General features: G+C 37.7%; 6 protein-coding genes and 1 pseudogene across 7 annotated transcripts in view; 4 read left to right on the top strand and 3 right to left on the bottom strand.

The window, feature by feature from the left end:
* Positions 1-23,279: 23,279 nt before the first annotated feature.
* On the bottom strand, positions 23,280-24,833 carry LOC112201462 (annotated as a pseudogene).
* Positions 24,834-33,412: 8,579 nt separating this feature from the next.
* LOC112167019 lies at positions 33,413-35,216 on the top strand. Its single transcript, XM_024303965.2, has 3 exons — positions 33,413-33,455; positions 33,558-34,025; positions 35,053-35,216. The coding sequence occupies exons 2-3, from the start codon at positions 33,746-33,748 to the stop codon at positions 35,214-35,216; spliced, it is 444 nt and encodes a 147-aa protein (XP_024159733.2). The 5' UTR covers positions 33,413-33,455; positions 33,558-33,745.
* A 129-nt stretch (positions 35,217-35,345) lies between these two features.
* LOC121049006 (ankyrin repeat-containing protein ITN1-like) lies at positions 35,346-36,613 on the top strand. Its single transcript, XM_040505399.1, has 2 exons — positions 35,346-35,744; positions 35,948-36,613. The coding sequence occupies exons 1-2, from the start codon at positions 35,409-35,411 to the stop codon at positions 36,560-36,562; spliced, it is 951 nt and encodes a 316-aa protein (XP_040361333.1). The 5' UTR covers positions 35,346-35,408; the 3' UTR covers positions 36,563-36,613.
* A 10,048-nt stretch (positions 36,614-46,661) lies between these two features.
* Positions 46,662-51,689, bottom strand: LOC112203832. Its single transcript, XM_024344743.1, has 4 exons — positions 51,568-51,689; positions 50,879-50,972; positions 50,455-50,647; positions 46,662-47,491 (listed from the first exon to the last, which is right to left on the bottom strand). Exons 1-4 carry the CDS (start codon positions 51,687-51,689, stop codon positions 46,662-46,664), a joined length of 1,239 nt encoding a protein of 412 aa, XP_024200511.1.
* Positions 51,690-55,816: 4,127 nt separating this feature from the next.
* Positions 55,817-62,051, top strand: LOC112201698. The gene is made up of 9 exons (XM_024342611.2): positions 55,817-56,037; positions 56,137-56,315; positions 58,224-58,322; positions 58,502-58,558; positions 60,563-60,643; positions 60,888-60,922; positions 61,081-61,170; positions 61,260-61,419; positions 61,541-62,051. The coding sequence occupies exons 1-9, from the start codon at positions 55,920-55,922 to the stop codon at positions 61,643-61,645; spliced, it is 924 nt and encodes a 307-aa protein (XP_024198379.1). The 5' UTR covers positions 55,817-55,919; the 3' UTR covers positions 61,646-62,051.
* Positions 62,052-62,717: 666 nt separating this feature from the next.
* Positions 62,718-66,197, top strand: LOC112202128 (ribosomal RNA processing protein 36 homolog). 2 transcript variants are annotated; one of them, XM_040519646.1, is made up of 9 exons: positions 62,718-62,939; positions 63,040-63,176; positions 63,261-63,327; positions 64,480-64,532; positions 64,714-64,768; positions 64,839-64,934; positions 65,066-65,183; positions 65,752-65,798; positions 65,903-66,197. In XM_040519646.1, exons 1-9 carry the CDS (start codon positions 62,853-62,855, stop codon positions 66,002-66,004), a joined length of 762 nt encoding a protein of 253 aa, XP_040375580.1. In that variant the 5' UTR covers positions 62,718-62,852; the 3' UTR covers positions 66,005-66,197. The 2 variants fall into 2 exon arrangements, with proteins under 2 accessions (XP_040375580.1, XP_024198813.1); XM_024343045.2 differs by having other exon boundaries at positions 62,720-62,939; positions 64,860-64,934.
* Positions 66,198-71,353: 5,156 nt separating this feature from the next.
* The window catches only part of LOC112203831 (agamous-like MADS-box protein AGL15), a 663-nt gene continuing 497 nt past the window's right edge, over positions 71,354-71,519 (bottom strand). Inside the window, exon 1 of the mRNA XM_024344742.1 lies at positions 71,354-71,519. This exon is cut by the window's right edge and continues 497 nt beyond it. Coding sequence (XP_024200510.1) covers positions 71,354-71,519 — 166 coding nt within the window.

The following is a 71,519-nucleotide window of genomic DNA, read 5'->3' as shown; positions in this document are numbered from 1 at the left end:
AGCCCATTTATATTCATTGGCAGTTGAGCATAGCAATTAGTTCGTCAATCACAAACGCGCTCCGTGGTCAAGAGCCACTTGATTTGGGTAAATGAAGTACACAAGACCCTTCATTATATTCCGTATCTAGATCCCCATAGAGATACGTAGTGACCACATTCGTAAGCTGCATGTTCAGTTATTCGGAAACTACCAAACTGACAAGGTAGTTGAGTGCAGTGACATCCATTACGAGAGAATATGTCTTCTCGTAGTCAATTCCAGAGCGTTTTGTGAGAAGCTTTGCTCCATAAGGTGAGATTATCATCTATTTTTCTCATCACTCTATCTAACAAAGACCTATTAATGTCAATAGGTTTTATGTTAGGAGGTGTTGGCATCTCAGGCTCGAAATCCTTCCTCTTCGTTAGTGAATTCAATCTGGATCGCATCTTTCCATTTAGGCCAATTTTCTCTACATTGGCATTCTTCAACGGAGTAAGGTTCGATGTCATTGGTCTCAATAATTCCACGTCTTCATGTACACTAGTGTAATTCGTAGAGATCTCTATATTCTCATGAATTGGTTCTAACATTGAGGTGTCCCCCAATGATGTCTCTTGGACATAACCACAATCCAAAATATTCTCAGAAGACGGATTTTAAGTATCAATGATCAATTGATCGAGTTGTGCCAAACTCACTCTCTTCTTCAAGCGAGAATCCATCAAACTTATGGGTCTCCTACGCTCTCTAGCGGAACCCATGGCCTATGACACCATTATGCCACCTTGTGGCTTCACCATACAACCATCCATGGTAGTGGTGCCATACCCATCTTCTCTGGGAGGCACCATGTTCTCTTGTGGGGACATCAATCCTTGCAGACATGTTTGCAGCAAGTATATGTGATCTCGTCACTTTTAGAGGATCAAGATGAGACATAATGGGGACAAACCACGACAATTCCTATCGTTCCTATTGAATATTGACGTTCTAATCTCCCCCTAACGACGGGAAGACTGTCTCATCAAAGTGACAATTCGCAAATCCAGTGAAAAAAAGATCGTCTGTCAAGGGTTCTACATAGCGGCCTTATAGTTGGAGACTTATGTCCAACACAAATATATATATATATATATATATATATATATATCCATTTGTTGCAATGACTCATGTTGATGCGCTGTGGCGGCACAATTGGCACATAAATCGCACACTCAAATATGCATAAGTACGAGATATTAGACTCGAACCCAGTCACTAGCTGTAACGCAAATAAAAGTTGAGTGGCTGCTATGAGTCGTAGACTAATTAGCATAGCTGCATGCGATATTGCATAACCCAAGTGGAAATATTGATGCGCATAACCAAAGTCCGGGCTACCATCGTAGTCTTTTAATGGTGGCTTTTTCGCGAGACCAACTGGGTGTGTACATGGGAATATGATACTTGATATCAATACCCAATGATATGCAATAGTCATCGAAAATTTTTGATGTAAACTCTCTAGCATTATCAAGTCAAATTGACTTAATGAGATGATCTGGGTAGTGAGCCCGTAGCCATATATTCTGGGCTAGGAATTCATCATAACCAGCATTACGAGTGGATGATAGCGCGACACGTGACCAGCGTGTCCGCACATTAACCAACACCATAAAACATCTAAGCAGTTCGCAAGTTGATTGAATCGATCTACAAAATCCCCTTGGATTCTATGTAAGAATGGAATTATTTCTTTAGTGTCCTTTGCATAGAATGATGTTGATCCTAAAAAAAAAAGGCTTTACAGAACGAAAGATTGGCCTTATAACCAACCAATGAAGGTTTTGGTTGAACCACAGAATGTCACAATTTTCTTTGAGAAGTAGAGAGAGGAGTCAAGTCTCCATATATGGCGTCAATGTCATGTATTGGCTGCAGGGGGTAGGCGGTGCAGGCCATGTGTGGCCAGTCTTGCACAATCATGGCGCCATGAGGCGCATGTGCAGCTCCTAAACCAATTCTTGGTTCTTACTTCTTTTCGTTCTGAAAAATGGATGTCCGTATGAAGTCTTTAATACACTGATCATCATGTCACAACTTGGGTTTCCTAAATGGTCATGCTAAAGCCTATATGTGTCAGAATCCCATAAAGCATCTCTCATGACATGGTTGGATTCAATGACTTGAATAGTGGTTGCATACAACCCACTAGAGCGACACATAAGTTTCTCTAATACTCATTTATGTCTGTAGTCGTTAGAGGTGATGCAAAGGAACTCTTGTCCACTCTCACAATGTGTTTCCACATGAAAACCATTGGCTCTTATATCTTTCAAATAAAGTTCGAATTAAGATATGTCCAAGGCATTAAGTAAAAAAATCGACACTTTATTAATAGCCAATGATTACATCAAGTTTCTTAACCAAAGTCTAATCCAAAAATAAAAGTCAAACTTAGACAGATTGTAGTCACTCAATCCGTTTGGTGACTCCAATCAAATATGACCAGGAAAGTAGGAAGAGATGTCGGTGGAGCGAGGCTCTCTTAAGTACCACTAATCTCAATTATTTTCCTAGACATCATACTTAATTAGGTGAGCCAAGTGAGAAAGAGTTAAAACAAAATGTCATTTATTGATTTAAGGCATAACTGCCATTACATAATTCTTATAAATAAAAGACTATTCTAAAAAATCTGCGGCATTTTGTCTTCATCGTTAGATTTAAAGTCTTTTTGAACTCGAAGTCTTGATCACTGTGAGGCAGCTACCTTCTTAGGTACATTGCAAACTCAGGCCCATTGATCAGATGTTCCATATCAAAAATAGATACCATGAAGAGGATTCTCCCTTGATTGAGGCGCATTGGTGCAATGTCCATGGTCCCTAGGACCTGAGGCATTGGAAGATTATGACCATGGCCAACGTTGGCTCTATGGTTTCCAACCCTTAGTCCCTCAAAATCACGGCTCCTACGGTGGCTTGATTGTTGCCTTTGGCGACTACCTTCATGAGCATTTCGATCATATGGATCATGACGTCTATGGCGACTTTCTCTAGCCGTGGGACGATGCTCTGGATAGCTATCTCGAAGCCTATCAATTTCTCTTCTCACAAGCTCGTTGTCTTGCCTTTCAGCAATTTCCATAGCTTCAATAAACTTTTGAAATCTTGTGATCCGTCTTGCATTTATATGAGTCTGAGATAAATCACAGGACCTCATAGCATAGACAGGGAAGGTATTGAGGGTTTCTTAATCAATTGTTCTTTTGTGATCGTCTTGCCACAGAAGCGCATCATACCTTGTGATGTGGAGAGCTTCTGAATAAAATTGTATGACTATATCAAAGTCAGAGAAGCGAAGATCATTCCATTCTGCTTCTAAATTCGGAAGGATGGAGTCACGAACATTGCCATAACGTTCACGAAGCGCTTGCCAAAACTTTATGGCACTATCCTCATTCATGAACTCAAACTGGAGGTCTCTATCCATATGACGCATCATTAGGGCAAGTGTCGTGGAATTGTCAGTCTCAGTTTGAGGGTTTGGAGTAATTCCTTCAGAACAAAGCTCTTGGATTGTGTGCAATAGATCACGGGAAATAAGGTGGAGCTCAATGTCATGAGCCCACAATAGGTATCTTTTGCCTGCATAATCCAATGGAACAAAATCGAGTATGTTCGAGTTTGACATCCTGAAAAAGGGTGAAACAAGAATGAATTAGTTTCGGAGCTAAATTTCCACGAAAACTAATAATAATAAGATTTCTTAGCTATGCTACCAAGAAATCAATTTCCAAGAATAATTGGATTAGACCAAACAATGATGTTTTAATATGGTCACAATTTCATGCTTGCGGACGCTCTTAGTCCGAATATTATGAACACTCTTAGTTCATTGATTACGAACACTCTTAGTTCGTTTATTATGAACGCTCTTAGTTCATTGATTACGAACGCTCTTTGTTCGTTAAGCGTGAATCCCCACAATTCTGCTTATTAAATACTCAAAGCCATATTCATATTATACAAATCTGCAGCAAATAAAGGAATTTAAAAGACAAGAAAGCAGGAACTTTAATCTTTTAAAAACTTACTTGATGATTCAGGGTTTGGGTCACGCGCATGTTGATGCAGGCGTGATGGAGCGAAACTAACCAAGGAGATGATGCAGCGAGGCTTGTAGAAGGTCGGATGCACTGGGCAGCAGGAGCTGCAGCTTTGCTGGGCTGCAGATGCAAGGGCAGCAGTGAGGCTAGCTGCTACAGGGGTTGCAGGGATGCAGGCAGTAGAGCGTAGGAGGCAGGGAAGCAGCGCGGTAGGGAGGCTGGGACGCAGGCAGCAGTGCGCAGGAAAGCTGGCGGACTGGAGTGCAGGTTGAGGTGGTGGGCTGCTGCACGGGCAGAGGGGCAGATGAGCTGCAGGGCTGGTGCGGGGTCGTAGTAGGCTGGCAGGGACTTCCAATAGGAGCAGCGCGGGCTGGGGTGCAGGTTACAACTGGCAGCAGTGGCGCGGTGTGCATCTAGAGAGGCTGCGGTGGGCTGGCAGGTGCGCTGCGGGGCAGCAGGGGCTGCAGGGCTTGCGGCAGGAGGGCTGCAGGTCTTGCAGCTAGGGTTGAAAGCTACAGCGGGCTGGTGCGCAGGTTGCAACGGGCAGCAGTGGTGCGGTGTGCAGCTAGGGAGGCTGCGGTGGGCTGGCAGGTGAGCTACGGGGCAGCAGGGGCTACAGGGCTTGTGGCAGGAGGACTGCAGGTCTTTCGGTAGGAGGCTGCAGGTCTTGCAGCTAGGGTTGAAAGCTGCGGCAGTTTAGGGTTTTTTTTGTCTTTTTTTTTTCTTAGGCTAGGGTTAAAGCTCATGCTGATAACGTGTTGTAGAGAATAGGAATTGTAGGGAAAATTGTATCATATTATTGATAATAGGAGCCCTTTATATAAGGAATTTACAGAGTACAAAAAAGGTAATAGAATCCGAATTAGGAAATCTAGAACCTTCTCCTATTACAACTCTAGGACTAAACCCTAGTTTGAAGAGGCACACATGATGTCGACTTCCTTCAACAACATGCTGTTTATCATGTTAAAACTTGAAAACAGATGTTACCACATTGACAACTTAAATCTATTTCCTAATTAAATGTGATTATATTCTTCTTTCCCTCTAGATATTGCCTGCGATTTTATCAATCGACACCTACGCTTGGCCATTACTGAAGATGTTTTTGTTGTCTAGATGGATAGTCTAGTCCATCAGAATCATAGGATGTAGGGTTACTATCGCCTTCCGAGCTCTCATAGATGTAAGACAACAAAGGTTAGTAGGAACTTTACCGAAAGTAATCTAGGGTTTAGACTTGCAACAACTTCTCCTACTCTAAGTCTAATTCAGAGCCTTACTGTCAAATATTTGACCCATTTGAAGATTAATGATCATGGAACAAAATATAGGCTTGGAATGGTAGTTGCAAATAGACCGGTAGGTGAATGGTTTGATTTTAAGCTCCTAATAACCAAATGGACAGAACTTAGAACGATAGCCACTTCTTTGAATAAACCAATGAGAGTATAAATGAAGACCAAGGTGTTAAGAGTGTAGCACCCATTGCAGCAAAGCAGCAAAGAAATGCCAGTTTAATAGGATCGGAAAATGATATCAATCCCAACAAAGGATTGCAACACTATGGCACTCCTAACCATGTTAAGACACATTCTAGTGCAACAAGACAGAAGTCTGAATGTGGAGTAGAGCACACCTAGTCAAGACAAATATAAACCTGTACACCAAGACAAATGCCTTGTGTACTATTGCTCATTACACCACACAAGTTTTGATCACATCTTTACAACATCTAGGGTTTTTAGAATTGAAGTACATATACCATTGTAAAGAACACATCTTCTTTAAGTGAATGAAATACGAAGTTATACATCAAAACTTCTATCTTTCTATATTTCATTATGAAAGTTATAGATTCCTTTCATGTTATCAGAGCCTCTACCTAACGGCTCTTTGATCCACAACTATTCTACATCATTGACCCTTTTAATTTCTCTTCCTCACTCCTTAAACTTCTTTCAAATTCCTAAAGCTTCAGTTTCCTTTTTTACTTCGTCAATCCTCCTTACTCTTGCCCAGTTTACATTCCTTCTTTAACTTTCGTCAATCCTTATTGTTTTTCATCTATCTATAAATCAAAATGACTGTTACACCACCCCATCAATCACTACACAACACTCAACCTCCAATTCTTCATCTTTCTCTAGATCTCATTACCCATCTTCTCAACCCCACCCCAACTCCTCAACAACTTGCTTCCTTAGTTCCAATTAAGCTTACATATGAGAATTATGCATCATAGAGATCATTTCTCACTCCTATCCTACAATAATATGACATGTTTGGCCTAGCTATTGGTACAGAACTATGCCATGATGTGTGTTCATCAAATTCCACCAAAATCAATGCAACATATACCGAATGGTTATCAAAAGATTGTACCAGAAAAATATTGCTGACAACCACACTTTCTGATGTTGTTCTACCATTCCAAGTAGGATTCACCACATCCCATTCTCTTTGGGTCACACTTGAGCGACGTTTTGCAACAACCACTCGCTCCTATGTCCTTCAACTTTGTCACCGTCTCCAAACCCAAAACATGCAAGCCTATCTTCAAAAATGAAAGGAGATTACAGATGCCCTTGCGCAAGCCTGCAAACCAATTGCTGATACGGATCTTGTCACATATACACTCCATGGACTTCCACATTAGTATGATGTCTTTTCTACCTTAATTAGGGTCAGAGCAAAACCCATCTTGTCGGACGAATTCCATGGCTTCTTAATCAATGGAGAGGTAGAGTTATTACGAAGGAAGACAAACCCCATTCACAGTCTCAATGTTCACTAACCCCAGGCCTTTGTTACCATAGACAACTCATCTTATCTGCCCCAGCCCAGTGACCCATATTCACTCAAACCCGAGGCCCAATCACTAATTTCAATTCCAAACATCTTCTTCCACCCTAAAATCCCAATGTCTTTCTCCATCCCTCTCTCAAGCCTCACTCTCAAGCATCAAGGACTTTTAATGTTCCATGTGGTAAGCAACTCCTCTGTCTAAATTGTGGTCAAAATAACCACACTGCCATTTGCTGCTTTCAAAAACTACCTTGCATATCTCGGTGGAGCACAACTTCCGAGTGCTCAGATTGACACCTCAATTGCATCCTTTCCCCCTTCTCACTCACCTCTGAAACTCAATAACATACTTCATGTTCCCTCAACTTAATTCCCAGAATGTGCTTTCAATTCATCAATTTTATGATGACAACCATTGTCATTTCATTCTCAGCCCACAGTCTTGTATTGTCAAGGATAGCATCACAAGAAAAACTCTTTATCAAGGTCTAAATTATGGGGCACTTTAGCCTATCCATTTTCGAATTCATCCTCCTACTTCACCAACTGCTCTCTTCGCCAAACCAATCTCTGCTTCCCTTTGGCATTGTCATCTTGGTCATCTATCCACTCCTCTTTTTTGACACATTTTATCCTCCTCCCACCTATAAGCCATCCAAACGAAATCTAAGTCTGCCTTCTGCTATGATTGGCAAGTAGCTAAGAGTTCCAGATTTCCTTTCCCTCATTCTAAGAGTAGCAGCACATCTCCCCTTCAATTAATCCACTCAGATGTTTGGGGGCCATCTCCTGTCAAGTCTTTGAGCAATTTTCAATACTATGTTATCTTTGTGGATGATTGGTCTCATTTTGCATGGATCTTTCCTATCCATTCCAAATCTGATGTCTTTGCTATATTTCAAGTTTTCAAAGCACAAGTTGAGAAACAATTTGACCTCCCCATTAAATCTTTGAGGTCGGATAATGGTGGGGAGTATACCAGCATAGCTTTTCGGGCTTTCCTTGCGTCTCATGGCATCACCCATCAGTTTTCCTATCCACGCACACCAGAACAAAATGGTCTGGCCGAAAGAAAGCATAGACACATCATTGAGCTCACTCGAACTCTCTTTTCACAATCTGGTCTTCCCCATGTTTACTGGGCTGAAATTGTTCACACCTCTATTTACTTTATTAACAGATTGCCCTCCTAGACTTTGCAAAATCTCAGCCATGTTAAAAAATTGTTGCATTGCGCACCTAACTATAAGTTTCTCAAAGCCTATGGTTGTGCTTGTTACCCTTGGTTGCGACCATATGCATCAAATAAGTTTGACCTTCACAGAAAGCAGTGTGTTTTCATTGGCTATGCAACTGAGCACAAAGGCTACCGTTGTCTAGATCCAAAAACTGGCAAAGTTTATATCTCAAGACATGTTGTGTTTGATGAATCCACATTCCCCTTTAAAATTATCACTTCTGCACCACCTTTAACACCAGCACAATCCACCATTACTTCACTCTCAGCTCTATCATTTACTTTCTTGCCTAACTCCACCTCCAACCATCCAAACCAATCCTCCATCCCCTGAACCACCCACAAAACCACCATACCCTCCATCGACACCATCTTCCACAGCGGCAACTCCACCACCAAGATGAAGACAGATGCCTAACCCTCCTCCTCATCCCATGACCACTAGATCCAACAATAGCATCTTTAAACCAAAAGCCTATCCCATGACCACTAGATCCAACAATAACAACTTTAAACCAAAAGCCTACTCTATTAAATACCCTTTCACTTCTGCCCTCATCTCCACAACTTCCCCACTTCTTAATACTTATGCCCAAGCTTCCAAACATCCTCAATGGCTTCGAGCCATGCAAGATGAACTCCATGCCCTCCATCAGACTAAAACATGGTCATTGGTGCCCTATCAACCATAATACAATCTCGTTGGATGTAAATGGGTGTTTCGGATAAAGTAGAAGCAAGATGGATCAATTGACAGATACAAAGAACACCTGGTAGTAAAAGGCTTTCATCAAAAACCAGGTATTGACTTCTCAGAAACATTTAGCCCTATTGAGAAACCTGCAATGATCAGACTTATTCTTTCCATGCTATGCAACATGATTGGTGTCTTCAAGAGTTAGATGTTTCAAATGCATTCCTTCATGGTCATCTCCATGAGGAAGTTTACATGATCCAACCTACAAGTTTTCAAGACCCTTCAAAACTGCACCATGTGTGCAAATTGCACAAGTCTCTTTTTGGCCTCAAGTAAGCCCCAATAGCTTGGTATGAGGAGCTCTACCATTTCTTATTGTCTCTAGCTTTCACTGCCTCTACCTTCGATAGTTCCTTGTTTTTCAAATTTGATCATACCATCACTTTTCTCCTTGTGTATTAGATGACATAATCCTTACAAGTAGCTCCCCTCAATATTGCAACTCTCTCACCACCCAATTGAGCTCTCAGTTTGCAATGAAAAATCTTGGACCACTTTGCTTTTTCCTTGGCATAGAGATCACTAGAACACCATCTGGTCTCTATCTATCTCAGTCCAAATATACCCATGATCTCTTTCATAAGACTTCCATGCTTAAGGAAAAATCCTTCCCTTCTCCAGCTACCGTCACTCAACTTCATCATGTTTCTGGTGATTTGCTTGAGGACCCTTCTTCCTACAGATCAATCGTTGGTGTCCTACAATACTTAACATGGACAAGGCCTGACATTGCATTCTTCGTGAATAAGGTGTGTCAATTCATGCACAGTCCTAGAACACTTCATTTGACTGCTGTCAAAAGGATTTTGGCGATACTTAAAAGGCACTCCAGATCTTGGCTTACGCATTCAAAAGGGAGAACCTAAATTAAACATCTTCTTAGATGCAGATTAGGGAGGTTGTCCCATTGACAGATAGTCCACAACAGGTTACTGCATTTTTCTCAGCACAAACTTGATTTCTTGGAATGCAAAGAAGCAGCCTACAGTGGCAAGATCATTAATTGGAGCTGAATATAGAGCTCTAGCCTATTCTCTTGCAGACATAGTTTGGATTTGCTCCTTACTAAAGGAGCTAAACATTTTCCTTCCTTGTCCTTCCTAGTTTTATTGTGATAATGTGAGTGCCATCGCCTTAGCTGCCAATTGATGTGCTCATATTATCCTATATTTCTATGCCTCGTAATCTTGATTTTAATGTTTAGTTCTCCTTATTATTTATGATTCATTTACATCTTTGAGTGTTTTTGTAGGTTTGTTCCATGGAAAGAAGAAAATAAGCCAATGAGCTAAGTAGGATTGAAAGACAATGAGCAATTTGAGACTGGGAATCCGTTTGTGCAGAACATCCAAATTCACCGAATTACTGGGAGTTACCCAGATCTAATCAGATAATAAGCCTTATATCATTGGAAAGATACGAATGTCTATTTTCTGTAAAATTTTACGGATCTTGATTTCGATACATCTGGCGTCAGTTATGATTATTTGAGTGAAGATAGGTCGATTAGAACAGAAAATCTGCTCGGGAATTTAGAAACATTTGTGGAGAACTCAAGTTCCGTGGCACAAGATTGTCAATCCTAATGTTTCAAGGAAGTTAATTCAGATGAGGATTAAATGATGAACTTATTCCAAATGAAGAAAGGAAACCCAAGTTTTACAGGGAAACTTAAAGCCAAAGATGAGCATAAATCTTTCCTATATAAGGGAGCACGAATTTACATGAGAGAAGGTCTTGGGAGCACAATGTAGACGCCTAAGGAGCAGAGACAACTCATCCATCTTTCCCTTCTTTTCCCCTTCCATTCTTTTTATGTTCTTTCTATGTTTTATTTAGTTATATTTTGCTAAACCTTTTTCTAGGGTTAAGATGATGCCCTATCATGATTGTTTATGTACTTTGATGTTATATTGATAGATTTATAGTTTCTTTATGATGAATTCTTAGTCACTATTTAAATTGATGCTTTGTGTTTAAGTTCATTGATTGATTACCTTAGGGCTTTGCATCTAGTAATTAGAAGACGAATTTGAGGCGTACCTGCAATATAATTCAAATTAGCTTCTTGTGATTAAGAGCTGTGAATTACATTATTGTCGTACCTGAAGTAATGATTTGCATGATCCTCTTGTTTTCTAGAATGTAATGAGTCCTATGTGTTAAATTTATGCCGTACCTGGATAAACTGCATGTTAGGATATACGACCTCTGCCGTACCTGGAGAGAATCATACACTTAAGGAAAACAATGGTCTAAGTGCCGTACCTAGACTTAGATACGGGAACTGGAATTGTCATCAAAAGAAACAAAAGAATCTGCTAATTACATCAAAACAAAAATAGGATTATTAGTGGTTGATTCCGAAACCCTAGGTTTTATCATCTTTGCTTTTCAACTTATAAACTTTATTTTGTTTGTTTGTTTGTTTCACATTATTTCTTTATTCGAAAAATCTAAAAACAATACTTTCTTTATCTTAATTGTTCATTGTGTTTTTGTGATTTTGTGTTTGGATTAATTGAGTTAGGGTTTAAATTAATTATCAATCCTCAGTTGAAATGACCTCGTACTTGCACACTATACTAACGACGGTTCGTGCGCTTGCGAGTTTTAATTAAAATTTCACAACACCAATCCAGTCTTCCACTCAAGAATCAAACACATCGACATGGACTATCACTTAATTAGAGAATTTGTGGCTCACAAACTCATACACATCCACCATGTTCCTTCTAAGTACCGACTAGCTGATATTTTCACTAAACCTCTTCCTCATTCCCAATTTTCCTTGATTAATTCCAGCTGACAATTTCAATCCCTAGTGTTAGCTTGCAGGGGGATGTTAAGAGTGTAGCACCCAATATAGCAAAGCAGCAAAGAAATGTCCATACAGAATCTAAAGAAATGTCCTTAAAGAAACGACCTCATACTTGCACACTAACCCTTTTTTTAAATAATTAATCTATAGCATCAATAATCATTTCAAAGTTTAACCAAACACCAAAATCTAAATTATCCATACAGAAACCATGCCTTATGGCATACTACAAGTTTTCAACACTTGATAAATACAAAAAGATGCAAAGTTAAAGAAGATAGATGATTAAACAAAGTCCAACAATAAGATGCATGATGCCATATTTGGAGAGTTTGGAGAGTGAGAGCAAAGTTGGTCTAGAGTTAATATTAGTATGTTAGACACTTAGACAGAAACTTAGAAACATAATATAAATAACCTATCACAAATTTACATATAGAATTTTTAATTTAAATTATAAATATAAATATTTTGGGACAGGAAAGGACGAGCTTGAGATTGAAATTGCAATCCCATTTTAATCCCATAGTATTCAGGATGGAACGGGATCATCTCGTTCACTCAAAAAAATATAATGATCCCGTCCCATATCGTGTGGGACGGGTTGGGACAGGTTTAGCTTCGAGATTTCAGGATCGGATGCCCACCCCTAACAAAAACTTAGTGGGAAAAAATAACTTTGATCGAAGTGGAAAAGGAATACAACACACCCTTCACATTTTGAGATAAAAAATGTGGACATCTCCCCCTGATTTCTGCTTCTCACCCTGATGACTACTGTGATGCCCCGAAAATTCTCATTTATTTTTCTAGGATTTTCCAGAATTTAATTAGTGGTTATTGGACGATTTCATGGCTCGTGGATGGAGCAGAAGTGTTTCGGGTGAATAATTATTCAGGAAGCGTCATTTTAGAGGGGCGCGAGGGTTGACTTTTTATTCATTAGGTATCTCTGAAAACTTCCTTCACGAAAGTCGTAGAGCATGTCGATACGAGTTCGTGGACATGTGGAACGCAGATATCGGAGTTTGTATGAAGAAGTTATGGTCATTGGAAAAAGTTTCCATTTTGGTATATATGGGATTTTTCCGGAAAAATATCAGAAAAATCAGACTTTCCTTTTTCGGAAAAATCTTCTCTCTCCTCTCTCCTGAGTCCGCATCGCACCTTCCTCTTTGCCGACGTCTTTCTTCCTCCTCCGGCCACCATTGAACACGATTTCAATTGGGCTTTCTTCACCTCAACCTCTTCTACACGTCTGTGGAAGCCATCAAGAGTGGGTCGAGTTGTGGTGGGAGCTACAAGGCCGAGAAGGAGCCACGGCGGAGCTGAAATCGCTTTAATAGGAGTCGGTGATTCCGGCCACCATAACCGGTCATTCTTGATGGCATTTGGAGCCTAGAGGATGTAGAATCTTTCTCCTAGGGTGCCTTGCATCGATTCAAAGTGTGAAGGTTGAATTTTGGAATTGAAATTCTAGGGTTTTAATTGGCCCGATTTGTTCTAAGGTAAAATTCGATTGATTGGTTTATAATTTGATGTTGGTGTAGTTATGAAAGTTGTAATTGGAGTTGAGATGAAGAACTTTGGTGTTGGAAGTTTTGCCAAATTCTGACATTAGCCTGCCGACGGCGTCGCCACTGTGGTGGTGTTTTCCGGTGGTTTCCAACCACCTCAAGGATAGTTTATGTTCCTGATTTCAATCTACTCGTCGATACGAGCATTTTGATATACAACACATAATTTTTGGTGATCCTATGAGCATGTTAGGGTTTTTACAGTTTCTGACCTTTTGATGATTCGATCCGTGAGGATTCAAGCGTTTGATCAACTTGTGGTTTTGATATATTAATTGTAGAAGCATTCTAGAGACTTTGGGTGGTCTCAGATGAGGTTTCGCCTCGATTGGCTTTACTTTCAGGGTTGTTGTTCGATTTGGGGATTCGAACTCTAACCACTTGGTGATTGACTAATTTGAGATCATTGATGATTAGGTGTTTATCAAGGTGATTTGGATGAGTTTTTGGTGTGAGTGTTAGTTCGGTTATGTATAGAAGACGCAGCAGGAATTTAGAGGTGAGTAATCTCACAATGTTCATTTATGAACGAAGTTACCTTTATTGTTTTGAGAGTTATTTAGTTAATTGAAAACTATAGTTGGTATTAGTGGCATTCCTGAGTGAATGACAACGTGTGTGTATATATATATATATATATATATGTGAAATATGTATATTCTTATGGGTTGATGGGTGAATTAAGCAATAGGGATTGATGGGTATCATTCTATTGTTTGAGGCTTGACTTTTTAGGAAACATTGTTTTAGGAATTGGGAATTTCTATTGTTTGAAAAGTGTCAAGATTTGGTGTGAGTTGCTTAATGTTTTGATCTAACGACCGGGGGTCGGAAGATCTGAGAGTCACAAGTGGTGATTTCTCCTTTTAATTTGATTTAATATTTTGGGTGTAGAGCGACTTGCTTAATGTTTTGATTGACGACCGAGGAGGTCTGATGATCGGAGGTCACGGGTGACATCTCCTTTTGAGAGTTGAGTAACTTTTGGTCCTGAGTGACCGCTTTGCAATGTTTTGATCTGATGACCGGGGAGGTATGAGGATTCATGGTTGCTGGGACTAACCTTAGGCAAATATATCGGGACGTCACGCCTTTGGCCAGGTTTGTGCATACAATCAGTTAGAGCTCTAGTCTATTGCCATTGTACATCATGAGGGGTAGCGGGGAGCTATTCGATGCTCATGAGTAAGTGTTTTAAAAGGGAGTTTCAGGGATTCTTTCTTTTAAATGTCCAGGGAGGACTTGTGTATCATATTTAATTGTTAGAGTTTCAATTATTATGATTTTGTCACGGGGTGACTCTGTTGATTTGAGAATGTGTTTTAAAAGGAAGTTTCTGGGATTCTTTCTTTTAAATGTCCAGGGAGGACTTGCGTATCATATTTAATTGTCAGAGTTCAATTATAGAAAATTACATACAAGTGTCATTTTCAGACTTATATCAGTAATAAGGCCACCTAAATTTATTTGTACACATAAGGCCACTTTAGGGCCAAAATTATCAGCTTCTTTTTATGCTATACCTGTTTTACCCTCAACTCTCTCTCTCTTTCTCTCTCTCTACTTTTTGCTGGAAAGACCATGCCAAAAGTTACAGGCGTAGAGCTCAAAATCTCAAAATCTTTCTTCTCCTTCCATTTTTGAGATCTAAAACCACAAATCAAATCTACTCTCTAACAATGGTGGCTCCCAATCTCAGAGAGAGAGAAAGACAGAGAGATTTGAAGGCTCTCTCTGGTTTTGATTTCAAAATCGGAATCAGAATCAATGGCGGTGGTGATTGAGAGCTCCGTTTGAGAACCGAGTCCCGCGCTTTACATCTTCATCTTCTTCGCCTGCCTATTCTCAATTCTTTTCTTCCCTTAAGCCTCCAGCAGCAGCAACAGCACCTCCGCCGCGAAAGATGCTTCATCTCTGTTCGACCATGGAGTCTCCCCCACCGCGTAGTGTAGTGGTGATTAGGTTTTGATGATTGATCGGTGTTTTGGTTTCAGTTCTGGAAGGACTGTGGTTGGTGTTCAATGAAGTTGAGCTAGCTTACTATGGATTAAGCAAAGAGAAAATGGTGCTTTATCTCTGTGTAGGATTTGCGGCTTCCATTTTAATTGGTTTGTTCTTAGGAGTACTTTCTAATTTAATGTGAGTTCCTTCTGAGCTGAAATGCTAGTCTTGTTTTTGAAGTTTGTTGTTGAATTGCCTACGGTCGAACCCTAAATTGATTTTGTTGTGATTTTTGATAGGAAATTGAGGTGGCATTTTGTACAGACAGAAGTGATTTTTGATAGGAAATTAATCAAATTATATGATTGCTTATTGAGTTTAATTTGTGTATTGATCTTGAGATACTGATACTCTCTGAAACAGCATTTTATTACTGGTCCAGTAGCTTTGTACTTGTGTTATAGTAGCTTTTTGTACATGTCAGTAACTTTTTCTTACTAGTACAGTAGCTTCGTACTTGTGTTATAGTAGTTTTTCTTGTTAGTGAGACTAGCTTTTTCGGTTGGTGATAGTAACTTTTGGTGTGGGTGACAGTAGCTTTTGTGATCTTGCTGGAAACCTCACAAGAATAGATTTTGTTGTTGGTAAGAGTAGCTTTTGGTGTTGGTGACAGTAGCTTTTGTTGCTAGTGAGAGCAGCTTTTGTGACCTCACTGGAGGTTGCAGGAAATCTCATCAGAGTAGCTTTCGGTGCTAGCTACAGTAGCTTTTGTGGTTGCCGGAGTTGCCGGAGAGGAGAGAGAGAATAAATGTTAATTTTGTACTCAAGTGGCATTTATGTAAATATATTAGTTTTTAATATCCAAAATATAACACCCTTTTTAATCTAGTGGCCTTATGAGGGAAAAAAAAACTAGTTGGTGGCCTCGTGACAAAAAACATTCAAATATGCACTTATATGTAATTAACCCTTTCAATTATTATGATTTTGTTACGGGGTGACTTTTGTTGATTTGAGAACGTGTTTTAAAAGGGAGATTCGGGGATTCTTTCTTTTAAATGTCCGGGGAGGACTTGTGTATCATATTTAAATTGTAAGAGTTTCAATTTATATAATTTTGTCACGGTGTGACTTTTGTTGTGATTTTGGGGAAATGCATATTGAATTGTCAAAGTTTCAATTAATATGATTTTTGTCACGGGGTGATTGTGTTGTGTTCTTTTGGGAAAAGAATGGGTTGTTTTGGGAAGACAAGGTGTGTGTTCCTTTTTCACGAGTTAATGGGTTTCCTCATTGGGTGAGTTGTGTGTGTGTTTGGAGTTACTCATACGGGCTTGCAAAAGCTTACCATGTTTGTTGTGTGGTAACCCGATGCACCAATCAAAGGTGTATGGGTTAATCCTGCAAGTCAGGATAATCGTGGCTGAAGCGGAGGTAGCGTCTTTGCAGCTTTACGGTAGGAAGCCATTTTGTGACTTTACCGTTATTAAGACTTCCGCTTGTAGTAAGCTCTGAGGAGCATTTACTTATTATTTTGTTGTGGCAATTTAATTTGTAAACTCGTGTAATATATAACTCTGTGGAGCGAGTATATATTGACGTTGTGGGTTCAGGGCATCAGTATGTAGTTGGTTTAAAAAGAAAAAGTTTTCCAGGTATTTGTATTGATGGCTGAATCATCACGCATGTATAATGATGGGATTATATATATATACATATATATATATATATATATATCGATTTTTTATTTTTGTGTTAAAAAATTAGGGCATGACAACTACGATCATCGGAGTTAAGATAGTTTTCGTAGACCAATACTTTGCACATGTTTCTCAAATGTGGACTTAGGCAAAGACTTAGTGAATAATTCTGCCACATTATCATCAGATAGAACTTGGTTTACTTTGATCTTGAGAAGAGTTTGTTGTTGTTGACTGTAGAAGAATTTAGGCTATATATGCTTGGTGTTGTTACCTACATTGCTTCATTTGTTCAATGCAAGCAACATTATCCTCATAAATGCTCGTAGGTTTATTTGTGGTAGACTTCAAACCACAATACTTCAAACGTGAGTAATTATGGATCTTAACCATATACATTCATGAACTACTTTGTGAAGAGCTATAATTTTTGCATGATTCGAAGAAGTTGTGACAAGAATCTGTTTTATAGACCTCCAAGATATCGTGGTGTACTTATGGTGAGAGGAGAGTTCAGAGAGTTACTCGGCATCAGCAAAACTATTTTGGGAACAACCTTTATAACTTTGTGTACCCATGAAGAGCTATAATTTCTGTATGATTTGAACAAATAGCGACAAGAGTCTGTTTTCATAGACCTCCAAAATATCGCAGTGCACCCATGATGAGGGGAGGGCTCAAAGAGTTATCCGGCATCAACAAAACCTACCAAAACATCATTCAATTTTTGGTGAGGGGAGGGGGAACGCTGGCCAGTGGCGGCGGTGTTTCCGAGGCATGATGGGTTCGAATTCATCATATCATCCTTCGTTTTCTCTCATAGGGATAGAACAAGCCCATATTTATCGTACATTTTAAGTATCAAAATATATTCTTTACACCAGTCCAATGGTGTCACATTGGCGCATAGCTATATCTAGTTAACAAGTTCACAATAAAATGGTTGTCAAGTCTTGTGCATTGTGCTAAGTAAAATAATGCACTATTGCACTTAGGTATGACACTTCGGCTTCTAATACGTTTTTGTCATCATCCTTGGGACGAAACTGATCCTTTTTAGGATCAAGACTACGAACGAGCATGAGAGTGCTAACAGGCTTAATTTTATCTTCATTAAAGTGCCTAAGCATTATTTGAGTATAATGCTCATGTTCTAAATAGAGACAAAACTGTGTTCTCCCAAGATCTTTCATCTTAAATTCGGCTTTCAAATGTTCAGCAGTTTCCCTTAACTCATCAAGGGTTCCAATTATATTCATGTCATCAACATAAACTGCGACTATAGCAAATCCAGAACTTATCTTCTTAATGAAAACGCATGGGCATAATTACATATATATATCTATATAAAATAAAATTCACACAGAACCTTTACACAATAAATTAATAAGATTGATAGAGTTTGTGTTAAAGCATAGAGGTCACGATCGAAATCAAACCACCAAATATCCGTACCGGCAATTAGCTAGATTCTTAAGTATCATAATGATCGAAGTAAATGCAACTTTAGCAGCATTTTGGTCTGAATTGTATATATACATATTGAATCATAAAGCACACTAAATTTTAGTTTTGCAGAAAGCAAAAAAAATTAAAGAATAGAACAGAAAAAAAAACAACTGGACAGCTTAGACAACTTAGAGTAGCCACGATCGAATCATCAAAAACTCAAAAGAAAGAAAGAAAGAAAAATTTAGAAAGGGACGTCACACATAACCACCAATTGCACAAATATAAGAGAAGATTCGCACGCCCCCAACTAACCTAAATATTAAAATTTTCCAAACAATATATTTTGGAGGAAGGCAATTAGGCAATGACCAAAATTTCAAGTATCAAGGAAATATCGATGGTCCGAAAAGTGAAAATTTCAATGGAAATATCAAAAATATATCAATATCAGTAAAAATTAAGAAAAATGATGGAAATTTGAAGAAAAACATAGAAATTTTAAATGAAACTTTTAGAGATATTTATTTGATCAATTATCTACTATATTCAAAAGAAAACCTTGAATAAACATTATTACATAGTGAGTTGTAGTAGGCCTCATGCCGGGCCAGGCTTCATTGTAAATCATAAGATTCAAGCCTGTCCATATAAAGTGAGCCTTATAGGCTTTTTCGGGCCGAGCCGGGCTTTATTTACAAATAAATCTTTAAAGATACTATTAGTTTTACTGTGATAGTGATGATCAGGACAAGAGGATGATCAGGACAAGAGGGATGCTGCTTCTGATGACAAAAACAAAGAAGAGGAAGATGGCAAAAGAGAGGTGTGTGTGTGTGTAGGGAGCCATTCAGAAGCGGATGTCAGCAAAAAAGAAAAAGTGTGTATGTCCATCCTCACAGCTACATCATGTGCCGATGAGCGCCACTGCTCTTACCAGATAGAACCAGGCCTCGATGTCAAGCCTCTTCTTACTGCTAGACTCGTCGATTAATAGTTCGAAGTCGACCTTGATGGTGCTTCCATGGTTTCTGACAAGCTCGCTGCGCATGCCTTTGAATCCGATCACTTGAACCTTCACCTTGATGGCGACGTCATCCGGGATGTCCAAAGACTTCGTCCAGCAACAGCAATGCCGCCATCGACTCCTAATTGAGGTCTGAGGATGGACGTCCGCATTTTTGCATCTGTGAGGACGTCCGCTTATGATCCGGATTTTGTGTGTGTGTGTGTGTGTGTTCCTAGTCTCCAGCCCCTTAATTAGTTCTATATCACAATGTTGTATAAGTCGTAAGTTGTCAGGCATGCCTAGATGAGATAAGCTGGAAGTGGTAGGCTCTTTTATTTGTATCTTTTATTCAATTAATTATAAATGTATCGAGCCAGGCTCATTCGTGATTGATGAACTATATTTGAATTGATTTCATGACCAATTGCAGGAATTGAGTGATGAGGCTCGACCTGAGGCCATTGAAGCATTGAAATCACAGTTGCAGCACTAGACATAGTCTTACTCAATTCTTAAAACACACTAATTTTCCAATTGTATAACTATTGGATATTTTATTTTCCTAAAAACAGACGACATATATATATATATATATATTATATAAAATTTTATATAATATATATATATTAATTTAAGGGCTTTTCTGGGCCGAGCCTAGCGGGCTTTTAAGGGCTGGGCCTGGCAGGCCGAGCAGATGGGCTGGGCCAGGTTTTAAATCCCTGAATCAAGCCCGGCCCTATACCCACCGAGGAGTGCCTTTGCTGGCTTTTATGCGGGCCAAGCCGGGCTTTTACTCATCGAGCTTGCCAGCCCCCATCAGCCTATATGATCCGCGACCTTAATAACGGCATCAGTTGTGGTAATATAAAGTGACATAGTATATGCTAAGTTGCTAACAATTTTTAAAAATTCACTTTAAATTTCTCAATTTTTTTTTTTTTTTTACGGGTAGAAACCTAATTGGAGACGAGGCCATCAAGCCATATATGCATATATATTTTTTCTACAGATCGAACACTGCACATTGAATTACATGAGTACCTTAGAAGTAAGAACCACATAGAGGACATATGATATTTAAAATTTTCACTATCTTCATCATCTCTCTCTATAGTTAAAAATCCTCAAATTCTTAAAGTAAAGATATATATATATATATATATATATATATATATATATATATATGGAAGATCAAGAGATGACATCCTTAAACTCTTAAAGTGAGGATGTTTTTATTTTTAGAATGTATTTTAACAATCACAACCACTTATTTTGATAAAATAGTCATTAAATGATACCTCGCCCTTTAGGGTTATATATATAGGCCTATTCTAGAGAGGACCTCCTTACGTTAAGAATTTGAGGATTTTTGTTATTTTACACATGTATGTGCCCTAATTCAATGATCTTAACAGTTGATCATTTAGATTTCTATGCAAGAATGATGTCTGCAAAAAATCAATCAAATTTATAATCGTTTGGTCATTCAAAATTGTGTAAACAAATGCAATCCGTTACATAAAATTAAAAAATGAACATTGTGCTAATTAAATGGTTAAACGTTTTCCGATTTGGCTATTTTTTTGTATAATTCATATGTGTGTAGGTAACTAAAGAATAAGTGGTTGTGATTGTTAAAATACATTCTGAAAATAAAAACATCCTCACTTTAAGAGTGTAAGGACGTCATCTCTTCATCTTACATATATATATATATATATATATATATATATATATATATCCTTACTTTAAGAATTTGAGGATTTTTACTTTTTCACACTAGTATATGATCTAACTCAATAATTTCAACCGTTGATCCTTTAGATTCCTATGCGAGAATTGTGTCTATAAAAAATCAACCAAATCTATAATCATTTGGTCACTCAAAATTGTGTAAATAAATGTAGTCCGGATTAAAATAAAACGATAATTGTGTTAATCAAATGGTTAAACATTTTTCGATTTGGCTAGTTTTTTGTAGGATTCATACATGTGTAGAAAACTAGAGAATGAGTGGTGCGATTATTAAAATACTTGCTAAAAATAAAAACATCCTCACTTTAAGTGTTTAAGGACGTCCTCTCTTGATTCCCTATATATATACACACACACACACACACATACACACACACAGATTTTATCCAGAGCGGCTTCCGCTTTGAAATTAAAGTGTGAACTTCGAGTTTTTGGTCACTTTTCGGTCGCTTATCGACATCTCGACCATTCAGTTTTTAGGTACTAGTGTATAGATCATCTCTGCAAATTTCATCCAAATTGATAATCGTTAAGGTATCTAACTCGCTCAAACCAATCGACGGACTGAATCTGTCAACCTGAACCATACTAGCTTTAAGGTAGTAATCAGTGCCTTAAGGATCATCAATTTGGCTAAAAATTTGCAGAGATGATCTATACACTAGTACCTAAAAACTGAACGGTCGAGATGTGGATATGCAACCAAAAAGCAACCCAAAACTCGAAGTTCACACTTTAATTTAAGAGCAGACCTCCGCTCTGGATAGGATCTGTATATATATATATATATATATATATATATATATATATATATACAGTCCATCTCAGAAACAGACGTCTGTTCCTATCTCAGGAACAGACGTCTGTTCCTTAACTAAGGAACGGATTTGCATATTTTGACCACTTTTCTAACACATATTCACATCTTAACCGTTCAATTTTTAGGTCCTAAGGTATAGATCACTTTTGCAAAATTTCAGCCAAATTGATGATTGTTAAGGTATCCAAAATTGTAATTTACCATTATAAACACGAACGGTTCAGGTTGGATAGATTTGGTTCATTCATTGATTTAATCGAATTCGATACCTTATCGATCATCAAATTGGTTGAAAATTTGCAGAAGTGATCTATACATTAGGACTTAAAAACTGAACGGTTAAGATGTGAATATGTGATCGAAAAATAGTCAAAATATGGAAATCCGTTCTTTAGCTAAGGAACAGACCTCCTTTCCTGAGCAAAATCATATATATATATATATATATATATATATATATATATATATATATATATCAGCAATATGGTCTAGAGGAAATTAGTTGTGGGTTTTTGTGCTAATAGTTATTACAAACATTGCTCAATTTTGGCCATAACTATAATTATCTGTTGGTGCAAAATTTGAAAATTGTAGAAAATCTAGAAATATTGGTCAATTTTGAAAGGTTTTTATAATTTTTTGAATGGCTGAAAATCTAGAAATAATGTTGAATTTTAAAAATTACAAGTTAGTTATTGATTTTCGATAAAAAAAAGTTAGTTATTGATTAGATTTAGGAAAGTTTCATATTCGTCAATATATATATATATATATATATATATATATATATATATATATATATTTATATAAAAGTTACATGTATTAATCAAATGGGAGGCCAGTGGAGTTGGTTGAGCTGCTTGTTTGTTTCACTGTCAATCAAGGTTTGAACCTTGTCAACTACTTCGTTGGCTTTTTAGCATAAATTTGTACAGAGGTTTGAACCTTGTCAACCACTTTGTGGATTTTATCAGTGATATGCAGAATATTTTGAAAATATTCTCCAGAATTTTGGATAGATTTCTCGAAACATTCCGATATTTCGGGAAATTTCTATAATTTCACGTGATATTTGGGACTTTGTTATGTTGGTAACACTACTATAATTATTGGCAATGGCCACATACACATTCGTGACATATTTGGGCCAAAGGACACGCATGTGCGTGTCAATGGGTAATTGCCACGCTGCAGCCACTTTTTTTTGGGTCAGTGCCCTGTAGAGGGGTTGCTTTCCCCTTAATTGTCTCAGTTTTGCTGTGCGTGGCTTCTTTGCAATTCTGACATGGTGGGACCAACGGGTAGAAATCAGAGTTTCAATTGCTTTTTTTTTTTTTTCCGGTCAACAATTGCTTCTATTCATGGTCCAATATCGAGTCCTATTGCTTCTTTGCAGTTCCGAAATTGAAATTGATCAGATTCTTGATATTATTCATTTTATTTCAACTTTCTGGGGATCGATTGCTGAAATCAAGTTGGTGAGTACATGTGGAAGCAAATAAAGTAGCTTCACTCTGCAATTGACTTGGCCGAAATCTGAAAACAGAGGCAATCCATGTTAGTGTTGAAGAAACAAACAAGGAACAGAACTCACCGATGCCAGGATCTCAATGATGATCTTCTTAGGTTCAATCACTGCCATGGTTTCAGCCTCCTACTCAGTGCTGAAATTGGGGATCTTGGATTAGAGATGATAGGCATAGACCCATACAAAATTCAATCAATAAGCCATAACCAGAAAACCATAGACAACAAAAATCATCCAATTTTTCTCCCACATATATATCGAATAGAGCCATCACAGAAAATAAAATAACAAACACTAAAATGGTACCTGATTGTGTTGTCGCTGGAGCTTCTCCATGGTCTCGGGTTGAAGCACGAGGAACGAGTTTTAATGGTCAATGGCTTCTTTCATCTGAGGTGATTCGCAACCTCGCTCTCTACAAACACAGTATGAAATCTCTTCAATCCCTTGCTGCAAAGAAAAACCACAATCGCATAAGAAATCACAATCCCTAATTCAAAAATAGAGGGTAGGTTAAATTGATAGACCAGAGTTGAATCTGATAAGGGGATCCGGGATCTATTCCTTACAATTCAGACTATCCAGGTTAATTGATCATGGTGAATATGGAGTACGACGGCAACTCCGACCATGAGAGCGGAGATGAGGACGGATCCGACTGAGGTGAGGAAGACGACGAAGACGCTGAGGCCGACAAGGCCCATTAGGGTTTGGGTGTCGGAGAAAGTCCGGCTGAAGATAACGAGGGGCTGATCGGAGGGGCGGAAGAGGTAGAGGAAGAGCCAGGCGGCAAGGAGGCCGAGGGAGAAGGGGTGGGTGAAGAGGGCGACGACGGCGAGGTAGTTGATGCGAAAGTAGGAGTAGTTCTTGCGGACGCGGAGGGTGGCGTCGGAGAAGGACCCAGGCTTGGCGAAGGCGGAGCGGTCAGCAAGCTCGGCCTAGGGGCGGCGCTGCGAGAGGCAATTGCCGACGGTGTCGGTGATGTGGTTGATGAAGGCGCGGAAGGCCAGGGTGGCGATCCGAGGCTGGGAGGCCTGGGACTCGATGGATCCGGCGGCGGCGACAGAGGTGGTGGAGATTGGGAGGACGGGTGGGACGGTGGTTGACATTGTCGGTGGATCGGGATCTGAAATTGTATCAAGTATTTTTGTGAAGATCTGGGGAGAGCTTTTTGGGTTTATAAGGGAATTTGTGATTGAAGAATCGGAGGAAGGTCGATGGAAATAGACGCAGTAAGACGAGAGAGAGAGAGAGAGAGAGAGAGAGAGAGAGAGAGAGAGAGAGAGAGAGAGAGAGAGAGAGAGAGAGATGGTTTATTTTTCCAGAAGAAGAGAAAGAGATAAGAGTCTGAGAGGCTGAAAATATGGGTGTTGATCAATTAAAGGTGTAGAGTGTGGTCATCCCTGTTCGTGACGTGATCGAAGAGAAAAAAGAAAGATAAAAATTCTATAAGATTAGGGCGCACAGAAAAGAAAACCCAAATAAATATTAAATAATTGGTTTAAATCAAAAAAAAAATTAAATAATTAGGCACCCATGTTTTTGTGCTTGTAGGTTGAGGATATAGACACCAACATTGAATATAGCGGTGGGTATGAGGTCTATATCCACAATTTTTTAATTATGTGGCATTATGTGTGTGGCCTTTGCCCACATGTGTTGTGGTGTAAGTAAGGAAAGTTTCGGGACTAATTTTAGTCATTGCAACTAGGCAAGTAGGTAGACAAACATGGGTTGCAGATAATATCAAAGAAAGTAGAGGCCAGATTAGAGGACTTTGACTTCCAAGTCGTCCTCTAACTATTTACTGAACTAGGGTTGGTGGCAATTTTTGTTTTCGAATGTAGGCAGTATACCTAACCATTACTTAATGGGTGATTCTAGTTGGATCTCCAAATTTGCTATTTGGACCTCACATACTTAGTACACCTCTAATTTACTTTTTAGAATACTTGAAAAGTTAAGTAGACCTCCTTATTTTTACCAAAACGCCCTTAAATATGAGATATAACAATTTGTTACTCTATTTTTTCTCTCTCTTCAACCATGAGAAGAAGAATGAATCAAAATCACATTATATTGCTCTCTTATGAGTAAGTCTCTCCTCCATAATAATTAATCAGAGGGTTGGTGTTTGGACCCAAAATGAGCATTTTGGCCTGACAAGGCGTGTCTTGGAGAAATTGAGCCAAAGTCAGTGGCTCAAGCTATATATTGTCGACAAGTTCGAAACATATTATTTAGAGGCTAAATAAAACCTACTATGGAAGATTATGCGAGCTGCAAGAAAATGAAATGATGGAAGCATGGAAATGAAAAGTCAGCTTCAGCACATTTTCCAACTTCGGCTAGGAGAAACCGAGCTAAACAAGGAAGGAGGGGCGGCAGACTAACCAAATAAAATCCAAATCAGCTAAAAATTTCTAGAATAATTCTAGACATCCGGATCATTTCTTATGAAGAGTTCCAGAGCTAGTTATGAGTGGAAAGCCTTCAAACAATCAGTCCAATTTTCTGCATAAGCAAAACTGGAAAACTTGACCTGTAAGGAGTCTAGCAGCATTTCCAGCCCAAACACATGGAAGAAAGCTCTGAAAATTTGATACAATGATCTGCACTCATTGTGGATCATTTGATATGAAGAAGTCGAAGGCCCATTTTGAGTTCTTAGTGGAGATATAGCTGCAGAAAAATTGGAGCAGTAAGTGCTTAAACCTAACATTCCATTAGTGTTTAAGAGCTTAAACCTAACATTCTATTAGTGTTTTAAGTGCTTAAACCTAACATTCCATTGGTGTTTTAAGTGCTCAAACCTAACCCATCATGATTTGTTTAAGGCCGACCATAACGGTTAAGGAACCAGCTAAGCAAGGGTAACACCCTCGCAAACTAACCAAGCTAAAGTCACACTTTAGCAAGTTCTCTCTACTTCCCGGTGATTTCGCTCTGCTTAACCTACAACGTTGAGTATCGACTTGGTGACACAAGACAAAGTCCTCACCATGAGGCACAGAAGACCCCCATGACAATGCTGGCACGCCCGCGCAGAAAAGAGACTATTGACCAGCTCAAGAAAAACTGGAGCCAAACAGTTGGTTCTCGATCTTCATATGATATGCTGTTGGAATCTCTTTGAATTTGCTAAAAGAAAGATTTCAAGGGTTTTTGGGTTAGAAGATATATTACTTGATTATAATATTCAATTAATTTAGTTTTAAAAAATTCCAAATCAGACTGTTTTGAATTTATTTTTGTATAAAACGATGGGCCATATATAGAAATTATTATTTTTATTTAATTATTTTAGGTAAATTGTAAAACTATATAGGCAATATAAGGAAATTTTGAAAAAAAAAAAAAAAACAATTTAATTGAATGTTATATTTGATTGGAGGAGGTAAGAAGAGTGTTTATTTATTTTTTTCATTTTTCTCTCTCTTTATCCTTATTTGTCTTTTCATATAACTTGACAAAATCTATTAATAATTAAAAAAAGTTGGAGGTCCAAATATCAAATTTGGAGCTCCAACTAGAATCACCCTTACTTAATTCATATAATGATCAGACAAAAGAGATTTGATCCACCATTATAGTTTCATTAAAATATGTTGGAGATTGTTTAGTGAATGTATTTAGCTTTCTCGTACCTTTTCTCAGTTGGGCACAATCCTATGAATAGAGGCATTCTCATGTAAAGGCTGGACCAAATTGGTAGGAAATTCTTTCCTTGTTGTGCATGCTGCTAGTTATTGACACGCTCTTTGCTATAAATGACTAGGTTCATCGATGATATATATTCGTTTCTTGTTGATGATGAAGTAGCTTGGAAGGTTAATCAGCTATTTTGCACATTCCTTGTTCCGACGTCTGAAAATTCTGTAACTTACAAGCTTGCTAGATCTTTACCGGCCACTGAGTTTTACTGTTTCTCTTTCGATTTTAAAAAACGAACTACATGGAAAGTGAACATGCATTAACATATGTATGAAGTATGGTTTAGATTCATGCATGTAGAACCCTAAGTAAACCTAAATAAAGCTACTATACATTTTCCTAATGGAAGAATATATAAGAGTGCAGAATAATTAACTCTGCAGAGTACTTGACCCTTTACGCACTATGAGCTCCTCACTCCTTTTATTAGTTTTGGTTTATGTCGTTCCAAACTAGCCACTTCAGCGAAAACATAGAACCTGCAATTAAAGCTAGAATAAGTGTTACCTGCCAACTTGATACATCTTGCGCAGTCGATCCTATCATTAGAATATGATCACTAAATGATTATTCAATTATTTTGCTTTTGATAGATGTCGGGTTTCAGTTGCGTCCTCAGACTTTGGGAAGTCACGTATTAGTTTTACTGGTTTATGAGATTTATTATATTGATTCCGGGTTGACGAAGAAAATTTCCCACCAATTTCCCCTCGGAACTTTTTTAGTCGTGACTTTTATTGTAGTCAAGTACTTTACCCTAGCTCAATCCTGGCCGGTGACCAAAGAAAACATGGATCCTTGTTTTATTGTTATAATGGTGGGTTCCTCCACTTGAGACTGAGAGGTTCACACTTAGTCCAGCCGCCGGACTACTTTTTCCATTCAGTGATTGTCACCACTATCAACTATTCCATTCATGTCTTGGGCTTTATATATATACACATATGTTCCATATACTTTTTAACTGCATATAAATTAACGCTTACGGTAGTCCAAGTTCTACGCTTGTGCATTGCCGTAAGTACTAAAGGGAAACATTGCCTATATAAATTAACACTTACGGTAGTCCATTTTTACACTTGACTGATCAAATTTCCATCAAATTTGCTATTTGACGCAGTGGAATTAGGGAACTGTGAGTTTTTGGCAGCGGTTATTAGCTCTTATCCTGAGTTAATATGGGAACTGATGAAAATAATCAAACTATAATCCATATCGCAGTTTTGTATCATCACGCAAGTATTTTCAGTCAGGGATGTCATAGTGACATATAAGAATCATCAAGGTAACAATATTTTGCATATGCCTGCAAAATTAGCACTTCAAAATCAACAGAATCTCGTGTCACGCGTAGCTCTTCAAATGCAACAACAGCTGTATGATTTGAGGTACTTCCCTCCTTGTACCCTTAACCTTTACACTTACTTTTTACTCTAAGTCTCTGATGGACGTTTTACTAAAAGTCGAAAACAGCCATCTAATTTACTCAAATGACAAATTGTATGTGATCACAAATGCACGCTCAGTAGAAACATTAGATGAATTTATTTCATGATTTTTTGTCACATCAGCTGTTACATAACGTGAATCCTTTGTGGTTTAGCTAACATCACTACTTCTTTTTTCTCTTTTTTTATTTTCTAATAAGATTTCATTTCGTGGTTTCACGTACAATATTCAAGTTAATAGCTTTCATAGGTTGGTACTTGTTGCCTTCTTTAATTTTTTATCTTCGAGTAGGAAGTCAAAAAGATCACCCAACCTCAATATATAGAGATGGAAAATAACGAAGGAAAAACACCTCAAGAATTATTCACTGAAGAGCATACGGTGTTAATGCTTCAAGGAGAAAAATGGATGAAGATTACTGCAACGTCATGCATGCTCGTTGCAACTATTATCGCAACGGTTGTGTTCTCAGCTACATTTAGCATACCGGGTGGCACAGATGATCATTCCGAAAAAGCCAAACTTTTTGAAAAAGAAAGCCTTTCTAGACTTCACCATAGCTGACGAAGTAGCACTCTTTTCCTCTTCAACTGCAATGCTGATGTTCTTGTTTATCCTTACCTCCCGTTATGCTAAAAATGATTTCCTTAAGTCCTTGCCCTTGAAGTTGATGGCCAGACTCACTTGCCTCTTCATCTTTATAGCTTCTATGATGATGGCTTTCAGCACTGCCTTCTATCTATCTTGTCTATGGATCAAAGTGGGTTCCAGATCTTACATTTATATTTGCAGTTCCTCCAGTTGCTTTGTATGCGTTTATGTTGTTCCTTCTTATGTCTGATTTGTCCTCTCCAAGATTTTGTTCCATTCTTTTATATCAGCCATGGAATCGTATGATATACTAGAACATCGGGCTGAAATAATGATGTTATATTCTAGCTACAATAATGATGTTATATTCTAGCTAGAATGACGTTCTTTGTATCTACAGATTGATCATCTATTATGTACATTTAAGGCATAAATGGATCAACATGGTGTCACTTTTACTTTTCAATTTTATGCATGCATGTTCTAATTAATAGTACAGTGCATCTTGTGGTCTTTACATAACCTAAAAATCAGTGGCTTTATTCCCTCCCAAACTTGTAAAAGAAATGAGCTATGCTTGAACTCAACCCATTGTGCTCAACAGAGGAAACAAGTCTTTAGAGAATACTGATATGCTAAAACATAAATCCAACCTAATTAAGGTGAAACCTAAAGTAACAAGTTTGTCATTATGAAAAATATAAAAAAAATTCATAAGAGTGGCTCACAATTAATTAACAAAAATTCTACTAGGTTATACCCTAGAGATCGCGAAATAAAAACAATCATATATTCGTACATGATATTAGCTATATATAACTAACAAAAATTCTATTATACACATGTACGCCATGCACACAAAAATTTGACCGTCAGTGATGAGAGAGGAAGACTATTTATGGTACAACCATCAAATTCTATACATATATCATACATGTGTGTATATATAATATTGATGAAAGTGCAATTTCAGCCTCAAGATGGTCTGAACTTTTGGCTTGCTGAAAGCAAAACACAAAGACAAGTCAAGTGTTTCCATGACTCGATGATAGAAAGCTCGCAGTAAGAAGTAAAATTTTAGAAACGGACATACAAGACCACCAACTATGGCACAAATATTATTCGCACGCCCCCAACTAAAACCTAAAGATTCGCACGCCTACTTGCCAAGCTAGTTGCCAATGAGAGACTGATGAATGTTGGGGCTCGAACTTAGATGGAGATTTCACTTAAACAAGTATCTTATCATCCCTCTTACCCTAATTGGCATATCATGTTCAAATCGAATCCATCATTTTAATTAATTTCGTGAAAATATGTTGGAGATTTTTTAGTGAAAAGTGTAGCTTCCTATAGTATCTTTTCTCATATTGGCACAACCCTATGAATAGAGGAATTTTCATTAATTTAATAGAGAGGAGCAAAACGAGATTCTTTACTTGTTGTGCATGCCGCCACTGGTAGTAAAAGGTGGATACCTAGATGATATGTATTCGTTTCTTGTTGATGATGGAGTAGCTTACAAGGTTACTCTAGCGATTTCGCACATTCCTATTGAAAATTATGTAGTCTGCAAGCTCGCTAGACTCTTAATCAACATTAAGTTTGAGATTTGATGATTTGATATATATGCATTTACTCTTTTTTTTTCCCTTCGACCACGGGTTTCTCCCACTGGGTTTACCGGGCAAGGTTTTGGTGTAGCAACTCTGATGCATCCCTCTCGTAGACATACTACCTACTTATGGTGCTGATAAGAAGACTTCACCTATTTCTAAAGCTGTGATACTGCTACTTCACACTCAAGCGCGATATGCTCTTTTTCTCCTTCGACCAAGGTTGTTTTTTCTCACAGGATTTTTATTATTTGGCAAGGTTTTTGACGAAGCAACTTAGAAGCGCCCAGCCTAGGCAACACTATTGACATGAAATATCCAAGGGGGAGTGTTGTAAATAGTTATGGCTAAATCATGTAAATAGATGTAGAGTGACATGTGTCTTTCACTATAGATTAGTGATTGATAGAATTGTGTATAGGAGTAATTCACGTTGCTATTAAACGTTGCCTTTTTGTATACATCATGTACACCTATATAAACCCCCTCATAGTGAGATGAATATACACACATCCCATTCTCTACGTCTAAATTCTCTCTCTCTTCTCTCAAATTTTTCACTATTGTTTTACAACAATTCTTTTGATATATGGATCGATTCTCCTGTATATATAGGCATGCTGCTAGTATCTAGGATATATATCCGTATATACATGTCAGGTTTCAGTTGCGTCCTCAGAGTTTGGGAAGTTAAATGGATCTATTCTTTACTACTAATTATTATTAGGTATTAGTATTACTGTTGATATCTAAAAGTCCAGCGGTAGCTGGACCCTAGCTAACGCTGATCCGGTGAGCGGATCGGTACTTTGTGTTGTTCTCGAAGTTCCCGTTACTTGTCAAGTGAAATACAATGGGCGTCAGAGGGAGACCGCGCCGGGCGGTCTTCTGCTCTCCGATGCCTAAGTTAGTCAATGTATTTGTGTTGACAAAGTAACAGTAGATAAGTATTGAATGCGTCCTTAATGAGGAGAGAGGAGAGAACCTTTTATAGGTGAGGAAGAGGTTGATCTTCTCTTTGTTTTCGATGTGGGACTGATATGCTTCAGTTCCCAGTTTCAGAAGCTTCTGATGCCATCTTGGCGTGGCGCGTGGCGGCGCGTCGGCGGTGATCTGGAGGTGGTCCGACGCTGAGGCTGTAGCCTGCTTGGCGGTGTGTCTGCATGTCATTCCTTTAGTTGGAATTAGTACCTTTGGCGGTACAACGAGCGTGGCCCATTATAGCTAATTATGTTTGCAAATGTACATGTATGTACAATTACTAATCTATGAGGGTCCTTATATGAGGATCTATTCTTTTCTACTAATTATTGTGTATTGTGGAAAGAAATTTCCTACCAATTTCCCTAGTGACTTTCAACTAGCTCGTCGCGTACGCTGGCTCGATCTTGGCCGGTGACTTAAAAATAGGGATCGTTTGTCTTTCATTCTTATAATGGTGGGTTCCTCCATCTGAGACTGAGAGGTAGCCTATTATTCACCTCAGTTGAGTTGGCGAGGACTATTTCCATGGCTGTGGGGTTTCAGTGATTCTCTCACCACAAGTGTATTTAGTACTGGTCAGAGATTATTATATCTCTTTTTCTTGTTTCCCTGTTGATAATCGCGGTCGATCGATTCATGTCTTAAGAGTTTTCCACTATCAACTAGGTTACAAAACTAGCTAAGAGAAGATACGCATAGTTAGCTCCATGTACTTATCTGTAATTAACAAACGATGCAAGTGCTCCATATTGATGGTGACGAATCCTATACATATCCTCTTCCAGTTTCCACACTAGACATATCCTCTTCCAGTTTCCACACTAGGTACAAGTGAACTTTCGTATCTGTAAGCATCAATAACTCGCACTCTCTTATGGTGACGGCCCCTATACATATCCTCTTCCAGTTTCCACACTAGACATATCCTCTTCCAGTTTCCATATCCTCTTCCAGTTTCGACACTAGGTACAAGTGAACTTTCGTATCTGTAGGCATCAATAACTCGCTCTCTCTTATGGTGACGGCCCCTATACATATCCTCTTCCAGTTTCCACACTAGGTACAAGTGAACTTCGGTATCTGTAAGCATCGATAACTCTCTCTCTCTCTTCCCCTCCCTCCCCTCCTCCTCCTTCATTTTTAGTTTAACCGCAATCTTGTAGTGGGAGACAAATGTTACAGAGTTTTATCAACTGAGTCTGCAGTCTAATTATTTTTATTTTCATTTAATTTCCTTTTTATTTCAGGTGCATGCATGCTTGTATCTTTACACAATTTGTTCAATCTGGAACCATGGCTACCCCACAAGCACAACATATATCACCTGCCGGGATTCAATTAACCACGGCTAGCGGGAATTCAGCAACTGGGATAGATAGTCAATCAGCGGACATTGGCACCGACATTTCGGCTGATTCGGCTCAACCTACCAGACCTTTGCCTTATCTACTAGAACATATAAATAGTAAGTGCCACATTATTCATAGTGATCTCCATCTATTGTATAATTAATCTCTTAATTGAACATAAATGTAAAAATACAATACTAAGTGGTAGATCGACCAGCTCCATGCACCGCCCCGGTCTAGGCAGCGAGCTGGTCCATTTTATCGACGTTTGCAAGGTACTCTTCCATAAATCTATCCACATCTATTATTAATATATGTATCAGTTATATATTCTCTCCATATAAGTCTCCATATGATCATAATTAAACCCCATACAGGAGAAGAATACCTTAAGACATGTGTTGCCCTCTATAAGTATGCACTAAAGGGCGATTGGGAAGCTGCGGAACGAATCTTGAAAAAGGATACGAAACTTCTGAGAGCAAGCATATCTAGAGGATATGAAACAGTCCTTCACGTTGCAGCAGGGGCAAGACGTATTCATTTTGTGGAGAAACTGATCAGCATGATGAACGTAGAGGATTTGGCACTGCAGGACGTAAATGGAAACACTGCCTTGTGTATTGCCGCTGCGGCTGGATCTCTAGACATTGTCCAGATTTTGATACAAAAGAATAAGTCTTTGCTATCGATTCGAGGCGGTAAAGATATGACACCAGCCTACATGGCTGTTGTGTTGGGACAGTCAGAAATGGCATGGCACCTGTACGCTGAAAGTAACACGATGTTGGAGAAAACAGACCGCGAAAACTTGTTTTTTTCTTGCATCAACAATTGTTTGTATGGTAGGTGTACTAAAGTCTTAACTCATCCTTTCGATTTTCTCATTCACTTTTTAACCTGGAGAAAAATGACAGCACATAAAGTTTGTGTACACATGCATGTATAATCCTAACTCACTAACTCATCCTTTTGATATTTGAACATAGAGTTTTTATCACCACTAAAGTCAAAACTTTTTTGCACCGGACAAAATAATACCAAATTTTCAAAAGTGATAAAAATGATACCTAAATTTTTAAAAACAAATCAACTTGATACCTAACTTTTATAAGTGATCAAAATGATACTTGAAGTTTTAAAAACAAATCAACTTGATACCTCGGTTTATTTTTTGTAACTTTTTGTTAAAATTGATCACGTGTGGTGCGGTATTTTGTGGAGTTATAATAATATTTTACACAAAAACTGTTTTTCAATTATTTTTTATTTTACTTGGTTAATTCTCTTCTTCTATTTCTACCTCTCTCTCTCTCTCTCTCTCTCTCTCTCTCTTCCCATTTTTCTTTGTTTCTTTAGAAGTTGGGAAACATCCTAATTTTATTTGTTTCTACGATCGATGGTAGAAATTGAAATTGAATGGAAGATTTTTTTTAATTCTATAGAAGAAGAAGATTGAGTTATAGATGGTTGATGGCCCTCTGACCACAAATCACTACAATTTTTGGGCTTGATTTTTCATTTGATTTAACAAAGAAGTTAGAGAAAATAAACCGAGGTATCAAGTTGATTTGTTTTTAAAACTTTAGGTATCATTTTGATCACTTATGAAAGTTAGGTATCAAGTTGATTTGTTTTGAAAAATTTAGGTATCATTTTGATCACTTTTGAAAGTTGGATATCATTTTGTCCGGTGCAAGAAAGTTTTTACCCTAGTGGTGATAAAAACTCTTTGAACATATATGGATGCAGAAAGGACTAGGACAACGGTCAATGTTTGCAAATTACGGATGAATTTATATTTGTGTGTGTAGATTACTACAATTCGCTGGTTTATGTTGCATTCTTAATTTCTCTGAGTAAATAATGCAGATTTGGCCTTACCGTTGCTAAATGATGATAGAACATTAGCGACTGCACGTACTAAATCGCAGAAATATAAAACAGCCTTGCATATATTGGCTAGAAGGCCTTCAGCATTTGGTGGCAGCCAAAGTCCAGGAATGTGGAGTAGACTTACTAACTCATGTGAGTGAATTAATTCTTAAAACATTAGGATTTAGTTTCATTATCGTTGACCCTGTTGCTTATGTACTTCAAACTTTTCATCTCAAGTCCTCCCAAGTTTGAAGTTTGCTTGCAAAAGAAAGTTAAAACAAGCTAATGAAGCCCTTCAACTAGTCCAACGTCTTTGGGAAGAAATTTTAAAAGATGAGCACGAAGACGTGATGAGGTTGATCAAATATCCTTCAAATTTATTATTTGACGCAGCAGAATTAGGGAATTATGAGTTTCTGGCGGCACTTATGAGCTCTTATCCTGAGTTGGTATGGGAAACTGATGAAAAAAATCGAACCATTATCCATGTCGCAGTTCTGCATCGTCATGCAAGTATCTTTAATCTAGTGCATGAAATAGGCTCGATCAAAGATGTCATAGTGACATATGAGGATGATCAGGGTAACAACATTGTGCATATGGCTGCAAAATTAGCACCTCAAAATCAGTTGAATCTAGTGTCAGGCGTAGCTCTTCAAATGCATCGAGAGTTGGTATGGTTTGAGGTACTTCTCATGCATGTAGCTAATAATCTATTACCTTTTGTTTTGATTTTTTAAGAATAATCATCTAGGTACACAAACGAGGTAATTGTTATATATGCCATATGCTTGTACACTATGAAAATTTTACAAATCGATCATTTCATACTTTCAGATTTATTCATTAGTTAATTACCGTTCTTTATATATCTACTCTGATGTGTCAGGAAGTCAAAAAAATTGTTCAACCTCAGTATATAGAGATGGAAAACCAACAAGGAAAAACACCTCAAGAATTATTCACTCAGGAGCATAGGGCGCTAATGCGTCAAGGAGAATCATGGATGAAAGACACTGCAACTTCATGCTTGCTCGTTGCAACTATTATTGCAACTGTTGTGTTTTCAGCTGCATTTAGCATACCAGGTGGCACAGATGATCATACCGGAAAGCCCAACTTCTTAAAAGAGAAAATGTTTTTATACTTTACCATAGCCGATGGACTAGCACTCTTTTCCTCTTCAACTGCAATGCTAATGTTCTTGTTCATCCTAACCTCGCGGTACGCAGAAAACGATTTTCTCAAATCCTTACCATTGAAGTTGATGATAGGACTCACTTCCCTGTTCATCTCTATAGCATCCATGATGATGGCTTTCAGCACCGCCTTCTATTTGTCTTGTCAATATGAATCAAGATGGGTTTCAGATTTTACATTTTTATTTGCACTTGTCCCAGTTGCTTTGTTTGCGTTTATGCAATTCCCTCTCGTGTCCGACATGTCCTCTTCTATATTTTGCTCAAGTTTGTTATTTCAGCCGTGGAAACACATGCTCTACTAGAAGGCAAACTGAATGTTGTACATATTGTACTTAAGTAAACCTTGATTTGGTCGCAAGCTACAATAATGATGTACATATATGTATATTCTAGCTAGCATATGGAGTTGTAATTAGATTGATCATCTATTTTGTTTTTTGTACGATCAATGTATAAATGGATGAATATGTTGTACAAAGTTAAAGTAATTCTCTATGACAAAGGCAAATTCTAGTGTACCATGGAGCTCTTTAATGTTATGATCATGATGTGAATATTATGTTTGATACAATTTTCATTAGCATCTTGACATGTTAGTTGAAGAGTTGAACATTTTTTCTTCAAATAAATCAATTTTGGTATGGATGTTTTCCATGACATGAGCATGGTTGGTTTGCATAAATTTTTCATCTCCAAGCATTATGCACTTTGGGTAATGCACTAGATACCTAACCGGATTGAAATGCATGACTTAAGTAGTTAAATACTACATCCGAGAGGAGTTGTGTGATATCTTTAAAGGAGCATGTTCCTTGTCATACCTGAAAGGGATACAAGGAGAGAAATTGGCTAATTAAAATGGAATCATTCAGTTTAAATGCATCATTGTTAGCCAAGGAGGCTAGAGCTAGAAACCGTAGGCCATCTCTAGTAAGAGAGTGCTATATTGGGCCCAGTGCTAAATTTTTAGCTCTCCAAATAATATTTTTTATTAAACCGTCTTCAACAATCAAGGGATAAAATTGCCCTTCAAATATTTTGTCATTTAAATTACATTTATTAATATTAATTAGGAAAAATTTATAATTTTGGTCACTCAACTATAACTCGTTCGACACTTTGGTCACCATATTTTTAAAATATCACTTTAGTCACTCAAATTTGAGTTTGTAATTCATTTTAGTAACTGTCGTTTAGTCTGCTTTTACACATCGTTAAAATTGAGGGCATTCTGATCCAGTTATTAAAAATATTAAAACTGAGAATAATTACAAATTAAAAAAACAAATTTTTTTTTTTTTATCAAGATCAAAGCTTCCTAGGCCTAGAGACTAATCCGTGCTAGGGGATCATGTCAGAGCGCTTTTTCCCCTCTGACCACCAAGAATAGATTGAGATTTAACTCCAATCAACTTCGGCGGGATTCGAACCCGGGTGTGGGGTTCTACACCTTGAGGATCTTACCAACTCGACTACCAGTGGTGGTTGGAAAAAAAAAAAACTTGAACACTATCGTTCTGCAGCAAACCATCCATGCGACATCCTTCCTCAATCTGTCAATCATCATGTTCTTTCCTTCTGAATTGAGTTCGTCTCCTAATTTAGTTTTTTTTCTCTCTCTCTCTCTTTCTCTCGATCGACTATAGACTTGGAGACCTTGATTTCGATCAAGCCAATCTAGATGAAGCTTGGATTAATTGAGTGCCACCGTCCCACCCGCCCCCCTCGATCATAATTTTGTAGAGAGATGGTTAGTCCACTGCTACCTCCTCATCACTCCGGCTGATCAAATTATTCTCTAATTTTGTGACTATTACCTGCAGTTTTTTTTTTTTTTTTTTTCAGTTTTATTCACTACCTTTGTTGTGGTTAGCTAGTTTTGGGCTTCTCATATGCCTTTGGAAGTTTGCTGAGGTGTAATTGTGTATATATATATTGCTTTGATTGAGTTCTTGAGCGTATCAGTAAAGATGTAGATGAGGGAGAGAAGAAAAAACAACCAAAGAAAGAAGAACGAGAGACATTGAAAAAGAAAGGAGTGTTTAAGAATGAGAGAAATTAAGAGAATTTGATGAGAGAATTGTATGTTTCATTATTGAGAATAGGAGCCCTATATATAGGGATTACAAAGTACATGTCCTAATGATATAAGGAAAACTATTCCGAATACGACTAGGAATTCTAGAACATTCTCTCCTATTACAATCATGGAACTATTTCTAGTTTGATTAGGCACACAAAGTCGATTTCCTTCAACAAGGAGAGAAATTTAATATTTTAGCAATTTGACAAAAGTATCCTTAAAATAATGACTTATTTACAAGGATTTAACGATAAATTGACTATAGTTGAACAAGTGACTAAAGTAAATAACAGAGTTTAAGTTAAATGACTAAAGTAATATTTTTTAAAGTAGTGTATGACCAAAGTGTCTATTTAGTCATACTTGAGTGACCAAATTGATAATTTTTTCTATTAATTATACTTCTAATCCTATTCTAAGTACAATTAATTTGTGGGATCAAAATAATTTTTCAACAAAGGTATATAATTTTTCAATTGACTTTTATTTTTTTAAATTAAAAAAGTTACAGCAATTTCTCTCCTAATTTTAGAGAAGCTTCTTCTTTTTTTCATGGCAGATATTGCAAAATTTTCAAATATAATATAGTGTATTGACTATTTTATCCTCATATAGAAATAATTTATTTATTAATATTTATATTATATGAGGGCATATATGGTAGTTCAAAAATTCAACCATTCCTTAAATAATTGGCTTAATTATATAAGATATTATAAGTTTTGTTGTAAAATTATAAGATAAAAATTTAAGACGAATTTTCTTAGGTAACACTTTTTGAACACAAATAATTATAAAAAAATCAGCCATAATTGCTAAACCTTAATTATCTCTATAATTATTCACATGGCACTACTTGTGCAATTAGCATAAATCTTTGGCATTCAACTTGAGCAACACAAGCACGGGGCATTCTCTGCTTTCCCTCCACCATGTGCTGGTCCTATTATCATTACAAGCTTGGGCTATCCTTAGGGCCAAACTTGGCCCTCCCTATGGCCCTTTAAACCTCAAATTAATCATTTAGCCCACTTGTGAGTCCTTACTGGAGATGAAATTAGGGCCAAATAATAGGAATTAGCCTTATAGCCTCTCTTACTGGAGATGGCCTTAAACCCTAACTTCTATCCATTAGATAACAACTTGTGTAGCTTAGCTTAGTTTACATTTCAAGTATTCATTTAGTTTGTTTTTTTGAATTGAAGTCATTCCAACATCAAAATCAAACCATTACACACCATCTTGCACATACTCACTATGAACTTTGGTTCCCTTTGAGTCATTATTTAGGATTTGTACATTTGCATATCCTTCTATCATCCTCTAGGTATTCCCTAATAACTAGAGTGAGATTTACCAATCCTTTGGGTACGATATTCCTTACTCATAATCTCTACACTATAACGTGACTCTTATACTTAAGGGTGACTATTTGGCTAACAGGGATGCATTGCATCTCCTTTTTCTTCCCAAAAAAAAAAACTGAAATTTCTATGAAGAAGGTGAAAAGACATGAAGGAAAGCCATGTGGAGCAACTCCCACAAAGGAGGTGAAAAGACATGAATTCATTGAAAAGTTCACAGCCAAATCTCTGGGGCTTGTGGAAATACCGAGAGGCATGTTGGTGCCAGCTGAAGTGATGCTGTCGAGAACTGTGTAAGAAGAATAGCCAAATACACACAAAAATTTAGGCTCAAAGAATAGAAATCCTCCAAAATCAAAGAAGAGGTGTCATCACATTATTCCCATATTATTATTCATTAAGGAACACAATCCCAAGAGAATGAAGCTTAGCAAGTGAAGCGTTTGCAGTGGACAAAGGAGACCAAATCTCGTCCGGCATCACGCCCAGGTTATAGTGGACCTAGTGTTCGATAATGGTTATCGGAGGGAAGGTTACACGGTGCTGGTGATGTTGTCCATATCGTTAAGAGGCTCTGTCGAGTTCGGTGACTGGCGGGTATAGATCTCCCCAAATTTGGAGTGCATAAGGTGGAAAGGGAGGTTGCCTGGTGGTGACGAGTCAGTGGTGACGAGTCGGTGGTGGCGAGAATGAGATCTGAAGTGCTCATATCTGATCAGATTGTTCTGATCTATTTTGGGCATTCTTCGATCCAGTTTGGAGCCGCTGTGTGGAGAGAGGGGTAGTGAGGGTTAGGAGGGGAGGTGATGTTTGCCGGCGGGAAGGGGATGAAGGAAGGAAAAAGGGACGGCCGGCACTTGATCAGTGTGACGGGTATGTCGCCGGTGGCGGGATAACGGAGGCTACGGGTAGCCTACGCTCTCGACTTGGGCTGAGAGGTTTTTGGGCCTGGGCCTAGGATTGGGCTCAGGTGTCAAACTATTTTTATTTTATGTTTATTGTTATTTATGTTTAATTAGACGTAGCTATATGCCGGCAATAATGTAATGCCCCGTACCTTAAAGTCTTTATTAGTTACTTTTTACCGTGGTTGACCGAGGAGTGACTTTTTCTTTAGTCCGGTAAATTAGAAAATTTATTTGAGATTGTCGTAGAATACGAAAAATCGAGTTCGTGGACACGTAGTTTGTTTAAATTGGATTTATATCGGAAAAGTTATGACCAAAAATAGAAATTTCTATTTTTGGCATGGCTTTTTGTTTGTGAGCTTCTAATTGTGGAAGGAGAGCTTATTAAAACAGATGGAAGAGAGAGAAAAGGGAAAGAATCAAAAAAAAAAAAAAAGAGAGAGAGAGCACGGGTAGAACCCGAGTCACCCCCCTCCCCCTTTTTTCTTTTCTTTTCGCCGTCGCACTCCTCCGGCGAATTCGTCGCCGTCCGGCCACCCCAAGACGCATCGTTGGGCACGGCGTGATCCTCTCTTCCTTCTCCTTCTAGCTATGTAAGTATCTCACCTTGGGTAGCTTTGGTTTTGGAGATATGAGGAGAATTGCAGAAATGGAAAAAAAATGGATTTTTGCTTTGATCTCAGTTTTCCGGCGATTTCCGGTCGAATTTCTTTGGGTTTTGGTTGTTGGGGAAGTACTGAATGTATTCCTAACCTTGTTGCAGCTCGTTTTGATCGGTGGAGGAAGATTTGAAGGTGTTTGAGACTGTGAACAATACTGTGAACAGTAACTCTCGAATTCTTGGGTTCTTGTTTGATTTTTCTGGATATTCCTACTTGAATTTGGTTGTTGTTGCAGGTTTAGAGATAGTTGTGTGGGTTATGAAGTTGATTTTGGAATAAATGGGTTGATTGGAATTGAATTTAATCTTTAAGTTTGTGTTAAATTTGAAATTGTTGGATATTGAGGTTTTGTTGGTTTTGGATTGTTGAACATGGTTGTTGGATTTGTCATGTTGGTAGTGTTGGGTGAATTCTCTTGTTAAAGGACTATTGTGAATTATTTGTTAGGTAGTAGAGTGAATTTGAGAAGGTGGAGTTGGAATCGTGAATTAGAAAAAGGGAAAAATTAAGAATGATTGTGGAAATTTTTGGAAGGATTTATATTATCGATTGGTGGTAATTTGTGATGAAGGAGGTGAGATTAAATTGATTTAGTTATCGAAAGGTTCTTGTGAAGATTTAAATTAAGTGAAGTCCTTGATCGATTGAGAATCGAATTAAAAATCGGTTGAGTAGTTTGAGTTAGAGGGCATTGAGATTTTAAGGAATTATAGAATTAATCCCAAATTAAAGTGTGGGAGTTTTATAACAATTTGTGAATAACGGATGCTTATTCCGAGGGAAATGAGTTGTTTTTGAGAGTATTTCCTTATTATGGTTAATTATATCCATGCAATTGTGACAGGACGTACTGAGCCCTCGAGCGAGGAGGACACCGGCAGGCAGCAGGGTTAGCTGCGGGATTCACTTGTGAGCGGACCTTTATTTTTATTTAAATAATGCATGTAGCATGGTATTAAGTTTTGAAATGTGATTTTATGGAAAGAAAAGGATTAAAAAGGATTAAAAAGGAAACAGTTGACAAGGAGGCCAGTTTGGCGCATGCGTATCTTACCTAGTTGGCAGACCCTTCTAGGTAATAGTCTGGTTGGCAGTCCCTTCCAGACTACAGCTCGGTTGGCAGTCCCATTCGATGCGTCATCTGGTTGGCAGTCCCTTCCAGATGACTTGAGGTAGTTAGTCGGCAGTCTCGTCTACTACCTGTGGCTAGTTGGCAGTCCCAACTAATCACCGCCTCCTACTCCGGTTGGCAGTCCCTTCCGATGCGTCATCGGGTGGCAGTCCCTCCCCGATGGCATGAGATGCCTAGGAAGCAGTCCTTCCTAGTCATCAAATGAGTTTCTTGGAAAAGGATTGAGTTGGAACTTCATAGGGTTCAGCTGCATGATGGTTTTGTTAAAAAGAGAAATGGGGAAGCATACCATAAATTGTTTTGATTCTAGTTTCGGTTTTGTCCACTCACTCTAATGGATTTTATATGTTTTCCCCTGGGCCCTTCATTTTCAAATGCCCAGATTTCAGATTAGCAGAGGTTGCGTCCAGGCTCAAGGACTTTGGGAATCAGCGCTTCCGTTTTTGTCCGTAGGTTATTACTTAACCTACCTTGTATGATATCGGCTTAGTTTTAGTGTTGCTCTGATAAGCCTTTTCTTTTGATTTTGATGGATGTTGTTGTTCGGATTGTGGTTGCTTACGGAGGTTATATTGGGATTTGAACTTTCCGGATGTAATATATGTGCTTGGATTGTAAATATGATATTGTAGGTTGAGTAGAAGTTAATGTTGTAATCATATCCAGGTTTGTGAAATTTTTGGGTAGCCCATATTTAGGGGAGGTTCTGCCGAATTTTCGGTAGGATTTCGCTTAATGTGGGCCCCGCAGGCTCGTATCCAGGTAATTGGGGTGATTCCTGGGTCGGGTCCTGTCAAATAAGTCCCTATAACTATATGGTAGGGCGAAGTGGGCTTGGTCCCAGTATGCACACTCAGTGTGCCTTGTTTGGCCTAGTGAAGTAGCGAGCCATTTACTTGATCAAATGGACGTAAGCTCCTAGTGGCAGGATGAAATGGAGTGTTGCTGGATTTGTTTTCGTGTGGCAACAGAGTAGGAAAGCTGTACTATTTTCAGACTTAAGAGTATACATAGTTGCCAAAATTATGTTTTATGTGAGTTAAACAAAAGCTCGGCCCGACCCTTTTGGCCCTTGCGGGATGGGTCTTAAGGGCAGGTAAGGGCTTACATATAGAAGCCTCGCCTTGGCCTGGGCCTAAGTTTTGTTGACTTGGTCAAAGCCCAGCACGGCCCTAGCCAGGCCCATGATGAGGCCTACCTGACATAATCAAAAACATAGCTTCAGTAGTTGGAAAGTTTCTTGAAATGGATGAAAAACTTTTTGAGAATTTGGGCAAAGTTAGGGTTTGAGTTTCACATGAAATTTCAAAACCCTAAAGCTGGCTCCTAGGGTTGAACCTAAAATCTCTTACTTCTTTGAGAATCTTCTTGGCAAATGTGATAATTGCAATATGATATATCATGAGGGTGACTATTGTCCTCTGCTCGGCAGCCATGTTGCATTGAGTTTAGTACATGGTCCTGTTGAAACAAAGAATGAAAATTGCAGGTCCTTCCCTACGGTTTGTTACTAACAGATTTGTGGATGAAGCTTTTAGATTTCATGGTGTGCAATCGCCTATATTACCCTCTGTATGCAGGTCTCTATTTCATCCGAAAGAAACCAGTAAGGGCCGCAAACCTATTGTACGTATTGCGAGAAAAGGTCCTAAACCCCAAAGATAGTGATGTGACATATGATCAATCATTGGCTTTAGCATTGATTGATGCAGCAATAATAGAGGTACCAGTGACCATAGGTCTTGCTCCAAATACTAATATGGAGCTTGAAAAAGAAAAATCGGCCGAACCAAATAGCTACATCAATGGAAAAGAAGCTTCTGAGGAGCACACTAGTAAGACTGAACAAATTGCAGAAAAAGAAAACAGGGGTGACAAGCGTAGTAAACCTCCCTCTCCTGCCAAATCCCCACAAAAGCCCAAAATAATATTGCTTGAATTATTCAAGCCGCTCCCGACTGATGTACCTGCAAAGACCCAAAAGATGTCGGAATTCACAAGCAAATTCTTTGCTAGGTCCTTGGGCATGATTAAGGCTCCTGGGAATATCCTAGTGCCAAAAGAAGTATTGCAGCAAAGCTCTGAACCAAAGAAGAAGAGGGGAAGACCTTTGGGATCAAAAAATAAAAATCCCCCAAAATCGAAGAAGATTGCTGAAGCACAAGAAGTTTGTTTAGCTTTTCTCTCCAAACCTCCTAGCTCAAATTGTTAAGGGCAAGGAGAAAATTTAAAATTTTCGTTTATTTTTCTGAACTTAGTTTAATTGCTATGCTTTGTTTTCATAGTTCTTAGGCTTGCTTTTAAATAAGTGAGTACTAGTTGTTTAATGGGTGGTGCTAGCATATTACGTCCTAAACTTTTTTTGAACTAATGAAATTTCATTGATAGAAAAACTCATGCCAAGAAGGCCATTACATACCCATCCGCTGACACATAACAATGGCCAGACAAGAATTCATGGAGGAGCCATAGTGGTACATAGAATAGGCCTACTCTATTAGAACTTATTGCTCACTTATTAAAGTGAGCCTATAACTATGTCATACATTTACATAGTTTATAGGCTAAACATAAAAGAAAAATCCTATATCTTCTCCTTGCCCTTGAAGCTCGGGCTTGGAGGCTTATTTGAATACAAAACACTCAGGACCTCTTCAGTAGGAACCTTTTTTGCTTTGGGAGGATTTTTGTTCTTTGCTCCTAATGGCCTACCTCTCTTCTTCTTTCCACTAGGAAGCTCAGCTTGTAAAGGTTTTGGCATCATGACCTCAGCAGGCACTAACATACCTCCTGGTGTCTCTACTAAACCCAGAGATTTTGCATTGAACTTAGTAGGGAATTCAGGCATTTTAACCTTCTTGGAGGGAGCAATAAGGCTTGTTTTGCTCTCCAATAAATCAGACATCATAAATTGCAGCTTTTTTGGAGAGGGGAAGGGTCGATCTCTCTTAGAAGGCTGGTCGGTGTCAACGGGTACCAAGGCTAATTTATTGTCTTCAGTAGGTTGTTTTGTTTCTGCATGATGAAGAACAATAGGTTTGCGTACCTTACTAGTCTCAATACCTCCAAAAAGAGACATTCCCATAGGTGGAAGAATGGGGTGGTAAGACCTTGGAAGTGAAACAATCCATTCTTGAACTAACTATCTTAACACCGTGAAAAGGGATCATTGAGCTCTAATTTTCTTACCGCTGGTGTAGGAGTAGCCATGACGACCAGCGCAGTGTCTTCAACCTTGCATGCTTCCCCTTTGTGATACACACAATGGCATATGGTGCATTTGCCCACTAGATTCTCAAAGAAGAAGTGAACCTCTTGCTCTATCCCTTTTCCAAATTTTAGGGTTTTTTGCATGAAGAAGGGTTTCGAAATTGCAAGAGAAACCCTAACCCTAATTTCACGAGTCGCATCAAATAGCTTTTGATCCAGATGAAGAAATTTACCCGCAACAGAGGCAACGTTGGCAGTAGTGTTTCTCTGTCCATATGCTGGCGACATGTCGGTGATGCGAACCCAAAAGAAAAGATCCTCCATCTCTACAGATTGCAGAGACGCCACTCCATCATATGGCTAAATAACAACCAAAGCACGATTGAAACTCCATGGTCCACCCATCAATACCTTATTTCTATCTCCCCGAAGATCAAAGGAGAAAAGAAATTGGTCCGGAGCTTTCTGCTGAACGCTGAAACCTTTGTTTAGCACCCAAATTCGACGAAAATGCGTCCGCAGATCAGCTACATTCATTAGCTTTGGAGTCAGAGGCCTTGCCAGAAGGTATGAGTGGGCATTGCGCTGCACCACCCCCCCCCCCCCCCCCCCCCCCCCCCAAAAAAAAAATTATCCATGGAGGAGATGTCGACAACCTCATTGGTAGCGATGGCCAGTGCAGTAGCAAAGCTTTTGATGACCGAATCAATACTCGACATAAAGAGATCTGGATATGGTGATGCAGGGATTGCAAAATTGGTGAAGAAACGTCGACAATGGAGGTCGGCGTTTGTTTAGGGTTTAGTGCGGCAAAATTGGCAAAATTGGCGTTTGCTTAGGGTTTAGGGTTACGTATTTAAAGAAACAGGACAACAACTACTGGCTTTCAGCAGTCCTAAACTTATTCTAGAGTTGGCAATCGAAAGTATGTATCTGTGCTATTCTAACTTGAGATGAATGAAATTGAATACTTTGACTAAATAATATATCACTGGATATTTGGCTCCATTTTTTTTTTTTTTTTTTTTGAGAAGAAAATGAACTACAACATGAAACCCCTTGGACACCCAAGGCTAGCAGAATCTAGAAGCAACGCTGTCGAGGCCACAGTCGGAATGGAATTGATCCAAATCTTGGGATTGGAAAGATCATGACCCATTGAGGTGATAAGATCTGCAACGAAATTGGCCTCACGAAACACATGAGAGAATGAAGCAGCCTCAAATTTCGCAACAAGGCAGGTAATGTCGGCGATCAAGGATCTGATTCTCCAAGGAGTGGCACAAACTTTATTAATGCAGTTGATAATAAGAAGCGAGTCACCTTCCACCTGAATTTTTGTGATGTTATGACGAAGCGCCTGGAGAAGGCCATCTTTGAGAGCAGAACCTTCCGCAATCGGAACTGACGTGACACCAAGCTTACGGGTACCCGCCAGGATAGGCCTACCATTAGAGTCCCTGATAATGAATCCCGCAGCAGCCCTGTCGTGAGCTTTAACGGAACCATCAAAGTTGAGTTTAAAGAAACTAACAAGAGGAGGCTTCCACATAATAGGAATGGCTGAAGAAGCCGTATTTGAAGCAGGCTGATTGTTTCTTCTGTAGTTGTAGCCAACTGAGGTAGCTGAAAGAGTGATGCTATTTAGGGAAGCAAGAGAATTGTTGAAAATGAAGTTGTTCCTTGCCCCCCAAATTTGCCAGCACAACAAAATACAATCCTCAATAGTGGTACAGGACTCTTTATCGAACAAATGTAAAATCCAGTCCAAGAGATTGGAAAATCTTGAAGGAGAGAGTAACTTGGGCACCAAACTCCAGATTTGACTAGCAAAAGAACAGGAATGGAAAAGATGGTTGCAGTCTTCCAAACCTGTTCCACACAAAGCACAAGAAGATACCATAGCATGATTATAACGAGCAATGTAAGCTCTGGTTTTCAGTCTTCCCCTAAAAAACAACCAAGCAAAATTTTTAACTTAGGTAGGAAGGTTAAGCTTCCACATTTTGTTCAGAATAGAAGTCTGACTATGAGAATTAGAATTGCATTGGAGCCAAGTAGCAGATTTAATGGAGAAAGATCCATTTGTTGCAGGACCCCAAACAAAATGGTCTTTCAACTCCGAAACCGGAATAGGAATGCCAACAATATGGTCAATAATATGCTTGTCACGCCCCCAAATCCAAGGCCAATATTGTACTGAAATATGGCTCGTGAATTTGTGACGTGAGTCAAAACAAATAAAATTTTCTTCTTGAATAAATCAACAGGAAGTAAAAGAAATTATATACATGTTTGAATAGTACTTTTATTAGAAAACAAATATCGGTAATATATTTACAAAACCAAAGTTAAGCAAAATTCGAATCAGTACAGGTATTCACTAGAAATAGTAGTAGAAAAATATTATTTTATCTAGTAGGTTCATCCCGTTTCCCCAAGTATCTACTCAATACCTGAAAACAAGAAGGTGTAGCATCATGAGCAACACAAGCCCAGTAAGTACACAACTTACATTCTTATATTAATGTGTCTTATAAGAAATCAAAACTGAACAACCAATTAAAATATACCAAGAACCATTTATATGTTCATACGAATTCTTAAATATGTATATATATACACACAATACACACACACACACACACATATATATATATATAAATATATTCATTCGTGTGAATGGTTTATGAGACTGGTAATAAATCACTTAATCACATCTCCTTATTGAACCAACAAATATTGCAGCATTAATATGTGAAATAAACTTTAAGCAATACATGCTTGATTCTCTTTTCACTTAGCACCATAACATATTGATAATATATATATCACAGACAGATATTTGATCAAAATAAAATAATATAAGTACACTTCTCTTTTTAGTGAATTTTCGGATTAACTGGTAACAAATCACAAATCCACGTGTTAAGATCCGACGTACTATACCCAAAACACGGGAAAACCAGGTTGACTGGTAACAAATCATAAATCCACGTGCTAGGGTCCATAATACCAAAGCACGGGTATCCACATAACACCAAAACACATTTACCAGTAATTCACTTAAGCACGGGGTAGTAGATAACACCCGGCTTCACAATTGTACTTCTCAGACATAATCAAATTCACAAAATACAATCTTTATGAATTATAGATCGTAATATATGTATATGTACACACACATATATATAGATACATATACTTAGGAATAATCTCATATGAAAACATGTGTAACATAATTGTATAACACAAATAAGTAAATTCACTAGCAAACAACATAATTAAAAAGAAGCTTATACATAATTGAAATCAAGTAAAATAGGTAATAATAAAGCACAAGCATTAAATAAGTAACTATAAACAATTTAACAAAATTATATTATAGTTAGTATTTCAGTCTTTATGTCCAAATCCATTGAAGTTCATCAACCATGTTCATGTTTCTCCGATTAGAGTCATCAAACTTCAAGATGTGTTATGTTGTCCATCACAAGTCCGAATTAGTCAAATGAGTACACCGTTTCAAAGGGTTTTTCACAAGGAATCCAATAGAATGAGTCATGTAATCTAGTTCGAAGTGACATAGTCCAGAAATGGTGAAGAACCATAACAGTGCAGAAACCGATATTTTTGATACTGTCCTTTGATGTCTAAGTAATTACGTACTGTGTATTTTACCATTATTTCTCAAACTTTCCAGATCACAAGTAGAGGTCCTAAGCTTCAAATTGATATAAAGTTTGTAGAAAATGGATAAGAAATGAGGGAGATATGAATTTTTGAAGTTGTAATGGCTGTATGAGATTTCCAGCGAGTTTAAAAGTTGAAAACTTTGATTAGCCATCACTTCTTCATTTCTTAACCTTTTTTAGTGATTCAAAAGCCTAAATTGAAGAAATTTTGATGGGGAATTTAATACTGTAATTATTTTTGACAAAACATATTTTGTTATATACGAAAATACTGGTTTGCAGCAAAGCAGATCCTTTTCCATCTTATCATTGATTATGTAGTTTGATAAATCTTAAAGACAAAAGAACATAAAAATGTATTCATGTACTTACTTAAGGAACTCAGAAGGTCTTGTGATCAAACTTTGGACTTCTTTCACAAAAAGGAAACTTCTTAAGGGAAATAGGATGAAGGATTTGTGTGAGGAACTTCTAGTTGAGTTTTCTCTTCAACTAAGGGAGTTTTTGATCAATTTTGCATTTGATCTTCAAGCTTGTAGGAAGTATGATCAGATCATATGCTTAAATAGGCTAGAATTAAGCATAAAATAAGTAAGTGACTAATTATTATAAGCTGAGTGACTAATTACTATTTAGGTTAAATGATTAAAATGATAAGATAAAATTAAAAAAAAGTAATAAAAGAAAGAAAGCATAAATCCACTTGCTAAATACACACACACACACACACACACACACACACACATATATATATATATATATATATGTGTATGTATGTACACACACACATCCATATGCACATTTACCCAATTAATAAGTAAAGAACTTTAGTGCTTTCTTAAGGTAAAAAAAAATTACAATAATTAGTACTAAAATGACATGCATCACAAAAATAACATAGATAATAATTTTGAGTTTGAAAACAAATATTGAGTGTACACAAGTAATACGAACTAACGTATTTTAGAAAGTTTACTAGAACTCTAATATAAAAAAATTACCTATATAACTTGTAAGTATAGCATGTGGTATCATCGGTTTCTAAACGGAAAAAAAAAATGCTTAGAAGATACTTGGATTATTTCTAAGTTTAAGGTATCTTAGAGTGCTCTACAGTGATACTAAGTTTCGGGTTATTACAATGCTGATCCAAAATCGAAGCCAATTTTTGAACATTCCAGTTCCCAAAAGTGATATAGTCACTAACAGATTCATATAAATCAACAGCAGCCTTAGTAGCATTATCCAAAAGATTAAATAAAGGAAAGTCAAAAACCCAGTTAAAGGTCCAAAACTTAACATCCTTACCAGAACCAATTATCCATCTCATTCCCTGGAGGATAAGGTCACGAGAATCAAGAATGCCCTTCCAGGCCATCGAATGATTAGCTTCTTTCTTAAGATAAAAAAAAGAATGCTTTCTTAAATATTTATTCCTCACCAACTGAACCCACCAGTTATCTTCATCAGTTAAGAGCTTCCAACCAAGTTTAGCTAAAGCTGCATTATTAAAAAAAGCAGAGGGCCTAACACTGAGACCACCCTGATTCTTGGGTAAACAAACCTGATTCCAAGCAACAGGGGGGCTGCTCGAGTCATTTCCCCAAAAAAAGTTCCTCATTTCTCTGTCAATGGATTTAGTCACCTTGGTAGGACACCTGAAACAACACATAATATGGTTAGGTATACTGGATAAATTTGATTTAATCAAAATAAGTTTTCCAGCTCTAGACAAAGTGTTGTTTTCCAGCCACTAAGCTTCTTGGAAATTCTAATAAGAAGCTCTTTAGCATTCATTGGGTCCTTCCAAAAAACTATATTTTGAATTCCTAAGTATCTGCCAATAGAACAACTATGGTTTATCCCAAGAATAGCAGAAATATTCACTTTGACATTGGAAGGGGTTTTAGTAGAAAAATAAATAGAGGATTTATCAAAATTAATCTTTTGGCTTGACATATTAGCAAAATTGCGAAGGATAGCCGCTATATTCCTAGCTGCCGTAGGAGAAACCCTGCCAAAAATTAAACAATCGTCAGCAAACATAAGATTTGAAACTCTGATCGCTTTAGGGGAAGATAACAGGCCAACATGATTTTTAGAACGAATAGCAGACTGATTCAAATGTCTAATCAAAGGTTCCATACATAAAATGAACAAGTAGGGGGATAAAGGATCCCCTTGACGAACTCCCCTAGAAGGGGAAAATTACCTTCCTGATTGCCATTAATTAAAAGAGAAAAGGAAACTGACGATGTGCATTCCATGATTAGGGAAATCCAACGAGGGCTAAAACCAAATTTGGACAGAACTTTTTGGACGTAATTCCAGTCCAGATAGTCATATGCTTTTTCAAGATCCAGCTTTAAGGCCATAGCACCTTGTCTAGTCCTAGACTTATTAAAACTGAAAAAGAGTTCATGAGCTATAAGGATGTTGTCAACAATTGATCTCCCAGGAGCAAAAGCACCCTGGTTTTGAGAGATACATTTTTTCAAAAGAGGTTTAATTCTAGAGACAAGGATTTTCGAAATAACCTTATAGGCTACATTGCAAAGACTGATAGGTCTAAAATGAGAAACAAGTTCAGGAAAAATCTACTTTAGGGATTAAAGCTATATTAGTATGATTAAAATACCTTAAGGAAGAAACATTGGTAAAAAAATCGAAAACTAAATTTGAGAGACTTCCCTTTATGACTTCCCAATGTTTCTGAAAAAATAAAGCATTTAAAGCATCAGGTCCATGAGCTTTTAGGCCACCAATTGAGTGAACAGCACAATGAATCTCATCAATAGTAACCGGTTGAAGTAATAGATTGTTATCAGCCTCAGAAATTACAAGGTCTATAATGTCAATAAAATCTAACAACGCGTTTCCATCAGGAAGTCCACGGCTCCTGAACCTATTCATAAAGTCCTGCAAAAAATAGTCCCTGATGTCAGCTTGATCAAACAACCAAAAGCCAATATCATTTTTTATTTTACTAATTCTCTTTTTTTTTTCTTTCTAATCGTAGCTTGAGTCTGAAAAAATCTAGTGTTTTTATCCCCAAGAGCAAGCCAATTAGCCTTTGCCCGTTGAGCCCAAAAAAGCTCCTCCTTTCTTTGGATCTCAAGGATGTTCTCTGACAGTTCCAAAACTTTGTCATGTAGGAACAAAGACTGGGGAAACATCATAAGCTGATTTTGATAGAAAAGAAGATCCTTTTGAAGGGTATTGAGTTTAGCAAAAATATTGCCAAAAACCTCTCTTTTCCAGAAAGAAAGGTGGTGAGCAAAAGCTCCAGAAATAGTCAAAAAGTTTTTTTGAGGGTTAGCGTCATGGATTTGGGTCCAAAAATTTCTAACAATATGAAAAAAATCAGGATGATTCATCCAAATGGCTTCCAGCTTGAAAGAAGATTTTTGAATTCTTCTTGAAGGCAAAGTAGTTAACAAAATGGGGCTGTGATCAGACCCAACAATAGGTAAATTCTCAACAGTGGAATTAGGGAACAAATTCAACCAAAAAGAGTTAGCAACAACTCTGTCCAATCTCTCAAAAATCACCATGTGGTCCTTATGCTTATTAGTCCAAGTAAAAGGAATTCCTTCCACAGGGATAGTAGTCATATGAATGTCATTCAAGAAAGTAATAAAATTCTGCATATACAAGTTAACAGGGGATCAGCCCCCAATTTTTTCAGCCGGGGAGACAATGTTGTTTAAATCACCAATCAAATTCCATGGAGTATTATCATCAATATTCAAGTTCTTTATTTCATTCCAGAGACTTGCTTGTAGGGGCTTATGAGGATAAGCATACAAGAAAGTAGTAATCCAAGAAATATCAGAAATAGGGTCAGTGATTTTGCAGTGTAAAAATCTGGGGTGAGAATGGATAACATTTAAATGAACAGTAGCAGTATTCCAAAGTAAAAGAAGACCTCCAGATTGCCCAGCAGAAGGAACAAAAGCATAGTCCGAAAAATAACCAGAAAGAAAAGAAAAGATTTTACTAGCCTGATTACTATCAGGCATCCTAGTATCTAGGATAAACAAAACATCTAACCGCAAGCCAACAACAAGGTGTTGAACTTGGGTTAGAAAACCTGACCAGGAACTATCTTGGCTATTCCAGCTTAGCAATCTCATTAACAACTTTTTCAGTAGGAGTCATAGAACCTAGGCTCTTACTGTCACTCATTTCCATCATTTCTACCAATTGCCTACTTCTTTTCTTAGGGCTAGGAAACAAAGAAGTACTAGGGCCAGGAACATCAGTAATGGGATTCATAGTTGAATCCTTAACAACTAACACGGCTTCAATCTCTCCCTGCTTAGGTACTTCCTCAGCATCCAAGTATTGATCCACCTCCTGCAATGAATCAGAGATCACAATTATTTCCTTCTTTTTTGTCGGGATAGCAAGGCGTCCATCACTCCTAGCAGCTACATCCTTAAAAGAACGACCTGGGATAACAAGAGCATTGTTTCGGATGCTGAAACTTGCCAACTTATGGGGAAGTGAACCCATCTTTGAGAACCTAGCATCCTTTCCCTTTCCTTTTCTGGAAACAATTTTCCAAGAGCCATCATCTTGATTCTCAGAGGGGATATCAGAAGGCATGGGGAATTGGTTTGACACTAGAGACTGAGGGAAAATAATAGAGATATCATCAGCTAGGAGAGGTTTAATGTACTCATTATCTGCCATTTCAGGAGGGTAAACAGCATGCTCCTTATCGAACCGCTCCACCATGAAGAAGTTGTCATTCACCACCCTGTTCGGACAAGAATGTAATCTGGTACGATGTTGTCCACACCGAAAGCACACTTCGAATATCACCTCATACGACACTAGCATTGTAGAGGGAGGTTCATTCCCATTATTTACTAGGACAATCCTCTTCAGAGGATATCGCAGATCTAGCTCAACAAGAATCCTAGCGAACATGGTCTTCTTACCGTTGATGGTATTGTCATCTGCCATCACAAATTGACCAAGATGCCTGACTAGGAATTTGAGAGATTCAGTATTCCAATGATGCCTTGGCAGATTAGGAAGGCGCGTCTAGACTATGATCTTGTCAATGCGAGCTAGGGTAGGATCAAAAGTTGGAGTCCATCTTTGGAGGCGAAATAGCCAACTACGGATGAACCAAGGCCTCCTAAAAAGAATGAACTCAACATCCTCCTCAGTAGAGAACTCAAAGCTAAACCAATTATTGACTAACCGGTTCATGGTAATTGAACCTTGCAGATTAGTCCAGAGTTCAGAACACCTATCAAAAATAGTCTCTGGAGAAAGTTGTTTCCCAAAAATTTTACCAACCAAGCAAAACTTAGAGAAATGAGAGAAGACACCCTCTGGGGGGGGGGGGGGGCAAATCTATCTGGGCAGCAAAACGATCAACATCAAAGGACTCATCCCCAATGTTAACCTGGATAGGATCGAAATCAGTGTTTCGGGGAAGGGGAGGGTATGTCCTATTTTGGGGAAGTCTTCTAGGGCTGGAAACATGAGCTTGGGAATTGGGATTGTAAGCCATGGTGCTTGAAGTAGAGATTGTTGAGAGAAAATAAGTTGTGTGAGTGAAGTCCTCAAAAGATCTAGTATAAATACTAGTCGAAGTGCTTGGGGCATACATAAAGTCATCAACAATACAATCACGCAAGATAATCTTAGGGTTCTTGGTTCCCCAGCTATAGCCCTGAGAAAAGAAATCATGAAGCAAAACATCTTGGAGATATAAATCTATCACCAAATCACGCAAAAGAAAATTGCTCCAGAAGTTGGAATGAAACGAGCATGCAACAGATAAACCAATAACAATGCAAGTATAATCAATAGACGCCCAACTGGGAAAAACAAGGAAGGCATTCAAAGGTTAAAGAGATCTCCCTATAAATCTATTATCTTGAAAATTGGAGAGGCTAGAACCCACAGGGCAGAGTGAATCGCACGATTAAGAACGTGGTGAGAAAGCAAAGTAATCAAACGGCTGTGCGGCAACCAAGAAGATAGCTTTATCTTGGGAATGATCAACTTCTCAGAACAGGGGATTGTTGGGGCAAAATGATGGAAATCGCCGAAAAGATCAGTTCCCAAATCACGAACACCAACATGGGGAGTCATCGAACGGAAGCTGAAAGATAGGAGACACGTATCGGTCAGAGGTTTGTCAAAACCTGGCCAATTTGCTCTCCAAACACTCACCCAAGCAACCCAGAGGATAAGGACAGAGCATCGAAGAAGAAATTGCAGAAACCCTAACCCCCAAATTAGGAAGGCGCGTGAGGCGCGTTCCATTTTCATAGTTACAACTATTGGTAAAAAAATTGAAAAACTAAATTTGAGAGACTTCCCTTTATGACTTCCCAATGTTTCTGAAAAAATAAAGCAAAGGATTAAAAATAATTGTTAAAAATTAATAATTGTTAAAAACATCTTGGAGAGTGGAGACTTCCCTTTATGGCTCCATTTACTCATCTAGTAATTTAGCAATTTGAAACCAAATAAAATAGGCATATTCTCCGACGGATAACCCCTTCTCTCTCACTACCTTATATCAAAATCAGAAGCCTTACAGCTGCTGCTCATAGTTCATTCACCACTGAAATATGGAGACCCTTTTCAGGGTTGTGTGCTCCTCATTCCCAGCAACTCCTCCAACCCCTCATCGCTCACTTTCCACTAGAAACCCATCTGTCTCGGCCCTCAAAACAGGCCCATCTCCTGGTAAGACCCCTTGATTCCATAGATAAAACCTTCTCAAACGCTTCTTGTGTTTATTTTGTTTAACATTTTGCATTTCTGGGTTCTACTCCACTGTTCCAGTGAGTGAGCTTGCAGAAGAGGACGTGCTGCAGACGTTCTTCAAGGAAAGACAGTTGAATGGAGACTTCATATCAAGACTTTCTGACGTGTTTTGGCAGAGGGAGTTTACGAATTTTGTTGATGGTGATGGTGTTGGTGACATTGATAACACTACTACTCAACAACAAGCACAAGAGCAGGTAAATGACCTCTAGCTCTTTTTAGCTTTTTCGCAAACCTGAATTTTATTGATCAAGTTTTGATCAGTTTGTTTAGAGATGTGAATGTACATGATTTTTGGGATTAATGAGTCAATCTATGAACTTTTATAAGGTATCGAAATTTCTTGGAATGTGTATCTAATGTGTGGTTCTTGCTTGGTCAAATGTCATAAGCTGAATTGGAATATTGTCATTGTTTATTTACCTTGTATCAAGTTTATTCATATTGGATGCAGGCTTTTGCGTTGCATTGATCTTCAACCGCTCGGTTTGTGATTCAATTTTTTTTTCTTTTTCTTTTTTTTGGTATCTTTTACGCCAATTGATCATAATCTCAGAAGTTTCTAAATTGTAAGAATCCAAGTTGTTTTTTGTTTAATGGATTCAAGCTTATAGGAGGGAGTATGGTTTTGAATGTGGTCTCTTGTAAGGGTTATGTCTTGGTTGGAGTGGATTGTATGCCTTTTAACTTTAGTTTTCTGATTGTTCTGTCTTTTGTAAGGGTCATTGGTCTTCTATTGACCACTCTCCTCTGCAGAAGTAATTAGGTGAGACAGATCTTCTATACAAATGACCATGTGATATCTGGTCACGTGGTCTCTCCCTGTACCCGCTCTGGAAGATTTAGTTAACTCCCCATTTCTGTAATTTTGAAAACTAGTTAAAGTGATACAATGCATGATTAGTTTGACTACTATTTTAACAAAAGAACAGCAGAGGATATTTTAGGCTTTAGAGAGATCAGTTCTCATGCAAAGAAACCTTTGAAGCCACTGGAATTCCTGCACTTGTGCAACAACTCTTGAGCAACCATGATATTGTCAGCAATATTTTTTTCCAGGGACAAAGCTCCCTTGATTGGGCTGATGAATTTCCTGAAGTCTTAAATCTAGCCACCAACAATTCCAAATCACCTTGTATTAAGTCTCACATAAGCTGATGGGTCTAGAAAGGACATTCTCTCAGGGTTGCAGTTTTGGGTACCAAGTTTTTGATGGTGTAGTGCATTCTTCCAAATTGTTATCAACTCTAGAGTAAGCAGGTTTCAGTGCTTATGCTATAAATAGGTGGAAAACTGTCTGCACCTGGGGCTTTTGGACCTTTAATAAAGAACATTGCCTTTTTTACTTCACCATGACAATCTTCTCTTTGCATTCGCTGAAGCTCATTTGCGTCAATCAGAGGGAAACATAAAGGAATTTATAATCTTTAAGAGGAAAGATTTGAAAAGAACTCAACAGAAATTCTTTACATTCCTGTTGTAGGAAACCCCTTTTTATGATAGTATGAGTTATTTGTTTTGTTAAAATACATACGCATGCATTGTATTTCTTAATCTTTAAGAAGGTACAAGGGATGCATATTTTGGAGATCATTGTGTATATTGAAACTTTGAGAACATTCAGTCATTGCCTTTGAAGGAACTCAAAATTGATTATTGTATACGTATTTAATTTTTTTTGTTAATGAGCATTCGTAGATTTTAAATTCCTAACTAACTTTTTTACCTTCACACTGGTTCTTAGTTTCTTTAGTTGCAAAAAGAAAAGTTGACATGTGAATGCCTGAGGGAAAGTTAATGCATTCCAGATGTGTGAATGATTTGATCTTTGAGGCTAAAGCTTGTGACCCTGTGTTGTTGATTAAAATTGTCAAAAGTGATGAACATAATGAAGGTTAGGAGGGGCTTCAATTTGCTCCCTAAGTTCTAAAATACTTGATTGCAGTACCTTTGTCAGTTTTTTTTCAATGAAGCTTTCTGCATCGTCTGCTCAAATATAACTCATCTAATTGCCAAATACACTATTTGTTCGCTTCAGATTTTGATAGCTGAAAAAACAAATGTATTGACCTTTTATTCTATCTTTTCTGAATCAACATTGGTAGGCTGTGAATGACGCTGGTGGGTTTTTGAAACTGTCAGCAACCAATGAATGGGTGTTAGGTGATAGATCTGCACCGATTAATAAAAAAGCCATTGCTAAGGTATGCTTTAAATCATTTATCATTATAAGGTTTCTCTTATGCTTGCTTTGGACGCTGCCATTATAACAAAAAGAAAGAGAAAAGAAAGAAAACTTCAGTATTGATTCAGTAATGATACTTAAATTACGCCTTTGGGGGATACTGATAGATGTCTGTTGTTACTTAATATGTCTTAACAGGCCATGCAGAATGACAGTGAAAGAAGGAAGAAACTCAACCTTCTTCAATATGAAGCTGTATGATACTCTTTCTCAGTATGTTTCTCAGTTTATTTTTTATTTTTATTTTTTATTTTTTGTGAAAGTCAGGGGTTATGTGTATGTTTTTTCTTTATATATAATGGGAATATCCCTACAAAATGTCCATATTCCAAATGATCTATTTTTTAGGTTCCCCCAAGAATCACCCCTTTAGAAAATCTTAGGTTCATATCTCAAATGAATTTTACGATATTCTTCCATTTACCAAAATTGAATAGATGCTTTGAAGTCAAAACTACCTCAACTTTTAAAAAACAATTTCGGGCCAGGCTTCTTTTGGAAGGAAATTTACATTTCGGAATTTGGAGAACCACTGGAGAGAACTGAATGAACTGAATGAACTTCTGAATTCTAGTTTGTTCAGCTCATCTCCTTGAAAGCATGCCCCTTTTCTTTCCTCCAAATAATTTTTTTTTCCCACAATGGAAAAACCCACCAAACAGAAAACTTGATCAACCGGCTATGATGAGATACTTTACTGTTGGGTCTAGGAAGAACAACCCTGATTCATTAAGTCGGCCAATGCAAACTACAATTATTGAACTTTAGCCAGTTGATGATTTTGTACTGAACTATTATAGGATTATCTGGACAGGAGATTGTTGATTGCTATGTATAAGCAGGGTTTAATTTTATGTCTCGAATATTTATCTACAATTTACGTCATATATGCAGTTCATACTCTGTTCTGTAAATTACTGTCTCCTGGCAATTTCATTTGAGTGTTGACCAATTCGCTATAGAAACATAGAGTAGCCTTTTTACAGTTACTAAATTCAATAACAAACATCCAACCATTTATCCTGCAGTGACTGATCAAGTATTTATAATTTATATTCTGGTTGTTTCTAATGTGGGAAAGGGAAAGGGAACTGGATTTTGGTCATCCCTCATTAGAAACTACCAGAATATGAATTTACTTTATGCCATTGAACCACTCACGTAATAGTGAAACGTAGACATAAGTGTTTGAATCTAGTTCCCGTTTCATTGACTCCCTAAACAATTGTTGCCAAGGCAGAGCAATGGGACAATGAAACAGCTGATGATTCAACTTTCAGCTGTTTTTTTTCGTACATCACATACCAATGGGGTAAAAGATACCATGATGTTCTTCTCCCCTGAATTTATTGAAGTATTCAGCCTCCCATGAGCGGCAATACAAGATACTCGATATTAGGAGGCACTTTAGCCTTCCATATTGCAGGAGAGGGACCAAAAAAAAAAAGAGACGAGTGTCCAGTAAATCCTGTAAATAGAAAAATTATGTCTTATTACTTAACGCTACTGGTTTGAAAACCCTTGTATATATGTATGTTTATACCCCAACTAAAGCTTAGTGTTGGCTCTGACTAGCATTTCGACTGTTTTCAAATTAGTATTTGTTTTATTTCAACCTAATATACAGATATGTATAGATGGATAACAACTACTGTATACAACTCAAAGGTACTTTTTTCTAATTAAAAATTACAGATGTTTAGGATGATGGTAAATCACACTAAGGAATTCTATTAAAAGTAAATTTATGGAAGGATAACTCATCAATATCTTAGTTTATTTGAAGAAAAGTCAAGAAATTAAGATTTAACAAAGAGGAATCCGTGGTTATAGGTATTTGAGGTCTAGATAATGTTGGTCTCTCTACTTTTACTTTTAATACACAGATCGTTTAAGTATCCTTTCCTGTTGTTTTCCATAATAGATATATTTTATTGTTCTATTATCATTTGGTGAATATCTGTCTTCTATTGATAGGAGTCATATCTTTTTCTCCACACCTAGGTTTTAAGTTTATATAAAGAAAATAACAACACTGGTATCAGTCAATATGATTTACAATTAGCCAAATATAGATAGGGTTATTTTATCAACTGGATATCTTGGATAAGTGAAGGCTTCCATTTCTATTGATCATTGACTTTATTATGTGGTTCCAATTGATGTCTATTAAACTCTAGTCATTGTCCTTTCCTGCAGATACAGAGGGAACTAATGCTTTTGTCTATTGGTATTGGAACTGCTTGTACTGGGTATTGTTTAATAACACTGTCATTCCAGGTATACCTTTAGATAAAACAGACTAGCCCTAAATTTGATGTTGCAGATAATTCCGTGCTTTGAACAGAATCTCTTTTAAGTTTTAAATGTTGTGCCCCAAATAATTGTAAAATTCCCCAAGTTTCAGAACATGCTTCTAACAGCAGATACTTCCTTTCATTCACTTTAGTAACAAGTAGATATTGGTGAAAGAATGTAGTGTGTGTTTTTCTTATGGAGAACTAACACAGAGTCATCCATCCAGGGTGCCGTCAGTTATGCGACAGGAGTTCTTTTCAGGTTTATTGATACAACTTAATTTGTCAATGTTAATTTTTTTCAAAACAGTTTTTGCACGTTTATCAAGTCTACAATGATTTGCCAATTTTTCACTTCATTGGTACTGATCCTTCTATTTGTGATTACCTCGAATGTTAACTATCTAATTGCCAGTGCAGTTGCTTGTACCTTAAACTCTTGTACCAGCATGTAGACAATATATCCCGAGAAGCAGTCCCTCAGATTTTCCGGCAGAAGAAGTCTAAGAAGTACAAAAACCTTCTTTGTATTGTTCCTTGGTCTTATTTCTGTTAATGTTCATTGCAATTGTCAAGCTAAGAGTTTTCCTCTGATGCAGAATTGGAATAAGAAGTCAGGACCTGGAGGATTTTCTAGAGAAATTGATAAAGGGCTGTGGTATGGCTCTTTCATCTCCAAGGCTTGTGTTACCAGCAGCAATATATGGATTGTGGATCCTGTCTCATCAACATGTTTCCAGTGATCTCTTTGATTTTCAGGTAAATATCGAAACTATTTTGTAGAAAGGGAGGAACTTGACTATTCGTAGGAACATGTTTGAGTTCAAACCTGGTAAAATTATTGTTTCTTGTTGTTTACACAACTGCTTCTTCCTCGCAGCTTGTGCCAGCTATGGTCGGGTTGTTTGTTTATAAAGCTGCTGCTCTTGTTCAAGTCTATAGAGATAATGAAAACCTGCAATTGATTTTTCCTGATGACCTTTAGGACTCCTTGAGTATTTTTGGTATCTAGTAGGAGTGTACAGTACCACCTTCTGGTTGATATTTTACAAGAGTTGGATGTGCCACGGAACATTTCCTCAGGCAGTTATAGAATCAGCGTCCCTTCTTGAGAATGCTAGTATTGCCTGTATGTAGTCTGAAAAGTAAAGCATCTTAAAGATATTCTGAAGACTCTAAGCGAAGCAACATGGTTTGAGCTCCCTTGATTGATTGGTTCGAGTCCATTTTTGTAATTACACCAAGGCATGTGCCTAAATATGTTACTCATTTACAGTTAGACACCGGACCCTCTCTCTCTCTCTTCTCTTTGGTGGTCTTCATCTTTTGGTGAACTTCATTCGAATGTTATATAAAAGTGATGAATTGAGGAGCACGCGATTACTAATGCTTATGTGGTCTAGTAGTTAAGGTATTTTTGACGCTGAAGGATGGAAAAGGCTATCTAAGCTAGGTTGTTGCAGACCCTGGTATATGTCACACAACAAACAAAGTTTGCTCGTACCAAGTAATGTCCTAATCAGGATAAAATTTTCAGCAAAATCATCAACCCATCATATTCTAATATAGTAGATATGTCTTGTGCATTAAAAACGTATGATTAATGATGAATGATAATGGGGTCTCATTATGTCGATGTGAACCGAGTGCTATTCGATATACTATGCTATTAGTCGAGCTTTTCTACTCGTTTTATTTTTTCGTTACTCAAGACACTACAAGCTGACCCGACCCAAACAAAATTACCCGGCCATGGTCCAATTGACCCGACCTGACTCATACATGGTTTGATACACAAAATGTTACACAACTCACAAGACAATGAAGCATGCTCGTATCAGGTACATGGAGAGAAAACATAGATATGTCGCCCTAGTCAAGAGAAATCTTTCAGCGAGATGGTCAAACCATTTTGCTCTAACAATGTACATTTTTTGGTTACTTAAGAGTTAAGACACTACTAACTGACCCGACCCAACCAAAAAATTGACCCGCCAGGGCCCAATTGAGCCGACCCGACTCAACATGCCGGTTAAGTTTATAACCTACACCGCCTCTTTCTAGAGCAGAAGCATTCGCTTTGTCCCGGGTTCAGCGAAGAATCCAATCCTACAGAATTTGCAAATTCTCAATTTCGACAGTACGTGTTTCTTCAAATCAGTCTCATTTTCAAGAGCTCAGAAAATTTTTAAATGGAGCAAGCTCGCAGCACAATCGGAAAACCAGTGAAGACGAAGTTCGAAGACCCCGAATCATCAGCTTCCTCTTCTTCCGAAGATGTAAGTAAATTAGTACTGATAATCATCATCATCACCTTCCTCATAGTTTCTATGAAGGCTTGGTTTTTTGAAGTTTGAATTTCTTTTGGATTTGTAATAGGAAGAGGAGGAGGAGATAGAGGAGGAGCTTGCGGATGTGACATTCGGGGATTTGCAGAGGGCGCGCTCCAATGGGTCGCATGTAGTGTTGCCGAAGCCCAAAGAAGAGAAGAAGGGTGGCCGAGCAAACAAGAACCGGTATTTGGATTGCTTTACATAAATTTTTTTTTTTTTTGTAATGTGCTTGAAGTATTGATTGTGTGTGTTTGCGTGTGTTTGGAGGCCAATGGAGGTTAGCTGCAAGAAGCCTGTCAGTAGATTTAGAGAGGTCATTCAAGCTCCGAAAAAGGTCAGCTTTTGATGCTTGCAAGAATCAGCTTTCTTCTGCTTTGCAATTTGTATGAGTGTTAATTAGGATTCCGCATTGTTTGTTGGACTAAACTTTTGGGGTTCCAAATATTTAAGAGAGTAGGTAGTATAAATATTAAACGATGAAAAACGCGTTGCAATATATAAATGCTGCTGGTTGCTTGATTATCTCATTTTGGGGCTACAATGCAGGTCCATTGCTCTGAGTGGTCTAATTTTTACATGCGTAATTTAGAATTATCCTGTTAGTGTGTTTGAAAACAAAAGCTACTTTATTGATCCGCGTAGAATGATACAGTAAATGTTTATAAGAAGTTCATAGCAGGGGAAAGCTACAGAACAAACCAGAAAGCTAACAAGGCTATGGCCTACTAGGCTACAAACAAACTGCCAAATCAGTTCTGAGATCCTAAGACTACAGCTGCCTTCCAATATAGCAGACTGGAAGGAAGAGTGTAGTCCTTGAAAGCCACCAAATCATATGTCCATAGAGCTGACCAAAACCTTACTCTATCCAAATCATATGTCCATAATTCCTTTTATTTCTAGCCATAGCTAACATGATCCATTTAAGACTTATCATGCAAAATATCAGCCAAATCGGAAAGCATATGATAATTTGATTATGTCATGATTTTGCAGTGTTTATTGGAAACAGTCTGATCTATTTCTTTGCTCATAGATAGACTACTAAATAGTAACTCTGTAAGGATAACCCTTGAATGGGGAATCTTGCAAATATGTGGTTTGGATCATTGAATTACGGTGAGAAGTAGGATTGCATGCTATCACTTTCATATTGAAATTAGGAAACATTTTGCTCGGCTTTTTAACTCATGATTACTCTATTATATAAGAAGGAAACAGATTGAAATAAAGTAGGAGATGGAGAACATGGTTTACCTTTTTGGTTCCTATTACTGTAAATGGAATGTTGAGGATCTTCTCCTAAAATATTAATCAGCCAATAGCATTTAGAGACTGGCAGTGTGAAGCTTTGCCTTTATAGTTCATATTGTCCTCAGCCTGTCCCTCCATTGCCAATCGGTTTTGGGTTAGAACCTCTAAATAAAGCTTGTTAAATTAATGCTCGGTAGCTACTTTGGTTGAAATTCTTTATTGTTATGTTCAGGTGGTACGTGATCCGCGTTTTGAATCTTTATGTGGAACTCTGAATGTTGATGGGTAGGCTTTCTCTTTCAAGTTTCAATCTCAATCTCGCTCAATTCATCTATTTTGGTGGTTGGAAAATTACATCCAGATTTTATAGTTGTCTGATATTGCATTGGCAATGTTGTTTATATGAACAGTTTTTTCTTTTTATCATAACAAAAAGAAAGAGCAATAACATGCAATTTTTCTCCAGGTTTAGGAAGAGATATGATTTTTTGTTTTCAAACGAGCTTCCTGCTGAAAAGCAGGTAAATTTCTTAAAATGTCGTCTGTAATTTCTTTTATGTGTTTTTTTTCCTTTTGCTTTTTCCCTATTAGAGTTCGTTTTGGATATCACAGGATCTAAAGAAACAATTGAAAAAATCGAAGGATCCAGAAGTCATTGAAGATCTAAAGCAGCGCATATCTTGGATTGTAAGTGGTTTTATTTTTTAAGACAAGTGACATCAAAACCTCATTTATCTCACCATGCTGACATTCCTTTTTACATTTTCATTTTAGAAATATTGGCTCATTCAACTTTCTTCACTCTTATGTCTTTTCAGGATAAACAGCTAAAATCTGATTCATCTAAGCGCACTGAAGCTGAAATTCTAGCTGAGCACAAGAAAAAAGAGAGAGAAAAAGCAAAGCAAGGAAAACAACCGTTCTTTATCAAGAAATGTATTGTCCTCTCTCTCTCTCTCTCTCATACTTTTGGTCAAAGGTCAATACTTGACAGATGCATGAAAAGCAAAATGTTTCAGAGTTCTCAATTTTAGAATCACTATATGAGGAGCTGTACACCCTTAACAAAATAACTCCAACCTAATCATTTGGAGTCCAGTGCTTGACAACCTTAAGTGGTGCCTCAGACCGCAGCTATATCTAATTTTGTATGTCTGAATCAAAGAGTAGAAACTATGAATCTGGACTTTGTTATTGCAAGTCTTTTTTTGTTTTTTGTTTTTTGGCAAGTGATGCTATTCAAGAACACATTCTGGTCCCAATATTTTTGAAGTGCAATGCACGACAGTGCATTGGAACCGATGCAAAAGATTCATTGTAATGTTAGCTGGGTGGTGCTATTTGTTGTTTCTAATTTTCTAGTCAGGAACCAGTTATGTGACAGTGTTTCCTTACAACTATCAAGTTGCATGAATGTGAAACGTACTATAGTATATGCTCTCAGCATGTATGCTGGCTCATAAGATGAAGTGCTTACTGATGATTCATTTTTTCTTGATTGCAGCTGAGATCCGAAAGAAACGACTTGTTGAAAAGTACAAAAATCTCAAGGTACCTACTTTTTTTTTAATATGTCCAAAATATCCCGTTGGGAGTACTGCTTTGGTCCTTATGGTTTTGGAAACTAATATAATCCTAATATTTTATGTGATCAGGGATCTGGCAAGCTTGAAGCCTTCTTGGAGCAAAGGCGAAAGAAGAATGCTACAAAGGACCACAGATACATGCCGTACCGTAGACCTGACAACATTGAGTAGCAAACTTAATGGTCTCACTTGGTTGCATTGAAGAAGCATAACTTTAATCCCATCTTAGGATTTCTAGGTATTGATGGGGTGTTTCCTTGAGCTGTAATTTGGTTAAAATTTTTGTTGAATACGAAAAAAAAAATAGCTGTTAGGAGACTTTGATGGTGGTGATAGTGTGATTATTCAGTCAATTTTATTTTTACCTCAGAGTGTGTGGACAGTGGATAGATAGACTGCCTGCTAAAGTGAATGTTCTTAAGTACTACAAAAGAATTAACTAGTAAGAAGTCCAATTATAAGAAAATTATGGGTGTGATATCTTCAATCCTAGTGCTTATTGATCACCTTCCGCTGATTTGAAAGTGAAATAGCTTTGAAGCTTGTGCAGAAAACCATTTGTATTTCCGGTCGTATTTCCGTTCATACAGTGGGACTCATAGGAAACAACATCAGGCTTCTATTGCTATTTGGAAGATTTCTTTCCTCTCTTGATTGGGTGCTGGTTGTTGGCTAATTGTATCTGGTTTCATATAACCTCTCTCTTGTTAGATATTAATTTGTTTTATCGTGTCGAAGAAGGAAAGGTAGTCTGTTGATATGGGTTAGTGACTTGGTGTATCCCATAGCTTTAGCTTTAGGAGTACTCCAATAGTGGAGGAGTGCTGAGTCGTGGAGTTGGCTGACTCCTAATTCCCAGCTTAGTTTGTTTCATGCTGTGTTCAATATAAGTTGTAATCAGTTCTTTGATTTTTCAAGTTGAATGAAGTTGAACTCCAGTTCATAATAGTCTTTAAATGTCTTCTAGTTTGTTTGTTGAATTCAGAGCCCCCACTGGGCCAGAGGTTAAAAGGGAAAACGGCAGTTTTGTGAGAGTGACAATAGACAACAACTATTTGCAGCTTTCAATACCTCGCTCCGATAGTCACTATGATGATGGAGAGTTTTTTGAGGTCCAAGGTGTTGAAGGTTTCGCAAAGGAGTATATATAGTGGAAGAGAAAAAATTGAAGGATCGATCTCAAGGTAAATAATTTTCTGTTCAGAGCAACTGATCGTTTTGTCCTTGAGACTCTTCTGGTGAGAGACATCTCCAAGAAAATTTAATTGGAAATCAATAAAGACTTGGCACAGAGTTTGGGACTCTTGAAATGAAATCTGGTGAGATTATTTTTCAAGGACTAGGTCAATTGCAAATGAAATGCAGATACATGTTGTTCAGGTGCAGGATGTTACCATAGTGGAGAAAATTCTTCGCTCCATGAGTCATACATTCAATTACGTATTCATCCAAAGATACTGATGAATATCAGTTTCGTTGCTTGTCCATGAGCAAAAACTCAACTGAAGTACTACAAGGAGCAAGCTGCTTTAAAGGTTGCAACCGATCGTGAATTCTCAACAACGGTAAAAGGTCGAGGTACATGGAGAGGAAAAGGAGGCAGAGGTAATCAAGATGGCAATGGAAGCAGGCCAACTATGATCATCACTCCTCAAATTTCAAAGGTTGAATGCTTTAGGTGTCATGGATATGGTCAGTTTCTTTTAGAATGTGATTTGAAGTATCCACAAAAACAAAGAAAAAGAGTGTGGAGCAGTCCAATTTTGCAGAGAAAAAGGAGGAGCATGAAACACTCTGATGGCATTTTATATGAAGAAGAATGTCCATAGCCAGATATTACCTGCTATGTTCCGGCCGCACAATTTTGTTCTCGGGCTTCCACCCCAAAACACATCTTGCTTTTAGAATGGTATTTGAAGTATATCACAAAAACAAAGAAAATAGTGTGGAGCGGTCCAATTTTGCAGGGAAAAAGGAGGAGCATGAAACACTGATCTGATGGCATTTTATATGAAGAAGAACAAGCTTGAACCAGACATATGGTGTAGTTACCAGGGGAACAAATATGAAAGAGTATGAGCAATAGAAGCAGAACAGTAAAGTAAAAACACACGAATTTGGTGACGTAGTATAAACCTCACCACTGAGGAAACTTCACTACGTGGCTTAAGCCAGTATAAACACGAATTTGTGTTGAACACCACTGCTTGTATACTATAATCTTCTTGATTCTTAGTGGATTTGATTTTCAGTTTGGCTACGTACGTTACAAGCTTGTAACGTACGTAGCCAAACTGAAAATCAAATCCACTAAGAATCAAGAAGATTATAGTATACAAGCAGTGGTGTTCAACACAACCACATCGACTGGCACAAAGTCTAACTTGTTTTACAACTGATTAACCTATACTAAGAATGCTAGATTTGATCTCAGCTAAATAGAAGCAACTGAACACGTCTTCTGAATCAGCCTTGTCTTGTGATGTCTTACTGATTTCAAGCACTTATGCAAGTGAAGAATGCAGTGAACAAGCAAATGAAACAATCACATATATCAAAGAGAGTTTTTGCAAAACTGGCTTATGCAGACTATGCAACACTTATAAAAATACTCAGTTCAAAACTCTTTGTAATGCAGTTTCAAAACCTTTTATAGAAGAACAAGACTCCCCCTCAATCCGATCGCATGGATCATAGATCGAGATAAACTTGGAAGGTTCTTCAAACAAATCGTGAGACTCAACTAATCCTAACTGATATCATGTAATTGTGATCTCTAAAGATAGTTATCTGATATGCATCCAAAACAATTCTAAATGCAGATAAGATTTTCTAAACTTCTTTCCTTAAAACCCGATAGGACTGCAGAGAGTTTAGATCCACAATATATGCATCAATCACATGCAAATTGATATGATATGCAAACTACCTTAATTAGAGATCAGTGAGCTTGATTTGCACTTCCTTGCTTGATCCTTCAATCTCCTAGGGCCACTGGGAAAGTAGGAGTGAAAAGCTTTCCTCAATCTTTGGTACTCAAGTCTCCTAGTACCCTTAGGAGATCTTGTGTTGAATGGAATGAAACATCCCAAAATACTTACATATGGTATCTTGACACACTACAACAACCATAGTCTGTCTTTTTTAATTTAAATGAAGATTTTCTTACTACTGTTAGTTTTGGTGATCACTCTACGGTCAATTTTATGGAAAAGAGTGATGTTCAGATCAGGACTAAGAAGATAATATTGAGATAATCTCAAATGTATTATATACATGACATCAAAAGCAATTTGTTAGGTGTCGCTACAATCAAAGGAGGTGCTTGTGAAATCTACAATCCTTATACAGGAGTAATTGTTCATGCAAATCAAGAGTGCACTGACTTGCCTTATTTCCGAGATGAATGATCCAACATAACTTTGGCACTTTCTCTGTGGTCCATTTCAACTTCAATGAATTAAAGAATCTATCTCAGAAGAACATGGTGACTAGCCTCCCCCCAAAAATTACTCTTCCCTCCGAAGTATGTGAAGAGTGTGTTGTTGTTTGGGAGCAATGTCTAAAAGTAATGACATAGAGAGCGCATAGACCATTGGAGTTGATTCATTCCCACATATGTGGTCCTATTATCGATGACTGTTGCCAGAAAACTTGGTTCTATGTTTTCCGTACAAGAGAAATCTAAAGCTTTTAGAGGGCTTAAAAGTTTCAAAGCGCTGCTAAAATGTTCCAAAGCGCTAGTGGAGAAAATGTTGGGAGAGGCATTAAAAATCTCTGTACTGATCGTGGTGGAGGATACATGTGATAATAATTTGCAAACTTTTGTGCTGAGCATGGTAGCTAAAGGCACTTGACCCTCACATACCTCGGCAAAATGGTGTATCGGAAAGGAAGAACAGAATGATCTTGAACATGGTGAGAAGCATGGTAGCTAAAAGGAATATTTCTAGAAGTTTTTGGCTTGAAACAGTGAATTGGAGATTTGGAGCATCGATCCGTGTCTTGAACCAGAGTCCCACATTTGTCTTCCAAAACTCAAGAAGCTCTGAATAGAAGAATGCCAGTTGTTTATCACTTCAAGAAATTTAGGTGCATTGCATATGCTCACATTCTAGATGAGAAGAGGAGAAACTAGATGACACTTAGAATTAGAGTGAAAAAGGAACAAGATAGCAACAAGTACCTGTGAGCTTTGACATAGCAGCAAATCCCAATCTGCATAGCCAGATATTTCCTGATATGTTCCGGCCGCACTATTTTGTTCTCAGGCTACCACCCAAAAACGAATCTTGCTATTGGGATATGAGTCAGATATTACCTGCCTCACCCCCCGCACCCCGCCTCGCGCCCCCCCCCCCCTCTCAGATGGCATTATATCACGCACTTTGCGCAAATGTACCAATTTCGTTACTTTCGAAATTGCCGCCCATTATTGAATGTTTCAATGGCCACTGCCTTATTGCTATCTAATTAGAGCTTCTGATTAACATACAGTATGGTTTTTTCGTCTCACACAATGAAGTAATTAATGAACTAAAGCTCCTTCCAGATTTATCCTTTGACCTAATATGGTGCTTCTTCCGCGTGAAAGAAAAAACTGTATTGCACAAGGTTTCTATCTAATAGTTTTTCCGATTTCATCGAGTCCTGAAATTTAAATGAAAGCAGGAAAAAGGAGAGGTGTAGAGAGAAAATAATAATGGACAAAATTGAAACTTCGATGGTAAAATATATTGTAAAAGTTCCAAATACCAATATTTTTGGTCGTGATTTTGGATTTGATCAACATCATTATGCTCTCAGTAAGATCAGACTAGTGTTAATAGTGGTGGACTGGTAGTATAAATTAATGTGGGTGCCCTATTGGATAAGCTCAGTTACTGTGTACGTATGGTAATTTGTCAGTCATGCTAAAGAGCTCAGTTGCATGGAACTTCCAGAATGTAACGACAACGGTTTGAATTTGAAATTTTTTTAAGATACAGGTGTGTCAAACATGCGCATTTATAGATGTGACAATAAATAATTTGTTAACAACAAATTTGGGTATGCTATTGAAAATGGATTGTTGACTTGAATGTGCACAGGCTCTCACTCATTGGCATCATATTAATTTTTTGAGGTCATGGACAAAGCTTTTGGGATCTTGATATACCGAAACGGAGGTTCCATCAAAATTCAACAACTATGGAAGGTTTATCGTGATGCAAATGTAATACTTATACAGAACAGAAGTATATATGAATTCATTTAGGTAAGGTGGCTTCCTAAGAATTAAACACATAGTATTTGAAAATTGCTTTACATTCTGATTCCACTAACATCTAAAAAAACATTATGACGTTCAAATCTGTTTCTTAAATATATATAAAAGAATCGGTTTAATCCATTAAGTAAGTGATATTACTTATGTAAATACTTTCAATTACACAAAAGAACACAAATTGGTCATAAAAAAAACTCGAATCATATGATGATATCGGTCTTACACCGGAATTTGAGTTCTGCCCTAACTGGTTATGAGTTATATGACAGCCCAAGGTGCAAAGAAATGTCCATATTCTCTGTTGGACAATTCGAAAGTGAAACAGCTTTCGAGCTTGTGCAGAAACTCGTACTGTTCTCAGGGAACAGTTGGAGATATGGCTTTTCCGTCGTCCTCACTTCATAACCCCTTCTCAAA

This window comes from Rosa chinensis, chromosome 5 (assembly GCF_002994745.2).
Source record: "Rosa chinensis cultivar Old Blush chromosome 5, RchiOBHm-V2, whole genome shotgun sequence".
Lineage (NCBI taxonomy): Eukaryota > Viridiplantae > Streptophyta > Magnoliopsida > Rosales > Rosaceae > Rosa > Rosa chinensis.
The sequence above is the reverse complement of the archived record's forward strand: the minus strand, read 5'-3'. Positions and strand labels throughout refer to the sequence as shown.

Coding starts and splice junctions, on each gene's coding strand:
- LOC112167019 (XM_024303965.2), top strand. CDS start 33,746: ATGATGAACGTAGAGGATTTGGCACTGCAGGACGTAAATGGAAACACT. Junction 34,026..35,052: donor CATCAACAATTGTTTGTATG/GTAGGTGTACTA, acceptor TAAATAATGCAG/ATTTGGCCTTACCGTTGCTA.
- LOC121049006 (XM_040505399.1), top strand. CDS start 35,409: ATGAGGTTGATCAAATATCCTTCAAATTTATTATTTGACGCAGCAGAA. Junction 35,745..35,947: donor GAGAGTTGGTATGGTTTGAG/GTACTTCTCATG, acceptor CTGATGTGTCAG/GAAGTCAAAAAAATTGTTCA.
- LOC112203832 (XM_024344743.1), bottom strand. CDS start 51,689: ATGGCCTTAAAGCTGGATCTTGAAAAAGCATATGACTATCTGGACTGG. Junction 50,973..51,567: donor CTAATCATGGAATGCACATC/GTCAGTTTCCTT, acceptor GTGTTGTTTCAG/GTGTCCTACCAAGGTGACTA. Junction 47,492..50,454: donor TTCGATTTTGGATCAGCATT/GTAATAACCCGA, acceptor TGTGTGGAACAG/GTTTGGAAGACTGCAACCAT.
- LOC112201698 (XM_024342611.2), top strand. CDS start 55,920: ATGGAGACCCTTTTCAGGGTTGTGTGCTCCTCATTCCCAGCAACTCCT. Junction 60,644..60,887: donor TAATAACACTGTCATTCCAG/GTATACCTTTAG, acceptor TCATCCATCCAG/GGTGCCGTCAGTTATGCGAC. Junction 60,923..61,080: donor GCGACAGGAGTTCTTTTCAG/GTTTATTGATAC, acceptor TTGCCAGTGCAG/TTGCTTGTACCTTAAACTCT.
- LOC112202128 (XM_040519646.1), top strand. CDS start 62,853: ATGGAGCAAGCTCGCAGCACAATCGGAAAACCAGTGAAGACGAAGTTC. Junction 63,177..63,260: donor GGCCGAGCAAACAAGAACCG/GTATTTGGATTG, acceptor GTGTGTTTGGAG/GCCAATGGAGGTTAGCTGCA. Junction 64,533..64,713: donor GGAACTCTGAATGTTGATGG/GTAGGCTTTCTC, acceptor ATTTTTCTCCAG/GTTTAGGAAGAGATATGATT.